The sequence below is a fragment of the Larimichthys crocea genome, chromosome VI (assembly GCF_000972845.2).
Source record: "Larimichthys crocea isolate SSNF chromosome VI, L_crocea_2.0, whole genome shotgun sequence".
NCBI lineage: Eukaryota > Metazoa > Chordata > Actinopteri > Sciaenidae > Larimichthys > Larimichthys crocea.
Genome location: NC_040016.1, coordinates 21763506 through 21834865, shown reverse-complemented (window position 1 = coordinate 21834865; position 71360 = coordinate 21763506). Strand labels below are relative to the sequence as shown.

Sequence of the window (71360 nt, the reverse complement as noted above, 5' to 3'; positions counted from 1 at the left end):
TTTGTTGACCTCGACTACCTCCCCCTGCAGACTTTGTGGCTCTATAATAATGCCACCGGACTTCAAGGTCAAGAGCCATACAGCCACTAGAAGGCTTAATCACTTTTTATGCAACCAAATGTCAGTTTTAGCAATTTGCTGGGCTCGCAGCTGGACTTGTGAGATCACGAAATAACATGAGAATCCACCTTCATGGAGGCTTCAGCCTGTCAAAGTGTCACAGTGGTTTGGACCAGTCAGTGCCCTAGGAGTAACTACTGGCAGGTACGACATGAGCTTCAGGTGTGGTTTAACATTAGATGTGTGTGATAACCTGGTCTCTGGCTCTTCTGCTTCTCCCAACTGAAGTTAGGACAGGCAGCTGAAAACCACTCCATGCTAGCACTTACAAACATCTAAAAATCTGTAGTGTAGCAGGCAACATGCTTGTAATTTGGGAGGGATGCACTTCCACCTCCATGTCCTTCCAAAGATATGGACGTTTAGAGTACTTACTTTAAGTCACTTTGGACAAAAGCTTGTGCCAATTGAATATAATGTGTAATTCAGTAAGGTTCAGGTTTGAACACTTCCCATACATTTACAAAAAGTTTTGATTTGATTGTTTCTGTTCGATCCACAGAGCTGGAGGAGAGGAAGAGTGGAGTGAGTCCTGCGGCTGGGTTCTTCATGGCCAGCCTTGTTTTTTGTGTGATAGGAATCGGGGTTGGAGTCTTCTTGTGCATCAAGCAGCCAAACTAGCACCTTCATCTTTGAGCTTGGAGAGTCTGGCCTTCAAGTCATCAAAACAACAACACCACCTCACACCTCACCCATACGTCATGTAAATGGACTATATAGCATTTCTACCATACATGAGCATGCTGCTCATCACTTTTAGGAGCTAACTATTCATACGCATTTACACACAGATGGCGCAGTGTTTCAGTATCTTGCCCTAGGACGCTTTGACATGAGGAGGAGCCGGAAGGTCGAACCGCCGATCATCTGATTAGTGGACGCTAACTCCGAGCCACAGCCACCCCATGTCCAGCACAGACCACAGTATGGAGTGTGGACTGGTAGCTGGAGAGGTGCCAGTTCATCTCCTGGCACAGCTGAGCTGCCCTTGAGCAAGTTACTGAATCCTTAACTGTCCATCATTCCACATGTATATGTCATAAGCCCTGTGTGTGTCTTTCCTGATTGAGGGGTACGAAGGGACTTCTTCTTCAGACTATAATAAGAATAATAATAGTAATAATAATAATAATAATGATAATAAAGCAATAAAGCCTTTTCTGATTCTTATTCTGATTCATCATCTCAGGATAATAACATTTGTTATTTTGACATAATGACAGTCAGAGAATGTTTTGTCTAGATCTTGAGAAAACAAATGAAATTAACTAATAATAATTAAGCAACCTTACACGAGAGGGTGTGCTACAGTTCACTACTCCAGGTGGTAGCCCGAGCCTTAGTAACGACCTAGCAGCAGAGAAACTTTCTAATCTGGAGATCGTGGAGTTTCTCAAACTGAATAAATACCGCACATACACACTAAACTGCTTTGCTAGTTCAGTCTTGTAGTGACTCAGATATCTGCTGAATAATATATTAATAATTATATTAATAATATTTCCCATGCATTTTTCCTAACTTCACATTTATTTTGAAGCTCACGCCGCATCAGCGACTCACCTGCACAGCTGATGGAGGATGATCCAAACATTTCAGTAATGTCCAAATGTGTTGAACAAAGATGTTTTTTTTATCTAACGGAATATTCCTCTTCAGTCCACCTTTAGTCTTTAAAAAATATTTTCTCTGAGCTCACTAAACTGTTTGACCTCTGAGGTACACACCTGTATTAACGAGGTGCACACCTGTATTAACGAGGCGGTCTAACAGCTCCATAACACAGGATAATCATTAAAGAAAGCTGAACTTGTAAACTCATATGTATTACTTTATTAAAGTACTTCCAGTGGACTTCTTCCATGTGTCAGGTGTTCTATCATGCTGATTTCTAGTTCACCAATCAGATTGCTCGGCCGGACCTACATGTTGCGTAATACCCACGCTGACTGCCTGCAATACCTCTCTTCCACCACGAGGTGTCACTATAACACTCTGGTGCTCCCTTTATTATCGCCCCCTCCTTCTGTAGTTCCACAAAGATATTATTCAATCAATCACGAGCACTAAGAACTTGTCTAGGAGCAATGAAAACAGCTCCAGTATGTTCCCTTCAGGTTGAAGCAGGAGAAATGCCATTATGACTAAGAAGAAAACAGCTAATAGCCAATTACTGGACCAGTCTAAAAGGACACAATGAAGACCATCCAACAAAGAGAGTCTTGGGAGATGTGTCAGGCAAAGGGGAAAGAACAAAAATGAAGCTTTGGGTGGGTCGTTTAGGGAATAGCGGAACAACTAAAAATACAGAAAATAGAATTCAGCCCAACAGTTCTGTGGACAACAAGACTGGAATGGATGATAACAGAAGCAAGCGTAGATCTAAAAATATGGGACATCAAGAGAAGAAATAATACAGAGAACGTAGTACTTTTGCAGCCAAAACATCAAACTATGGTTCGGAGCGAGAGAAGGTTTAAAAAGTCAACGCTATATTATTTGTTTGTACCTTGTGCGTAAAATTAAATATATGAGGTCTTAATTAAAGACATATTCTGAGAAATACTTGCGTTTCATGTGTGATTCAATGAAGCACATTCACATTCCTAGGTTGAGCATTACGTTGCCATCAAGTTGGCCTTATGACGTATTTCTAAAACATCTGTAGGTCTAATACAGGTTGGTTGTAATGACATCTCATTGTAAATTATAGCCAGTATCACATGATTACTAGGCATATAAATAACCAAGTGTAACACCCTATCGAGAACGTTATTGATTTATGTATGTTGTCAGCCCCCCCAACTGTGAATTACTTCCAGCGTCCCTGGGAAGAGATGAGAGGCAGGAACAGTGGAAAATAACTTGAATAGTTTAGTAGAATGTGGAAAATCCAGGGACTAATCAAAGGAATATAGCAGGAGAGGAAATGAGACAGAAGTCCAGCAGATGGCAGCAGAGGCAACATTAAGGATGCAGACTGCCAATAAACGCCAAAAGATGTGGACGACAATACCCGAATGGACATTACACGAAGCAAGTATAGATCTAAAAATATGGGACATTAAAAGAAGAAATAAAACAGTGGACTTGGTACAAGAATTTTATAACTATACAGATGAAAAGTATCGGGAATATATTTATTTATATACAGATGGATCAAAAGAACCAAAAACAGGAGCAACAGGTGCAGCAGTAGTGGTTCCTAGTCATAATAACAAAGTATTAAAAAGAACTTCAGATCATTTAAGTGTATATGCAGTGGAACTTTGTGCAATAGTATTGGCAATAGAATGGGTGGAGGACAGGGCGGACAGGAAGATAATCATATGTAGCGATTCAATCTCATCACTCTTAAGCATTAAAAACAGAACAGCAAAATCACATCGGGAAATATTATATGAAATAATGGTGAGAACATCCAGATTAGCACAGCAGGGGAGGGAAATAACATTCATGTGGGTACCAGCTCATTTAGGAATACAAGGAAATGAAAAAGCAGATCAAATGGCAAAGGAGGCAGCAAAGAAAGAAGAGGTGGAAATGAAAGTAAAATTATCAAAAGCAGAAGGGAAAAGTTTAATATGGAAAGAAATAATTAATCAATGGAAACAATATTGGAAAATCCAGGAAAAGGGGAGACATTTATATAAACTACAAGATGAAGTAGGAGAGGTGGGATGTTGTGGAGGTATCAGAGTGGAACAGGTGACAATGAGCAGATTAAGAATAGGGCACAGTAGATTAAATAGCACACTCAACATAATAGGGAAACATCCAACTGGTCTATGTAGCTGTGGGGGGAGGGAGACAGTGGAGCATGTGATGGTTGAATGTCATGGATATGAAAGGGAGAGGGACGAGATGATGGCAGGGTTGCGGAGGACAGGAGCAGTGCTTCAAAAGTTTAATAGAATGTGGGAAATGTAGAGAAGGGAGGAAAATCATAATGGGGTATCTGGTTTCAACTGGGTTAATAAAAAGAATTTAAAAAAGAGAAAGGAAATTAAATAGTAAAAAAGTAAAGTCCAGAAGATGGCGGTATATGCAACATTAAGGATGCAGACTGCCGTAAAACTCCAAAGAAGAAGAAGAAGAAGTTCCACAACAACACGCGTGTGTCTGTCCGGTGTCCGCGCGACGACTCCGGTGACATGAGCGCGGACAGTAACGGTGGCGGGAACGTGTCTGTGCCTTTACGGATCCTGCTGAACTCCATCCAGTGCGTCAGAGACCGGGTCAGAGGTGAGCACACCTGTACGCGCGTTAGCCCATAAAGCTACGTGTTCCGGCCTAACGAGTGACCGTGTTAACCGGTGCCCGTTAGCCGAATACTCCCAACAAACAAACAAACAGACAGAACAGGTATATGTTTTTGTTATTTTAACGTCAATTACCAAAAATAAATATAGCAAAAACGCAATAACACCTGTCGTAACTATGACAACCACAGACTTATTCGGCTAGCGGGCACCAGTTGACACGGTCACTCGTTAATCCGAAACACTAGTTTGTTTGCTAACGTGTTAGCACCTTTTTTTTTTATTTTTAATCAGTTCACCCAGCTGTAGTTGTTTATTTAGGTTAAATATTCTCTTTTATGAAGCTTTTAATGTTCAGGGGTTAAAGTTTAAAGTCATTTTAGAGGCTGTAATGTTTGTTTGTCAGTTATTTTAAATATAAAAACATGAAAAATGTGTCAATAACAGTTCAAGAGCACCTTCAAAACATTTCAAGTTGGACTATTTTCAGTTTATGTCATTGTCCAGGACGTGTTAGGGATGTTTATGTTGAATCCAGTGACGCAAAGACAGGAGACGGATCAGGACAAGTCAACACATCCATCCAAAATATTGCACACCATGACTCAGCATACGCAATATAAATAACGTAATAATATCAACGAGTAATCGGATGCCAATTATTAGTGCCCAGTGCCCACGACACGAGTCAGCTATTGTTCTTCTGCGTGTTATTATTCATCTTCCGCCCTTTTTCGCCGATTAATGCGGCCAACATCGATGAGAGGACCCCAACAAATTAGTTTTTGTCTTCTCACTCACATTCGTCTGCTAAAGCTGTCAGCCTTATAGTTTTGGCGTAACACACAAAGATGCGCCACCAACACCCATCCACAGCCTCATAGAATGCCATGTTAAAAAGGCGGGAACATTTGTGGAGGAAAGCAGAAGTAACGCTTCTTTGAATCGCTCTAAAGGTCACATTTCTTCACTTTATCAACACAAAATAACTATGTAGACGTTCAGGAAGGGCTCAGGATGCTCCCAGTGATTTCGGTTCAATGATTGGAAATACGGTTTGGCCAGAAATCCTTCCTGTTCGAGGGGTGGTCTCAGCATTTTCTCTCTCTCTCTGTCAGCATTTCCAACTGACATTCTAACAGGTGCAGTAACTGCTCTGCTGATTAGGGCCGGCAGTTGGTCCTGGTTGCTTGGCAACCTCAAGCCTGCCTGAAGGAGGAGAGGGGGGAGGGGCTATTTTCAAAATAAGAGTCCCTTCAAAATTAAAATGAACATGTTAAAAATGACTATTTGAGGTGTGCTTTTTGAATACAGAACCCCGGCAACAGCCCACTCGGCACTCTCAAAATTTCTGCGGGAATTTTCAAGTTTCTATTATTAATTAAAAGACAACAAGCATACAGATCGCAGAATAACGTGACGTTAACATAGTATTGTTGTATGAAACTGAGCTGATGTCTTGTGTCGTCTGTTCTATAGCCCAAACCTAATCGGGGAACAAAAGTAACATGTTTATTAATGGTCTGTTTGTACTTATTTTTATTCATTTTAGACTTTTAAGATTTAAAAATCAGTTGTTAAATTTAGGGTAAATTAAGGGTTTGGTACTTCTTTTAAACTGGCATTTGAGTTGATATACCAGTCCAAAATTTAACCTGGAGCAGGGAAGATTTGCCGAGCCAAATTAGATGTTACCAGTATCAGAAATGCCTCTAATACTGCCTAAAATTCAAGATCAGGTATCGGCAAGTATGTGTAGCTGTGCACTGTTTATCACCAGGATGCTGAAGTCTTGACCACTAAGTCTGACTCTGAGTTGATTTCCGGTATTGTAATGCTAAATGAGCCATGATCATACAGCTGTTTTTAAACTCACAGGTATCAGAATCGTGAAAGAAGAAATGTTGAAACACGTCTAAACTGAACGCTCATTTTCTGCCGCAGATGGAGAGTCCAACGAGTCGGACGGAGCGTTCAACCTCTCCAACTTCTGGGACACTCTGAGTTGAGTATAGTTTAACCGTCCTCCTCTTATGTTGTGGCACAATTGATGGATATCTGTTTTCAACAACTCAACATTGAACATTCATGAAAAATCTGGACTCCTCGAATATTTTCTGTCCCCTCATCTTCATCCTGTTGCACCTAGAAACACATCAAGTCTCCGCTGAATTAACTCACCGCCTCAGAGGCGTTTAGAGGGACATTTTTAACGTGATGTAACTTTCTCTTCTGTCCTCAGATCAGGCGGTGAAGGCAGTGTCGCAGGAAGCAACCAAACTCAGCCTGGCCTTCTCCAAACCCCCGCTGCCATCACAACAGGTCAGATTATTAAAATCATAAAGCTGTTACGATCCACAGCAAGCAGCATTGATTAAAAACAAAGCGTATAACACTCTGCAGAAGTGACAGATGTGTTTTTCTGTCTCTTTCCTCTCTGCAGGACACAGAGAAGTTAGCAGACTCCATCCTGAAGAGTGTCCTGACTCTGTCCACGGTGTATTACTGGCTACCGAAGAGCGTCTCAGGTATCACTCTCCGCCGACAGGTCCGAGACGCCACGGTCGAGGTTCTGGAGGGAGTCGCCCAGCTGGTGGAGGTCATACTGAGCTCACCGCTACAGAGGTACACGCAGACACAGAGGTCGTGTAAATAACTAAAGCTTAGCTCGATGTAACTTTCTATCTGACGTCCTCCACCTCTCTTCATCATCCTCCTCTTCTTCTGCTCTAGTCTGACCCAGGAACAGCTGACGTCAACAGGAGGCGTGTGGTCGGCCTGCGACCAGTTTGCCCAGCTGCCACAAGGTCAGTCGGCTTGACGGGAAACTGTTACGGTGGTTCTTCAACCCCAAACGTTACACTCACAATTTTTATATGAAAGTCTGCGCTCAGATTGTCGATGTCGGTGTGTGAATGTGAAACAAAAACAATAAATGAAATAGGAAATATGATATAAAAGGTCAAATTAAAAGTGTACGTCTTTAATTTAAATAAAATTTAGACAGTTAAGAGAGCCGTGTCAGCAGATATCTTGTAAACATGAGGAACATCTCTATGCGTTTCACTGATGGAAAGAAGGCGCTGACTGCTAGAAGTTTATATAAATAAAAGTACAATTCAGATGAAGATGGTGGCACAAAGAACACCTCAGGCAGAGTTTAACCGATGCTGGTGTCACTCTGTCGGGACAAATCCAGACAAAATGTGCAGCCAAGTAGACGTTAAACTAACCAACCTCGTTCGCATCTACAGATCTCATTTTAAAACTGAAGATTTAAAACAATTAAAATGTGCAATATTTACATTTTTCACAAATATCTGTTATGAATTTTACACATAGTCACGTCGCCTTGAAGAGATGGGAAGTTGTTCCTGTGGTGAAGCACTGTAAACATCACAGATTGATTAAACAATAAGTCAAATCGGCAGAAATTCGACAATATTGATGATCAGTTCATCAGTGAAGTTTGCTCAAGTAAAAATCCAAACATTAGCTTGTTCAAGGTTCTCAGATTTCATTTCAAATTGTCTATTTCAGGGCTGGAGAGACACATTTGATTGATTTATCAACCTGTTGTTTAATTATCGGATTAAATTTGATGCGGAGAGCTTCGCATTTCCTCCTGGTGTGTGAGTCAGCAGTTGTTTTATTTTGTGTGAGATTATTCGATACATGTCGGGCCATATCTCCTTTTTAATAAAGGGTTTTCAATAGAAAGAGTGTATGTGAAGATTTTTAATTACTTTTGGTTTATTGATGTTCAACAGATAATAAGGCGGCAGTGCTGGTGGTTTTGTCTGATCAGATTGGAGTTGTGAAAGACGCCATCGAGGAGATTGAACAGGTACAGACACACTGATTTCTGTGGCCTTTGTTTCGTTTAAACACAATCAGGCCTTTATACGCTCTGCTGCTCTGAGTTTGACACATTTACTGAATATTTCACCCTCACCCAGGCGTTATCCAACGCCAACGACCCGTTCAGCGACGTCCTCGATGATGACCAGGATGGCGAGGAACCTCGAGAAAACCAAGACACTTATTGGTCGGAGAAAGACCGCAGTGTGATTGCTCCCTGCCAGGGGCTGATGAAAGCTTCTGCGGCCTGCATTAGGAAGCTGTCGGCGGCCGTCAAAGCCAATGGTAACTTCAGCACGCCTGAGAACGTGGCACAGCTTGACGACCTGGCGGACATCAGCAAGGAAATCAGCCCTGGGTAGGAACACGTGTACACCGTCATATGAGCATGTTCTTGCATGTCAAGACTGGAACCTTCTTCCTGATGGGAGTAGGGAGGAAAGGCTGTTATCAGGCTCCTATTCTCATTCTTGCAGCTTCTGGTATAGATGTCTTTTTAAGCACCACTTAGTGCATGTTCAGCAGGATGAACCACTGTTTGTGGTTCCTGTATCAGACACTGATGTTCATCAAGTCAGGATGCTTTCACCTCAAACGTCTGAGGTGAAACAGTCAGACAAGCCACTTCAGAATCATGACATCTGCAAAAAGCAGGGACACGAATCTGCCCGGAGGAGGCAACGCCCTCTGTGAACAGGGCAGAGTTTCTGGCACATCTCTGTCAGAGGTTGCCAAGTTGGTGAAATCTTTGGCGACAAGCCGCCCGGCGTGGATGAGATTCACCCTGAGATGCTGAAGGCTTCGTGGATTGTTTGGCTGCTTTGGCTGGCACGCCTTTTCATATCATATCGCACAATACAGCCAGTGTTTTCCTGCATGGCTGTAACAAGTGAACGTGCAGATGACACACCTGTAACCTGCTTCTGTTTCTGCTGATTGCTGAAGAATTTCAGCTGGACTGCAACACATTAAACAAGTTTCCTTTTCTCCTCAGTGTTGATGATCTGGCTCTCTGTCTCTACCCACCCATGGACTACAGTGGAGTACAGAACAATGTAAGACACAAACACACACCTCATTAAACTTTACAGCTTTTGATTACAGCTTGGTAACTAATTAAGTATTAAATGATAAACCATTGAAGTGTGACTCTGTTCTCAGGCCTGTCAGGGAAGTTAACGCCTTTGACTGTTGCTGTCTTGCACATCAGACAGATTAAGATTAAATGCATGACCACTGAACAGGGGAAAAATCTGCATGATTAAGATAATGGTCAGTTGCATCTATGATCTGATTAATTAATTTAATCTAGGGCTGCATGGTGTTGATTACCTGTACAGGTACATCTCTGAATTTAGGAAAAAACATCATTTCTCACTCTTCTCTGGCGGCATCATCATCTTTAGTTTACTTGAGGCGAACTGAGCGAATCCACTGTCAGCCGGACTATTTCCTTTTGTAGAGAACGTAAACTATTCGGTACATCCGTAAAATTATAGTAGGTCTTAATATTTAAAAATATATATCACTTGGTATGAACAGCAGCCCTTTGTTTTCTGTGTCACACCGACTGTGCTGACTAACTGGAGTTTTACTGAAAGGAAGCCAAGTTTCAGTGCAAGTCAAAACAGGTGAAGTTCTTCAGAAGTACAAGTTGTTTAATCAGAAGTGACATAATGACGAGGTTGCGTTCATCCTGTGCGTCATTTAATCAGCAGGTCCCAGCCTCGTTGTGCCGTGCAAACACATGAATGTATAAATTAAAAAAAATGTTTATTTTCCATGCAGGTGTCTAAGTTGGCGGCTCTGTTAAAGAAAGTTCTGGAGATCATCAGGTAAGATTTTAGTGCCCACGACACGAGTCAACTATTGTTCTTCTGCGTGTTTCTTCTTAGTTTTATTTTCTGCCCTTTTTTAGTTTAAAGTGCGAAAAATTTCGTATAGCAATGAATGGGAAACCCCGAAAAAAAATATTTCAACAGACATTTTCCACAATGAACTGCTCTGGCATACTTTCACAGAGAGACTTTAACATGTAGGTACTCTTGCCTTCTCTTCAGGGACTCACTTCACTCATCGACAGCTTTTACCGTTTTTAAACTATCAAGGTTTAAAGTTGAGCAGGTTTTTACTCAAATTTCTGGGTTTATAATGGGTGTGTATGTGGCGGAATGTTTGAGCTACAGTGGATGACATCATCAGCTAGAGTGAGGAGCAGAGAGAAAAATCTGTGAAAAAATAAAACGTATTCGACTACCGTGGCCTCAAATGCCCCACTACAGACATGATTTATACATAGAAACGTAGGAAAATTTGTCTTCTCACTCACATTCGTCTGCTAAAGCTGTCAGCCTTATAGTTTTGGCGTAACACACAAAGATGCGCCACCAACACCCATCCACAGCCTCATAGACTGCCATGTTAAAAAGGCGGGAACATTTCTGGAGGAAAGCAGAAGTAACGTTTCTTTGAATCGCTCTAAAGGTCACATTTCTTCACTTTATCAACACAAAATAACTATGTAGACGTTCAGGAAGGGCTCAGGATGCTCCCAGTGATTTCGGTTCAATGATTGGAAATACGGTTTGGCCAGAAATCCTTCCTGTTCAAGAGGTGGTCTCAGAGAGTGAGAGAAAGTCCACCTGGCAGTCTAATCCTATGGCAGCATAACAAAGGATGACCTGAGCCAGCCCTAACTATAAGCTCTAGAAAAAAGGAAAGTCTTAAGTCTGCTCTTAAAGGTGTTGACCATGTCTGCCTCCCGAACCCAGAATGGTAGTTTTTATGGTGTGTTTTGTTTTTTTGAGTTGCTGCACGCTGACCAAAGTCTGTACTGCAGGTGACACCAACTTCATAAAGGAGTCATGATGGCTGAAGTTTAAATGATGTTTTCACGAGTACAAATAATCTGCAAAGTGTTGTCGGGTGTGTTTGAGGAAATATTAGAAACGTGGCTGTAAATCTGACAACTCATCAGATATCAGAGAAGATGATTAACAAATACAGCATGATGTAATCTAATCTTTGCTCCATTTATTGTACTTCAGGTCCAGTCATGTGTGCGGAGAGTCACAGCTGACCTGGGTTCAGTTCTTAGACGGAGCCGTCGATCACAACCTGCAGAAAGCCAAAGACCTCATCGAACAGGACAGCTAGTGTGTGTGTGCATGTACAAATAGAGGTGTGTGTGTGGTTTATGTACAGTGTGTGTGTGTGTGTGTGTGTGAGATGAGTGTCTGTGTTTGCACATGCACAACACATTAGAAGTGAAGAGGCCCTCGCAGCGCCGACATACCCTTCATTCTGATTCAAACGGGTTCATTAAACATTAAATTGTTCAGACGGCAGTGATGCAGTCCGACCCGAGTGTCTGCTCTGGGATTCAAACCCTTTTTTTGAATTTCAACACGTTCTTCGTTGTGTCATATCACACCCTCACATGAGTATATCAAGTCAACTCATGTTCTTCCTGGAAGAGTTGTGTGGAAAGATGTTCATTACTAACTCTAACTCTACTCATTAGTAACTCTGAAAACGTTTTGCTTGGCAGTAGTCCACGTTTGACCGTGTCGCCGAATACAACTCGCTCTGTGAGCGGTTAAATTGCAGTCTAACAGCCGGATTAATTAGGATTACGAGCAAATCTCTAATGATCTTGTTGTTCATCGTGGAACACCTGAGGTATTTTTATACCTTTTGTCAGAACGCCCTACGTGACTATCTCTCGCAAAGACGTCTTAACCTTTTAAAATCTACAGTTAAGATGATGAGTACGCCAGATTAGTTTCACTTTATTATGACTGATAATGATATTTAGAGAAGAGTTGAAGCAGGAGATAAACGGTGTGATAGACTCCACGCTTTTGAATATAATGAAGTTTCATGAAGGTGACTCGCTTTATTGTGAAAACAAATGAGCCTAAACCGGGATTAAATAATTTCACAAAGCTAATGTGAGCTGACGATGTCAAGATAAGCGTACAAGATCAAGAAGCAAACCTCCTTTATTCCAAAATAGACGCTCTATTGTATACAGGCAGTGTTTCTGTCCTCATGCACCTTTGATAAATACAGAAAGGACATTGATGGATGAAAGATTAAGCATGTCTTCATTCTGCCAGTTTCCCAGCATTCAAACGGACAGAGCAAGAATTACTCATTGTTGTGTCCTCCAACGCTTTTCAAAATAAAACCCTTGTTATAGCTTGTAAAAACAAGCATGCCTAACCTCTGTGGCAACGCTGCACATCAACAATGTTTGCAGTGTAGACTGTGAGTCCGACAGATGTAGAAGCCGTTTGCATGAAATAAACAAAGCAAGAACGCGACTTGGAGAACATAGTCCACCAAAATAGAGCTCTGTTTCGGTGACATTGAATCCGCCGCTGCAGGTTGCTGCATTTGTTTAACGCTGCTGGATTTATCCTGAATCAGAACAGGGACTGTGCTTACCACCTTAAATACTCAACATACCATCACTCAAAATAGATGAAAAACACTCTGAGACTATGTTGCTGATGTGAGGGACTTGATGCGCTACGAAGTGATGGAAAGCATTAATGCACAACAACAAACAAAAGATTCTATTGGAAATGTGCAGTAATGGTTAAATCACACCATCGACAGGATATTTTTGCATGATTGATTAAGTGAAGCTGGCTGCGTTGTGGAGAAGCTTCGGTTGGGGAGTCTGCCATAACATCCGCGCACAGCAAACCCAAGTGGGGTGATTGAGGTGTGATCCTGCTTCAGAAACTCTGCTGTTAGCTCCAAAACTAAACTAAAACGGGATCGTCTAAATGATTAAATCTCTGAAATCGTCCCTCTCTTTATCCTTTGGTCGAACCCAGGGTAGAAAAAATAAGACGCAACCTTTGTGAAGCAACTAGTATCAATAAAAAAAGGAAACTAAGAGGCAAGGTGCTCCCCACTCTAACATGTTCAAAAGCAACAAATCCACGGTGACTTCAGTTGTGTTTTTTTTCTGTTTAATTAACAAAAGAATAATAAAACCTGAAATGTCACTTGTCCCGACTCTGAGGCGTAACCACACTCCTGTGCCAACTTCCAGAAGTGAGAGTAATCGAAGTGTGAACTCTGAACAAATATCAACACAAGTGACACATTTTGACTCCTACACAAACACACACATTGTGTTCAATCTATGCACAATGACAAACCAAGACTGAGGTGCCCCTGAACAAAGCCCTTAACCCCCACAACTGCTCCAGTGGAGCTGCTGGATGTCCAGCAGACCAGACTGTGGTCGTGTTGGACGTCTTCCCATTTGAATGTGTCAGAAACTCAATAAAGGTGACAAAAAATGATATATACGTAAAGGAAACACTCTTCTTCTTTGTGTGTTCTTCTCATTTATTGTTGCTTATATAATGGACTAAAAACTAGCAAGATACATGTTTGCACTTCCAAGAAGATAAAATATAATTTTACACAAGAACAAATTAATTTTTTGTCATTTCTCGATGTTAAAAAGTGCAAAGAACTCCAACTGTTAAGTATAAAAGCTGACATTATTTATGTGGTTATGAAATGTGTGCGTATGTGTTTTCACAGGAATCATCAATCAGTCAGACATTACCTCAACAACTCCGGGAATTCCTCACATGTAAAACTTTCTGAGTCACGCTGGTCCAACCCTTTCACCATTATCCTACACAAAGACGTACACAGCCTTACAAATACTCAGCACCTTTAACTGTCAGCTCAAAGTGATTCAGAGTTTCGCTGCAATTGCCAAGCAACATTACATCACCACACTGTTCTCTCACATTACTGAGTAATGGGAGATGCAATCATAACAAAGCACAAAGGTGAAACGCGTCAGCAGACAGATCCTCCTATTCAAACTTGTTTTTGTTCTTTCTGGATTGTAGATTAACACTCAAAGACATAAGAAAGTGATAAGTAGACATTTGCTTTGCAGACTTATTCATGAGATAGTCACCTATGCAAAAATCATCAATTAACAGCACCTCAGGTTAGAGCCTACACAAATGTTTCACAGAGTTCAGCTGTTCAGAAGAGCCTGTGTTAATCAGGCCTTCATGGTCGAATGGCTGCAACTAAACCACGACTTAGAGAGACCAACAATAACAAGAAGAGAATCGCTTGGGTCAAAAAAAACACAAGGAACAGACATTAGAGCAGGGGAAATTAGTCCAAATTTGAGATTTTTGGTTTCAACTATCTGCATGTGTGGTTCCCAACGTGAGGCATGGACGAGGAGTAGTGATGATGTGGGGTTCGTTGCGGGTGATGGATGTTGGCGATTTAGTCAAAATTCAAGGCCAGCATGGCTACCACAACAACCCTGCAGCGACATACCATCCCATGTGGTTTGAGCTGAACGGGACAATGACCCCAAACACACCTCAAGGCTATGTAGGGACTATTTAACCAAGACGGAGAGCTGCATTGAATGACCCCCACAATCACCCTACCTAAACCCGGATGAGAATTTCATGTGTTACTTCATAGTTTTGATGTCTTCAGTATCAACTTACAATGTAAAAAAATGAAGAAACACTGAATGAGAAGGTGTCAGGTCACAGATATATCTTATCATATGTCATGATGTAATAACCACTAAATGGCAACTTTTTCTTGTGAAAATAAATGGGTGTTGTTGCGCAACCTAATGGCGTGCTATGACATGCTAGTATGTTGAAAGTTTTGTTGACAAAGACTGACTTCCTGATGTCTCTTTCGAATAAATACTCCGGTATTCGGTCGTCCAGGTCATCTTTCTTTGAGAAGGGTTAAATTTGGGGCGACTGGAGTGGACCGTGGATCTGCAAAGATGTTTTATCAACAATAACATGGATATGATTTGATCCCACCAAGGTTAAATACCTGGGTTTCTCCCAACAGTCATCTGAACTGAAGAAACCTCTTAGTGAAACATCTTCATGGATCTACAACCAAGTCCAGTTGCCCAAAATCTAACCTTGTTAAACAATTTAACAAGGTTAACATTAAAAACAACATGAACAGGGTTGCTCGAACTCACCTGCAACCCACAGCTTTACTTTTTTGACTCACTGGTCTCTCATACAGTTTTTGGTTTAGGCAGCTGTTTTTTTTTTCCTGTCATGTATTTGGTCATGTCAGACACTCCCTGCCTTTCCTATAAAGGTTAAAGCTAAAGAGCTTGGCAGACTGTAGGTGTGGAGACGCTCGATTTGACATACCTGAAGATTTCAACCCCATTTCCTCCATGGGAGAACATTACCTGTGATACAAACGGAGTGACAAATCCCTCGATTGTTTGAACAGTTTGGAGAAAGGGCGGAAGGTTTCAAGAAATGTGTCATTTGACCTCCTTCATCTGATCAGCACCACACCATACAAGCAACATTCCAATTTAACCTGTGGTTAACCGTAATTATGTTGTTTGTCATCGTAAACATCATAAACAAACAACCATCACAGTCCTTTTTCACAGAAGCTGTTTTGACATTTGGATGAAGGTGTTTTCAATTATACCATTTAAGGGTTTGTTCTATTTATTGCAGCAGAGACTTTCAATGCACCACAGCAGCATTCTGACTCTGACGTTCTCCATTGAAAGTCTTCAGTAAAAGGCTGAAGACTTGTATGCTATGACGATAAACCCTAGTAAGTAAAGCCATTTTCTTCAAGACCAGCATCGTCCTAGACGAAATCCCTCATGGTCGTTGTGCATCAAAGTCTGAGGCCACACCAACTCCCCTGTCCCTTCCCACATCATCATGGGCTCTACAGGTGAACAGGCACCAGTCCACCACCTTGGGACTAGCAACCACCTCGGCATTGGACCATGTTGGCACTTGCCAGGAGGTGACCGGGCACCTCTCTGGCCACCAGTCCAAGTATGAATGAAGTGAACTACATGACCACACTTGACCTCACTTGATCGAGAATTCATCACCATTTACTCTCACAGACCACAACCTTTGCCAACTCCTGTGTTTACTGATTATTTCATGTCAAAACTACTGCTGTGAAAAACATCTATATGAGTGGAGGAAGCACATGCACACATCACACAGTGATCAGAAAACTGAATCAGATGTTACACAACGCCTCAGAGTACTCCAACTCTGAAATGCAATCATAGCACCGGCACTAGTCATAAACCTGCATAACGAGCCAATGCTGTGTAATACCTGATCGGAGCGTTTACACTCCCATGAAATGGTTAAACAATTCAGGTGAGAAAGAGGCAGGGTTGGGCTTAGAACAACCTTTAAAAGCAGTGGACACCAAATCACCTGTCAGAGTAGTGTTGACTGCCAGAAAGTCTCTTTAAACTGTCGTCACATCTATTGAAAGAAAGAAAACTGCAAACATGTCTGGTAAGTACATGAGTGGTTTTAACAAAGATGTCTGTTGTCAGTGATTCTTCTTATTATTATTCAAATCAAATCAAATCAAATTTTATTTGTATAGCCCAAAATCACAAAGAACATTTGCCTCGGAGCGCTTTACAATCTGTACAGGGAGTGACACCCTCTGTCATGGTTAGTTAAACTGGAATTTTAAATTTGCAACCAGATCTGATCTGTACATCAATGAACGTCACATGTAGCCGCATTACTGTTTTAGCATTTAACAATGTGAATCAGGTCTTAACAACCCACTGAAATCTAGTTATGAAATTCTGTTGACACATCTAAAGGCACACGTGTTGAGTGCGAATGAAGGTGCGGAGAGACCTAAACTGACCCGAACAAACTGGCTCAGCATGTTAAAAATAGGGTGTGGTAAAAGGAGGTTAAAATATGTAAACATACTCAGCACAGTGTAAAATGTGTCTGAATGAGGCAAGATGCAACAGGGCGGGACGAGAGAAGAAGTAAGTACTCACGTGTACATCAAGCTCTTTGGACGGCAGCCACAGACACAGTGTGTGATGTTAGTGATCTGACAGAGTTTCTATTAAAGGTCCAGTGTGTCAGATTTAGGTTGCTCTAGTCCCAGAATAGTATAGTTCTGTATTTATCGGTGTATAATCACCTGAAAATAAAGATTTGCTTTTGTTAGATTAGAATGAGCCTTTTATATCTACAGATGCTGCAGGTCCACTTCTAGGAAGTCCACCATGTTGAATCGACTCTAGATAGGGTGTTTTTTGTGTTGAGGAGAGGGTGAGGCAGCAGGGTTGCAATAATCAACGACACCACTAGATGCCATTAAATCCTCCACGCTGGTCTCCTTGAGAGATTCTTTAAAATTTGCTCATGATGTTTTTAATTTCTTTCAGTCTTCGACAAAGTGGACTTTTACTGTGTCAAAAACAACTCTGCTCACCGCACCATTGAAATCTCACGGGATAAACTGACCGTGAGAAGAGGCCAGTCCTTCAACGTGACCCTTAATCTGAGGCAAGCTTTCGACCCTCTCAATGATCCACTCAAGTTCACTGCAATTACAGGTTGGTCATTCATTAAATTACTGTTTTTTAATTAGTGTTTAAACAACCATTAAGGTCTCTGGAAAATATTGATTGATAGCTGTCCGGGTACGGCTGTGGTGGGTTGAGTGGGGCATGTACTGATCACAGGGTTGGCGTTGGTGGATCGGTACCCACCTCCTTCCTAATTGCTGATCCCAAAGCCAGATACATGGGGAACATGTGACAAATCACATAACTGTATTGGTTCAATGAGTGAAAACCAGTGGATGGATGCATGTATAAAGGGTAAACGGATGTCCGACTTCCACCTCTCCACAGGAAACTATCCATCTGAAGACACAGGGACGATGTCATTGTTCGGTGTCCCTGATAATGAGAGACGTTCAACTAATGCAAAGGCTGTGTGGAAGGCAGAGCTCCAGGAAAGCTACTCCCTACAAATCTTGAACCTGACCATCACCCCCCCAGCTGATGCCCCTATAGGAGAGTACATAGTCATGGTGGGATACAAGAACGAGGAGACACTGCTGGGAGAGCTGGTGGTTCTTTACAACCCCTGGTGTTCTGGTAGGTTGATCATCTATTACTTACTTTTACTTACTGAAGTAAAGTATCTGAATACATCTGAACTATCTACACCTGTTTGTCAATTCACTCTCTCTGTAGATGACTGGGTGTTTCTGCCCAATGAGGACGAGAGACAGGAGTATGTGATGAATGAATCAGGAATCCTCTACAAAGGAAGCGGAAACTATATCATGCCTTCGAATTGGGACTTTGGACAGGTACTCACACACACTTAACAGTTTCTTGTTAAGAGTTTTAGCTTCAGATGTTTTGAATCAACAATTTAAGTCTTCGGCTTTATTTGCTTCAATAAAGGTCTACGTTAGCGCACACGCGGCAACATTTTTGGCTTTTCCTGTCTCCTTCTCTACAGTTTGAGGACCGCATGGTGGAGATTTGTATGAACTTATTGGACCTCAACCCCAAACACCTGAAGGATCCGTCTGATGACGTTTCCGCTCGCTGTAACCCCATCTACGTCAGTCGCGTGGTCAGCGCCATGGTAGGATAAAAACCTGATTATACCTGTTTTACATTTAGATGTCATCATAAGAGATCGTTTGAGAAGTTGTTTGGTTTAAGGCCATTACGTGACAGAGTTCTGGGGGTCATTCTTGGGTCAACAAAATCTGAGATTGGTTTTCTTTCAGATCAACAGTGCAGATGACCACGGTGTACTGCAGGGACGCTGGTCAGGATCTTTTGCTGGTGGAGTCTTACCTTCTCACTGGACTGGCAGCTACGCCATCCTCAGGCAATGGCTCTTAAACTTTTTCAGACCGGTCAAGTACGGGCAGTGCTGGGTGTTCGCCGCTGTTATGTGCTCAGGTAACATCTGTAAAGATAAATATAAGTTCTAATAAAAAATCATCATCAACATTTAATAAACTTGTCTTTAGTTGCATCCCTACTAAAAATACGTTGCTTCTCAAGTGTTCCTGTCTCAACAAGGATTGCTATTGAATCTTAGTCAGCTTAACTTTCTGCACATTGCAACTTTGTATATGTTACAATTAAAGCACATTCCCAAGCAGGAAACAGCTATATGGAGTTTTAGTGAGTTAAGTGACTTTTATTTAAGTCTGAATTTGTCCGTGTTGGTCATGATTTCAGCATGAAGACAAACTGATTTCGAGAAACCAACACAATTGTGTGAATTCATCTGAATTACTCAGATCTTTGTCTTTGGTTGCAGTGATGCGCCTGCTTGGCATCCCCTGCCGTGTGGTCACCAACTTCCAGTCAGCCCACGACCGCAACCAGAATCTGACCATTGACGTGTACCACGCTGACTATGGAGTCAGGGAGAGACCAACCCGTGACAGTGTTTGGTGAGAGGCTACGATTTCTTCCCATGAGAACATAAACAGCGAGGTGCAAGCCAGCGTGAACTTGAATAAAAAAAACACTTGCACAAATAGGTCATTGGCTTGACACCAATGACTTGAACCTGTTGTACTGTTCAGTGTTGTGAATCCTCATGGGTGTGTAACAACTGTTTCAGACAAGTGCCACTCCCTTAGTGGTAGGTAAATAACTGTGCTGTGGTTTAGCACACTTTAGCCAAATTAAACAGGCCAGAGGCATGATGAGCCACATTCTCATGAGTGGTGTCAGCTTTACAAAATACTTAGTATGCTTATTTCTATTAATTTTATAGGTGTGGTGATTCGGTATGAGTCACACCCATGAGCTCTTAATCCACAAATAAATGAAGTCAAAACTGCCTATTGTGGTGAAAAATGATGTCCCGTGATGAACATAACACTTTGGCAACAGAAAACTGTCATGGCTTAGTGAAAGAGGTCAACAGACACAATGGAAGGGCAGGCTGAACAAAAGGTAACTTTAATGACTTGCAGGACAGACAGTAACACAAAATAAACCAGGTAAAGACAAAGTTCGTCCAACAAAGGATAATCCAGAAAGCACTTGAGGTACACTTAGAGCATGAACATGGGGAGAAGCACAACTGAGGAACAATGCAGGACTGGGGGAGCAAGCAAGACAGCATACAAGAGACACAACATTTCATTGTTTTCTGCAGTGTTATGTTTCAAAACCTGAATGTTTCGTTGTGTTTCAGGAACTACCATGTCTGGGTGGAGGCATGGATGAGGCGACCAGACCTGGCAGAGGACGGCAGGTATGACGGCTGGCAAGTTCTGGATCCAACCCCGCAGGAGAGGAGCGACGGTACAGACTCATAAATGTTCTTGGGTTTTCCCTGAGTAGCTCACCAAACAGGTGGATTCCAGATTCATTTGCTGAATTGTTTCGGTCGTCTCGGTCTATTATGGCACGGTTGGCAGAGACTGAAAGTTTCAAGATTATTATTTCTTCCATCCAGAAGCTTCTCCATATTCTTCCAAAAACTCCCTGAGTATGAATTTCTCTGTGCATATTATAAAATTTAAATTCAACTCATGCAAAGACCGAAATACTGATGGTTTTGCTATTAGAGTTTGTCCTGAGGGGGAAAGGTCGTTCAAGGAAAGGTTTGGAAGTCAATCATCTCTAAAGGGAAAGCTCATGGAGTGTCCGAGATTAAATTTTTTTTTTTTATTGTCAATGGTAACTGTTCATGCAATGAACTATGTCATTTGCTGTTGCTTTGCTGCAGAGATTAGGGATTAGTGCAAAGATGGAAGTAACTCTCATTACATGATAACGCCATTAGGAAGTTTGTTACTCCATTTCTTGATTTTGATCGTCTCTCCTCATGTAGGCGTTTACTGCTGTGGTCCAGCCCCAGTCAAAGCCATCCTGAAAGGAGAAACACATCTCAAATATGACGTCCCATTCGTCTTTGCTGAGGTCAACGCCGACTGTGTTGACTGGCTGGTGAGTGAGTGGAACTTCTTGAACTTCAGTGAAGGAAAAAGCTAATTAATGATAAGAGCTGATTTTTATTTTATTATTTATTGTGTGTGTCCTGTTAGGTTAAAGCTGACGGTTCAAAGATCACAATTTGGACGGACACACAGAGAGTCGGTCAAAACATCTCCACCAAGGGCATTGGCACCAATGATAGGATGATCATCACCAAAAACTACAAATACAAAGAGGGTGGGTTCATCGTGCACACACAAACTTAAAGCCATATAAACAGTGGCTCTGGAAACTGACTGAATTACTCCCCTTACAGGATCCTCCGAGGAGAGGGCTGTCTTTAGCTATGCCTGCACTAGAGACTGCTCCTCCGACTGTTTCGAAGTGAAGCCAATGATGATGATGAATAATAATGAGAGTACTGGGAATGAGGAGAGGACGCCGATATCGGGAAGTGCTGAGATTACGGTGAATGAGGAGAGTACCTGCATTGCTCCAGTGGTCCCTCCATTGACCATTCAATTTGAAGAGGTACGTCACAGAAACTAGAACATTAAATGATTCATTGAACAGGACGTTACAATAATTATATTATAATGTCATTTTAATATAGAAGTTCTACATTCTAGTTTTCAAGATGCAGAAAATCCCTCTGGGGACCTTTTTTTTTGTTCTCCCTAAATTTACATCTCCGTTATTTCTTTTCTAATGAAGCCAGACATGCTGGAAACAAAATAAACCTCATGTAAAGGTCAAATTACAAGACATAGCAGCCCAGCCAAGCTCTCTTGCCAATTGTTGTGGAGAAATTGCTGAAGTCAAAGGTCAATGGTGAGGTCAGGAGTTCAGAAAGTGTTCAGGAGCCTCTGATGTCTTATGCTGTATTATTTATTGACGCTTGGCCAAGGAGAATTAGAGACACTCTCAAAGTTCATCAGAAGTGCCTGAGTCGGTCTCACATTCTGCCCAACTCATCCTGGTGGATCGACTTTAAACCCCAAGATAACACCACAAATACTACACGCCCAGAATTAGTCACAGAGAATGTCTTTACCCATGGAGGTGTTATTGTCAGCATGTTCTAGTCTGGAGACACAGATGTCTGTTTACGCAGATTGGACCGTCAACAACAAGCTATCTATTATGTCTATGAAGGCAGCAACAGGTCTCTGTGACCCTGGACACCACAGTGTTGAGATAGACTGGCACCTACTGTTCCCAACCAAAGACAAACAACTAATACTGCTGAGGACCTCAAGGATAGAAAATTCCATAATACCAATGACTAAAAGTCAGTCCCAGATTTACTCTTGTCCGGCGGCTTCTTGTTCGCTCTTTTTCTGTTCTTAGCTATTTATTTATTTATATAGCACCTTTCAATGACAACACAGTTAAAAGCAAAAGGTAAAAAAAAGGACAGCAGAATAAAAAGGATAAATGAATAAATAGTCCAATTTGATTCTAGAGGCCAGGTGGCTGAATTTGTTGGCTGCAAGCTAGTAAACATCATGGAGCCAATGATCCAAATAAAATACAGTAGCGTAGGTGTATTCCTTTCTACAATGTTCAGGGACACTTGAAACTGTCAAACAATATATGACTTTGAAATGCATACGTGTCATGCTACAGGTGTCCATACCGACGGTTGGTGCCGATGTGAGCATGAACCTGTTGCTGCAAAGTCCGCCCGAGATCACCGATGACAAGACACTGTCCATCACCATCAGCATCCAAAGCATAACGTACAACTGCGAATCATCCATGAGCATGAAGCAGGAGGTGAAGGAGGAGAAACTTCTGGCTGGGAAAGGTGACTTTAATCCTGTGGATATTTTTCTGAATCTTGAGGTTTCTGCCTCCAAGAAATAATAAAGTAAAATCCCTTCTCTTCCACTGTCTCTGAAAGATCTGTCCATCCCTATCCTGATCCCGTTCAAGGACTACCGTAAACACCTGTTGGACTGTGACACCATTAAGGTGTCAGCCGTGATCGCTGACAAACAGAATCCAGAAGAGATATACTACGCTGAGCAAGACATTGTGCTGCAGGACCCTCCCATGTCCGTTACCGTGAGTAAAACACCACTATCACTCTTTAAAATCACGTCTGAGACATCCTGCGATCCTGCTTGGTTAAAAATAGTATAAAGATCAAATTAAACTAGTGTTTGCAGACCGAGCTGGAGGCAACACGTAGTTGGTGGTGAAAAGTTTCTATCGACTGCTTGCAGCAAAAGCATCACCTGAAATATTTAATGAAATGTTCTTTAAGTCTTTATGCATGTCTCCATGTTTTTACTGATCTGTGTCGGTTGAGCCTGCAAGCTCCAAGCAATGACTTCCAATCTACCATGAGAGGGTTATGTAAGAACGATGTGTTCAGTCTTGTGTGAGCTAAATCTGTGTGTTTCTGCAGGGTTCACACACACAAACAGACATTTGCTTGCCAGAAGTTGCCGCCTTTCGACTCCTGAAGCTGCAGGAAACAGTCCATGTAGTTTAAATATAGATTGCAAACTCCTTGTCTTTAGAAGATACCTTTGATTTGGGCCTTGCCAGACTGTTTCTCTCTATTGTATTTTGATTGTATTTGCAAAAATGTGTTTGTGTTTTAGGTGTCCGATCACCCCAAGCAGGACACGGAGTCAAGTGCACAAGTGATTTTCAAAAACCCGATCGACGAGACGCTGACTGGCTGCTCTCTGACTGTCTCTGGAAGTGGCTTGTTCAAAGAAGAGGTTAAATACAAGTGAGTGTGTGTGTGTGTGTGTGTGTGTGTGTGTGTGTGTGTGTGTGCATAACATAACTTCATGAGGGTGTCAAATACTATTCAAGGTTTTAGCCCGGTGACGGTGCAAACAAGTAATTTCTTTCACAACTGATCAATCAGTAGGACTGTAAAATGTCACCAATAATTACAAAAGTTTCTTTCTTACCTCATAAGCAACCAATATTAGTATCCCTAACACATATAGACTGTACACAGAGTTCACAGCAACACCAGGCAACACCAAACTTTCTGTTTTTTCCCCCAACAGGACTCCCGATATGAAGCCAAACACTCAGATAGTCGTCACGTTCTTCTTCAATCCCTACAAGTCCGGAAAGAAAACTCTCATGGTCAACTTCGGCTGCTCCATCTTCAGAGACATTACAGGCAGCTGCACCGTTGATGTCAAGCCACCACAGGCTGCGTAACGGTCACAAAATGCCGCCTTCACGATGTATATATATTTCAATGTTTCCAAGGCTTAAGATATCGTGTAGTCTTTGGTGATACATGCGGTATGACTTCAGTCAGATGTGGGTGTAGGGTGTAAAAAGGCAGCGAGCTACACAATAAACAGAAACAAAGAGTTATGAATGAAGCATGTTAACGGCACTCCTGTTACGCCTTGTATGGTGTTAAATATTTGGCTGTACCTTCAGGTCTGCACCTGTATTATTTGTTGTAGTGTGATAATGTTCTCTGAAAATTAATGAACACACTTGTTTAAAAAAAAGTCTGATGTCATGTAAAGAGATGTCCAGTTATTTGTCACAAAGTACTTTGAAGTTAAAGTATTTGCACCTTATTATTAGCATATTGTTATTTCATAATTGATTTGAGAAAAGGGTGAGTGACTAACACCCAATAATTAAGAAGAAGTCTGACGGGGTAAACGGACACGAGACAGATGATCGTACCGTTTGGAAACCATGGTTATCCCTGCACAACATTTCAGGTGTCCTGCCTAAATCCTGCCTAAAAAAAAAACACACACACACACTCTCTTTCTCCCTGGCTTTTAACCAAGTTGAAGTATCTTAGCATTTATCTTAACCTTCTGTGATTATGGCATTATATGTATTATATGTTAATTATTGGTCAACCTCAGTTGTTTTTAAATGTGCTTTATAAATAAAGTTTGAGTTGAGTTGAAACATCGCGAGTTTTGCTTCCACATGTTTCGCTGTCACTCCCTTCACCAAAATAGAAACCAGACAACTGCTGCTCTCCATCTCATGGTGCGTTCACGGCCGTGGGAAACACTGTTTGATGACTGACTCATTAACCAACAAGTTAATTCATTCCAAACGAAGTGTGGATTTCTATAGGTTACATATATATACACACACACAATATATACAGCGTGCAGCATAGTGTGTATTCTAAACCAGGGGTCTTCAACAGGTGGTCCGTGACCCTTAGGGGTCCGCCAAGCACTGATTGATTAACATGACCAGCTGCTATTGGAGGGAAAGAAAATTGAGATCAGAGCTTGTAACTATTCCATCTTAGTGTTTGATTCACATAGGTATATATTTCCTTTGTTCCAGATCATGTCTGCTCCTGCTACTTCTCGTCGTAAACGCCTAAACAACCCTGACTCCTCTAGAAGATCTGAGTGATGTTGAAGAATGTGGTGACAGCAATGATGCAGATTTTGAATTACACAAGCACGTATTTGTTCAGTACAGTATTTTTTCATATTTTTTAAAGAAAACAGAGATCCTATAGTTCAAAAACTTGACGTGATAGAGAAAAACTGAGACCAGTTTTCTATTCCGCACCCAGAAATTAGTTCAAAACAGCGGACAGACCTAACTCCCCAGTGTAATAAGTGTACACAAATATTCAGAAATGCACCAAAAGTTTGGATTTACTTTCAAAGAAACCGAAGGAAAACATGAAGCCTGAGGATGACATGATCAAAAACACATGCAGGATAATAACCCAGTATATAAATATGTGAAATAAAAGGCGAATAAAGTAAATATAAACCTATATATTTCATACACGCACACCTATATATTTCATACACACACACCTTTATATTTCATACACACACACACACACCTATATATTTCACACACACACCTATATATTTCATATATACACACACACACCTATATATTTCATACACACACCTATATATGTCATACACACACACACCTATATATTTCATACACACACACACCTATATATTTCATACACACACCTATATATATTTCATACACACACCTATATATTTCATACACGCACACACACACCTATATATTTCATATATACACACACACACCTATATATTTCATACACACACCTATATATGTCATACACACACACACCTATATATTTCATATATACACACACACACCTATATATATTTTCAATCCACACACCTAAATAGTTCATACACCACACCTATATATTTTCATACACCACACACACCTATATATTTCACACACACACCTATATATTTCATACAAACACACACACACACCTATATATTTTCATACACACCTATATATTTCATCCACACACCTATATATATTTCATCCACACACCATATATTTCATACACACACCTATATATTTCATAAACACCTATATATTCATCCACACACCTATATATATTTCAACACAAACCTATATATATTTCATACAACACACCTATATATATTTCATACCACACACCTATATATATTTCATACACACACCTATATATTTCATACACCACACACACATAATATTTCACACACACACCTATAATTTCACAACACACACACAACCTATATATTTTCATACACACCTATATATTTCACCACACCCTATATATATTTCATCCACAAACCTATATATATTTCATACACCACCTATATATCATAAAAAACACCTATATATTTCATCCACACACCTATATATATTCCATACACACCTATATATAGTTCATACACACAACCTATATATTTCATACACCACACACACCTATATAATTTCATACAAACACCACACACCATATATATTTCATAACACATATATATTCATCCACACACCTATATATTATTTCACCACACACCTATATAGATTTCCATACACACACCTATATATATTTCATACACACACCTATAATATTTCAATACACACACCTATATATTTCATACACACCTATATTTTCATCCACACACCTATATATATTTCAAATCGTTCCTTCAGACTCGAAGCAACTAGTTTTCATTCAGCGCGCGTCAAACGTCCCCGCATCGGGGATTAGTATTCTGTTACCCTGCCTAAGTCGCTCGCTAATTCGACCAAGCTCATTTGCAGTAACGTCGTCCCTGTGCCCCCAGTGTGCGCTGCTTGAGAGCCATACTCGACTTCGCATACTTCGTTATTTTAAGACAATACACATCCCTGGCCCGGCTTCTATATTACTCCTCACTGTCTCTAATTTTACCATCTTTGGAAAGTGTCACTCCTTGGATTGTCTCGGCATACAACCTCATTCCTCATGCAATCCGTCTTCCCTGCCTCTTCGTTTCATCTTGCTTAACACCACCACTCTTCTCATTCTCACGTCCTATCGCTCTTCACGATGCGCATCTGCTGGTCCTCCCCCTCACCAGATGGTAATCGTTCTGTTCATCTTTTCCGCGTCTGATACTCACACACGTTTACCCGTCTACTTCATCTCCTTGGTCTGTCGGAGCAGTGCTCTCACTTTCCCAGGGCTCTACCCGGCTTCACCCCGGGACCGTCTAACATCAGTTCTCCCCTCCTCTCAATGACCCGGTGATAGTAATTGCTTATACCTCGAGCTCCCCTCTTTGTCACTTCGTAGTGAGGCCGTTGAGTATCACCTTGCGTCCACCATCCGGCATAGCACCAACTCACCTCCAATTAGCTAGGTGATTACGAGATTATCATTTACGCTAGTTAGGCTAATTCACACCTATAATAGCGAGCCGAGAAGTATGGAGGATGATGTGGTATGTGCTTCTTGGCAGGGAAACGACCACGAGCCTAGCGCACATACCGGCCTACAAGATGTGTAAGATTGCACAGAATGAAGAAACTTTTTTTGAAGATTCTGGGTTCATGAGACCTAGATGTATGTTAAAACTACGACACCATCGATATGACTTCGGGCTAGCGGTGTTGTTTCTCACTCGTATGGTCTTTATTGATCGCGAGCTTCGTCACTCCTCCCTACTTGTTGATCTTATTTTATTCGTCTACGCAACAGGCCTAGATATCCGTAATATTTGTCAATCCACACACCTAGATATTTCATACACGCACACACACACACACACACAATAATTTCATAAAACACCTAATATTTCTCAAACACACACACACACACACACACACACACACAACACACACACACCACACACACAACACACACACACCTATAATTGACATCATGCGTCCAAGTCTTACAATTTCCGACAGTCTTGAACGCAGCGTGACGGGGAACGAAACCGATACGCACCGAACCCCCCCACGGGCGCTCCACCTCCACCTCCTCCACCTCCTCCTCCACCGAGCAAACTCAAGAAGTTACCAGATCCTGCCGGCAACTCCTCTGGACCGAGGAGAACCGCGTGTGTGTGTGAGTGTGTGTGTGTGAGGCAGCAGAGTAATGTCAGTGTTAGCACACAGCACAGAGCACGTCCGGAGCCGGTAGTCGTTTGGAGCAGAACACCGGTGTTGTGAAGAAAAACGCGTCCGTCCGTGAACTCAGCACCAACGGCCGGTGAGCTAACGAGGCTAACGTTAGCGGCTAGCCTCCTCCATTAGAACTAACGCTCGGAGTTAGCACCAAGCTAGGCTAAGCTAACGGAGCTAACTGAGCAACAAAAGAGTGATTAGTCAAAACAAAAACACAACTATGAATAAATATATTTATATAAATATATAAAATACACAACTACACGGACACAGCCCGGGGGTTAAATGTTTTTAAATGTTTTACTGAGAGTTTAACTGTCAAACACAGTTAGCAGCTAATGCTACAGGCTAGGTGAGCTAACACATTTAGCATATCAGTGTTTGTGATTATTAATTATTATAATTAAGTTTTATATTGACAGCTGCCTCCACCTGGCCGAACACCACCTTTATGAATATTTAAAAAACTGTCTGTTTATAAACATGGAGGTTATTTAAATATTAAAAACTGTAGCATTAAAAAATAAATAAAATAAATAAAGTTTAAATTAACATTTATATTAAGGCCTCTAAAAACAGCTGAGGGTGAGGTGTGGTTATTCAGTGTGATCCGGGTCAGCAGGTGTTGACCTTAAACAAACTCTCTATAAAGCAGATTTAACATTTTTATGTTGATACAAAAGCTGTAACATCTAAATCAGGGGCCACATACTGCACAGGTTGTAAATATTAATTTCACTGCTTTATAAAATGGTTTTGAGCTGCTACTGGTAATTCAAATAATACTTTAAACTATTTTAGTTACAATAACATGGTTTATATGACACACACACACACCTTCTGATGTGTAATACAATAAAATAATCCCAGTTTCTGTTCCAGGTTTATTTTTATTAAATTTATTCTGCATCTTCTTCAGTAGTTTGACTTTTTCCCCGTCAGATCTGGATCCAGTTTGTTCCATTTCAGCCTGTCAGAGCATTCGCCTCTGTAAACAGATCACTCCTGGCACATTGTAAATTGCCTTCAAAATAAAAGCACTGATTGTACTGTATTGATTTCTAATTTCTGGGTAACCTCACGCGGGCCGGATGTGGCCACATGTCCAGGTCTGGTTTTAAGTAAACACTTCCCTGCTCTATATGCTCATAAACACTGAGTCAGTGTAATTTTCACTGTTTTATTTGTTTATTTATTCGCAGATTACTTCTTTCTTCAGTTGGGCAGCACCCTAAACTCTTTTTACCCCCTGCTGAGAGATGCTGTGGGATTTTACAACTCCTCTATACGAGCAGGGACGCAGCGATTAAACCGTCAGCTACGCCGAGTGTTTCTGACGCTGACGATCAGTGTTTGAGTTTAGATCAGCGACTACAGAACAGGAAAAAGAAAAATGTTACATAACGCCTGTGTTAAGGTCACATTCAGACCGGATCGGGCGCCGCAGGATGGTACGGCGAGGTGTCTGTGTGTGCAACAATCGGGAAATTACTTTTTATTTCTCTGATTAACGGCGGTACATACACTCAGACAACCTGTTTTTGTGCCGTAGCGCAGGATGCCGTCTGAATGCGACCTAAGAGATGTTCTGTCAGTGCGTCTTGGGTACACTCACCTGTTCTGGTGTAAACATCACGTCTGTAGGACAGGAGGAGGTATGAGACGTTTCCTTCCATCTTCTTCATCGTCATGTTTCATCTTTTCAGATAAAAGTTAAAAAGCAGAAGAAGAAGAAGAAAAAATGCCTCCGAAGCAGAAGTCCAAGTCCTGGGAGGAGCTGAAACAAGCCGGGAACAATTGTTTCAAGACGGGCCAGTACGGAGACGCCACCAACCTTTACAGCCAGGCCATCAATGCGCTGGAGAAGTCCAGTAAGTCCAAACACAGCGTTTGTCTGTTTGTAGTCAAAGCAGCATGGCAGCGTTTGCAGCATGGCGAGTGTTCATCCGGACAGTGACACAACACGCTTGATGTACGAGAAGAAGTCGGGTTACACGAAAGCCCCGCGTCATATTTTGTTTTGAAATTTTACAAACTGATTTCCTTTTTTTCAGCCGGCTGTCTCAGGATCTTTAAAACCACGTGGTCCAAAAACCGAAACATTTTGTCTCTTTGTGGCATCAGAGAACAGCAGCTCTGTGTTTCTGTACCTTCGACAGAAAATATTTCACGTGTCCTGACGCTGTAACAAATGTTCTGTCCTCTTCTGTAGCCCTCTGTTATGTCATTGTGGCATTTCAGCACAGATGACGTACAGACAGACGGTTTATGTTTATTATTGTCGCTGGGACAAACAGGATAAAGAACCGTTCACAGCTTTTTTCTGTGTTAACAAGGTAGAGTGATGAGCTAACTGGTTGCAGGTGTGCTCTCACCTGGCCTCTCTCCTGCGCCTCCTCCACAATCATCATTTGTCAGTCGTCCTTTCGTTTTTCTCTCCATGTGTCTCCTAAACGGACGAATAATTTGTGACCTCCTGTTTCCTCTCAAGGTAAAAAGAACCCGGAGGATTTGGGCATTTTGCATTCGAACCGCGCAGCAGCTTACCTGAAAGACGGCAACTGTGCAGAGTGTGTGAAAGACTGCAACACGTGAGTGTTTTTATTTGTAATTTATAGTCATGGGTTTAATTTAACTCTCAGTTTTTGTTCTTTGAGTTTTAACTGAACGTTTCCTCTCAGGTCTCTCGAGTTGTTCCCGTTCAACATCAAGTCTCTGCTGCGTCGTGCCGCCGCCTACGAAGCTCTGGAGCGCTACAGGAACGCTTACATCGACTACAAGACGGCTCTGCAGATCGACTGCAACATCGCGGCCGCTCACGACGGCACCAACAGGTACGGAGGTTTGTGGCGGACGCTGCGGGTTCGTGTTCGTAGTTTTCAGATGTATCCAAAAAGATACGAGACGTCAGGTATTTTTCAAGGCGCCAAAACAAACATGAAGTTTGGAAACGGTTCTAGAGAATGACCCCGACGTCCTTTAAGCTCTTTGTGACTTTGTGTTCATTGTTCTTCAGGATGACGAAGGCGCTCACAGAAGCAGACGGTCTTTCGTGGAGAGAAAAGCTTCCTCCCATCCCCACCGTCCCTCTGTCTGTCCGAGAAAAACTAACCCAGAAAACTACAGCAAGCGCCGCCCCGCAGCCGAACCCAGCACCACAGCCGAACCCAGCACCCCAACAGAACCCAGCACCGCAACAGAACGGCACCAAACAACCAACCAAACCTGGTAACAAGATCCACTGTGTGTTTTCTGTCCTCTACTCGAGACTAGAGCCGAGAGATGACTGACCAACAGACTTTGACGGGTTTGAAAGCGAGTAACGATCACATTCTTCTCCTCTCGTCAGCTCCCAGCGACAAAGACAAGAAGAAAGCCCAAACCCTGAAAGAAGAAGGCAACTCCCTCGTGAAGAAAGGCGAGCACAAGAAGGCCATAGAGAAGTACAGCCAGAGCCTCAAACTCAACCCGACCGAGATCACGACTTACACCAACCGGTACGTCACGTCTTCGTCCACACGTCCAGATTTCTGAGATCTCGAGGTCGATGACTCAGCTTGAAGGTCGATCACCGTCAGCAGGCTGTGTCATTGTTGCTAAAATGACTTCAATGAATCAGACCCCCACATATTTATAGCCGAGGTTATGCTGTCACCTGGTGGACGAACCAGCCAGACCCACCGACCTGACCGGACTGAAGAATGTGGCTGATGTGGCTCGTGGATGAAATTCAGTCTGTAATCTATAGACTGTAATATTGATGTGTGTGTGTGTGTGTGTGTGTTATCAGGGCGCTGTGTTACCTGTCGGTGAAGCAGTACAAAGACGCCGTCAGAGACTGTGACGAGGCTCTGATGATTGACAGCAGCAACATCAAGGCCCTCTACAGGAGAGCTCAGGCTCACAAGGAGCTCAAGGTGAGCGCCCGCACCTCCATCACCTCCACCACCGCTAACATTAAAGTGTCTGTCTGTCTGGAAGGTTTCATGGAGACAAAATAATTGCTGCTGTTCCCCGTGGCGGCGTCTCCTCATCAGTACTCAGACGAGACGTCACCTCGCTGCTCGCAGCGGCGTGCAGTAACGGTTGGCTGGAGTTATCGTAGCTCCATATCAGTGAGGGTAGATGAAGGTGTAGTTTACAGTCAGTACGTTTACATGCAGCAAAACATTTGGACTTTGCCTGTAAACACCTTAGTCCGACCTACTTAACAGACATCTCAAAATCGGATACAAACACCTAGATAATTCGTTCATAGTCGGCATTTTAACGCCGTGTATACTCAGCAATCGGATCTAAATCGGATTTTGCATTCTGTGCATGCTCGAGAATTTCCGCCGGGGTGAAAGGAGACGTCGTATTAAATCGTGGTGTTGTTGCCAGAAAAGGTCGATCGACAGGAGGAAGATAATGCACGAAATGTTTGCAACTGTCCATCTCCTCGCACCCCTTCTTTGTTTGAATGCTGTCGGATAGTTTGTTGTTGCTGATAAGTGGAGGTCAACCGGAAGTTGCTCTTTGTTGACAGGGCTACAGAGCCACGTACTGATTGTCTCAAACATTTTACCGAACGTACCACCAGAATATATTGCAGGTACCACCGGTATAACAGACGTTAAAATACAGTGACGGTTCACACAGGAAGAAGAACCTGAGCTCCTCGGCTCCTGATCTTCACTCCTCTTCCTTTTAGTTTCCGTTTGGAGTCATGATTGCAGTTTTTTGTAACTAATCTTGGATTTAACTGTGGATCCTGAAACTGAAAAGTATTTTTATTCAGTTTCTTGTAGTACTGATGCTGTTGAATCTTTAAAATGATGAGATTCCTCCATGTACCGTATTTGTACCACAGTTTAAAATCACGTGTTAATACCAGGTATGAATGGGTTCATCATTTAACTTGGTTTTTTGCTCTAAAGATTTGTTGACTCCAGTTTTGGAAGAGTCTGTCACGAGAACTGAGCAGTGACGTTTGTGTGTTATCTATTCAAAGAGTCTTCAGTGCACCAAAGAATCGATTTTTCCGTCATTATTCATGGTTCAAACTCCCGGATCTGTCTGCGAACTCTCTGTAACCCGTCGTCATTGTTCCTGCAGGACATCAAGGCGTGCGTGGACGACCTGAACAACCTGCTCAAAGTGGAACCAAAGAACTCGGCCGCCCTGAAGCTGCTGCAGGACGTGCAGAAGAAGAAGTGATGACACATCAGGGACTCTGGAGACGGCGGTAAGGATCTGTCACTGCGCTGCGTTACAGAAAGAAGAAGAGGACGAAGAATCCCTGACGTCTTCACGAGCAGCGACACGATTCGACCGTTTCAAAGTCAGAGGACGCGAGCGCGCGTTTCCCAAAAGCTTCCCCTCGTACCGAACACGTGTTTTGATCCCTTCGACTGTCGCTGGAACAAACGCGAGCTCGGCCACGAGACGCTTCTGGGAAACGCAGCTGAGAACTGAAGAAGAAAGAATGTTTGTATCTCACCAGTTTTAAGTCACTGAGTATTTATGGTTATTTAAAAGAGCTGAAGTTTATTGACACATCAGAATTCTAACCGAGAATAAGCTTTTGCCATCGCCGTGTGACGTGACGTTTAGAAGGCGGAGCTCCTGCTCGACAACTAAACTTAAGTTCACTGTTGACCTTGAATTGTTGATACCTTGTTCGATAACACGATAAAAAGAAATCAGACAGACACAGCAGCATTTTAATATTCTGTCAAAAAACAACCAACCGTCTTTAACTCTCTCTCTGTCTCACTGTGATCGTTGGTCGACTGCACGGGAGGCGGAGGAAGAGCGAGCTGGAGTTTATTCACGACTTAATCAGTCGTGGATGGCGGCGTTCTGATTGTAGATCTGTTTTTTTAATAACTTCAGTACTTTGGATAGTCAACGTTTAATTAACGGAGATTGTATTGTTTGAAACCTGAGCAACTCGAGGTCCGCTTACTGCCATCAACTGACGCACGCTTCAAAACCATCGACGTACATCATGTATGTCATTTAATATCTATTAATGTGCATTATAATGTGAGATTTATTTGTAAATTCACTTGAGTATTTAGCATATCTACCACAGGTAATATTGACATCATCTCACAGAAAAGTACTTGTTGCAATACTTCCCATTATTATGTATTATTCTATAGAACGTCAGAGTAGAACGCCCATCACTAAATACCCGAAACTCGGTGATCCAGTTTTCTGGAGGTTACCGAGCGATTTAATCGCTGCGGTTCGACCCACCGCCACATCGAAGCCGGCTTCACGTCACCGGTGATTGTAAAAGGTTTATTCTGTGTTTGAATTACAAGAAATCAGCCTTTTTTCTTTCACACCATGTTCTACTCTCAGGTAGTTTATTTATCCTATATTTGGTTTTCTGAGGCTTTGAGTGAACGTTTGTCAGAGGATCGATGTTTCTGGTGTTTACGTCATATCGAGACGGATTGAAGAGATCATAAAACTCAAGGTCTTGTATCTCTGAACCCTCTTTAGTCAAACTGGTCGTCATAACTCTGATATGACGTGAACGTAGCATCGGTCTTTATCCTGTTTGTCAGTTTATATTGGTAAGGTTTGGTCCGATACAACCCGTGTCCTGCCTCGTGTCAGGATGTCTGAATGTCTCGTCACTCTGACAGTTTACTGATCAGTTTGTTTCCTTTCCATTTGAAGGTTTATGAACCAAGTGAAACTGTCCTCAGACGGGTCATCATCAAGTACTGTCTCTTATTTTTTTTCCTAATATCCTTGTTCTGTTGTGAAATTCTACTGTAGCTCGGCCGTCTCCATCTTTGCCCAAAGTGCCTGTTTATCATCCTCCGTCTGCTACTTTGGATTAGTTTAACACCTCGAGCTCTGCTCTCTCTCTCGTCTGTAAGTTACAGCTACACTTAGGATTACTGCCCGACCCCGCCTGCAAACTAAGATCCTTTTTTTTTTTGTTTGTTTGTTTCATCACATCTGATTTTTGTCGACCTGCTTGTGTTTTAACTGCAAATAAACGTAATAAACAATGATTGTGTCTTTTTTACAGCTTTAAACTAAACGTTTGGGGAAATTTCTTGAGGTTGACCACTCGTAACTTAGCATAAAGATTGGATTGGGATTTGGGTGTGAAAAGAATTTTATAATGTGGGGATACGTGCCAGAACATGTCCTGACTCTGAGTCTGAAGTTACGGGCCTGGCTAAGAACACATCCCCACCTGTTAAACGGGTTTAAGTGGTGAAGCGGTATAAAATCTGTACGGTGATGCAGATGTAGCGTCTTCATCGTGCCGAGGTTCGAACCAGCAACCTTTGTTCCCCGTGAGGCTGCAGCACCACACGCTACTTGGTTTGAAATATTTGATCCAACGTCCCCAGCTGCTCATGCAAACAACCTCGTAAGTGCAACTACCAAAAGAAGGTAAGTGAAGTTTGTGTTGGCAGCGCGCTCGGACGTGACTTTTCCCAGATCTGGTCCAATTCAAACATTAAAAAGGAGCATGGGGCAATTAAAAGTTGATTAACTAGGATTCATTCGAGCGTTTAATGTTTGAACCTGTTGCAGATCAATCGGAGGTGTTTTCTGCCCTTTGGTCTTCAAAAGAAAAGAAATTTGCATGTCGCCAGATTTGCATTTTAACAGTTAACAGACACGATCAGGGAGAACACGGCAGCCTTCTGTTATCCGGTTCAAAATTTGCATTTCTGTGTCCACCAGATATGAAACATTAACAGCCATGGAAGCAAACAAAGTGGATCAACGGAGTAACGTTAGATTTGCGTAAATATTGGAGATAAATTTGAAAGATTCGAGTGAATCAAAACAATGAAAATGAAGTCATGAACTTTGTATTTGAAATAATTTAGGCTGTATCAGAAATCAGAATGCTGAGAGGATTTTTTTTGGGAAGATGTTAAAGGTACCGACCCAATTCATCGATTATTTCCCCTTGATTAGTTTCCAAACACTTGACCTAAAACACCGCTGTGGGAAGATACGAAGTCATCGAGTTCCTCAGTAAACACACGGACCAACTTGAGCTCCTTCCAGACGGAGACGGTTTTGTTGAGTCCATAGAGAGGACAGACCAGGTCACGGCAACTTTTAGCTCGAAATTTGTCAAAAACACGACCCACTACCTCATTACTGTTTTGCGCAATGTTTCTTCCACTGGACGTTTGCTTTCTGTCCCTCTCTCAAACAAATCGGACACTAATCAAATTAAACTAATTGCCGTTATTTCGCAGTGACCATGATGAAAAAGCTGACTCATGAAATAAACCCAAGTACCGACTCCAGTGTTTTAAATTTGGACCGCAGTACCAATTTTTTAACCACTAGATGTCGCTGTTTACAAGCAAAGTTACATGTTTCGTTTAAACTTTTTGGAAGTTTTCTCTGACTTCCTGCGTGCTGTGCAACTTCAACCAAGAAACTCAATGAGATAAAAAACAAAACAAACAGAATAAATATAAATAAATCAAACATTAAGAGGCTAGAGGTGATAATAAACAGAACAGGGCTGATTCGGAACTGATAAAACCTTTATTTCACTTTAAATTGTCTTTTACATTTTGTCCTGTTTATAACATGTAAGGTGAAACTAGTTGGATTTTTTTTTTTTTTTTTTTAAAAGACATACACAAATCTAGTATTACGTCAATAACCAGGATGGGGGAGGGGAAGTGTCGAAGGGTTTTTTTTGTGTTTTTTGGTAATTTTTTAATCGGCGTCCTTAAGCTAAGTCTAAATTTTCACAACCACGTGCGCGCTAAGCAATAAAACCGTCACAGAAGCAAACTTTTTTTTTTGTTTTTTTTTTTGGGTTATTTTTTTTTTTTTTTCCTTTTTATTTTAAGCAGAATACTGGTCAGTAAAAACAAAAAATGATTTGAGATACCAGATATACAGACAGGCTCGGTGCCACATTCACTACTGCATGGGATCATTTTTTCCTTTAGAAAGCGTAACTGCCTTTTTGTTCAGCTAACGAGAAAAAAGAGCGGCAGGGAGGAATAATTACTTTTACCTTTTTTTTTTCTTTTAAACGTCAGTGCATGAAAACATTTTGTCCCCAGCAAAAAAAGAAGAAAAAAAACAAAACAAATAAACACTGAGACACATGACTTTTCTACACCTACAGAGTGGAATGTCGAGATGGTTAATGCCAAGGTTATTGTGACACTGAGCGGAGGAACAAACTATCATTCAACTATTTCTCGTCTGTCAGGTTGGTTGGACGATATTTCTTAAAGTTTGGTTTGGGATTTTAAGATTTTAGGAGTGAGTACAGGCAGGATTACCACTTCAAACGTTTGAATTATTAAAGAATCAGATCTGAAATCAGTCGAGTGTTCTCTCTTTTTCTAAACGCAGTCGAAATATCAAAAAAGGCCGACGCGTAAATATGTTTATGAACTCTTCCACAGGTAGATAACGGGCCGATCGGCTTCACGGCTTCCTTTGTTTTCCGTCTCCAGTTTGACAGTTTTAACCTTAAAATTTGATTTGGTCAATGCAGAAGCGGGACGTTGCGTTGGGTGTCCATCCGCGGTAGATTCACACGGTGATAAGATGACGGCACACGTTCTCGTCGGACCATTCAAGCAGCGACCGGAAACTTGTAGACTTGTCGGTACGAGCAGTAAAAAGGGGCAAAAAGGAGGGAAAGAAAAGAAAAAGCTCTGAACAGCAGCTGACTGTAACGGCTTCAGGGTTTCCATTGCAAGCGGGTGTTAACATCAACAACAAACCGTTTGTTTTTTTGTGATTCTTTTTCTCCAAAAGACAGATTTACAGTTAAGCTCTAAAAACGTTTTACAATTTTACAGTTTTTTCAAAAACCGGAGTTTGATTTCTGTTAAAGACGAAGAGCAATCGCAAAAACAAGAAAGAAATGAACCAAAGTTCAGGGACGAGGACTGGACTGATGTTCGACAGCACCTTGACGGGAGGCGGATCCAAAGGAAGCAGGCGGGTTTTTATTTTTACTTTATTTGGATCAAACATTAAGATGGAATGTTTTTTTTTTTAGTCTTTAATGATTTCTCAAATCAGTTTCAGCTCCTTTTTTTTTTAATCTGGAGAATGGCATCAAATAAAACTCGGGGTTAGAGAGTGAAACAGAAATGTGATTTGATCACGCAGCAGGTGAAACGCTTGGTTTGTTTTTTTTTAGATTTGTCAGTGTCACAATACAGCCTTGTAGGAGCACCCTTCTGTATGAACCTCAGCAGAATCGTACTGCTGTTCAAACACACACACCCTCCCAGCTGATTCTTTATTTTCTTTTGCCATCAAACTCAAATCTGGCGGCGAGGTGGAGGAAAAACTTAAGCATCACAGTGTTTGTTGAAAATAAACGGACAGTTTAATAACCTTTGTTTGTTGTTGTCGGTTTTGTTTAGAGTGGAATAAAACCAGCCAGTACACTAAGAAAAGCCAAAAAAAAGAAGAAGGGATGGACAACTATATATATATAAATGCATTAACTCGCTAGAGAGCGGAGGGAGGGGAGGGCAGAGGAGGTTAGGAGGGAGGGAAGAACGGAAGGAATGGAGGAGACAGATTAAATGAAAAGGCTAAAAAAAACGGGAATGTGAACTGAATTTGTGGTTCTGGATAAAAACCCTCCCTGCGTGCTGTAAGACTTGACCGGCCAGTGGCTTTTACTCTACTGGTCCGCCTCGGAGTGCCATAATAAAGAGGGAGGGTGGAAGGAGGGACGGAGGGATGTTTGGGCTGATGGACTTCTTTTTTTTTTAAATTCCCTCTCCTTTTCTCTTTCATCGTATCTGCTCGTGAAGGTCAGGTACTATTCATGCTGTTGGTTATACAGAAGGGAAGTTGGGAGGCTGGGCTTTGAAAAAAGTGGGACGAGGGAATGAACGGGCTGTTTTATGTGTACGAAGAAGAGGAGAAGAAAGAGGAAGAGAGATAAAAGGAGGAAGAAAGGAAGGAAGGAAGGAAGGAAGGAAGGAAGAGAGTGGGGATGGGTTAACAGTGAAGTGCGCTCTAGTTCTCTCCGTCGCCGGTCTCGCCCTCGTCTCCCTGGTTTTCTGATGTCCACAGCTGCAGAGAGAGAGGAAACAGTCAGGACAGTGACGCTGCTGCACGTTTCATTCACATCGTTTATTGTTCGATAAAAACCAACAAAGACTCGATGCTACGAACAAATGTAGTCTGTGTGTGTGTGTGTGTGTGTAAACCCTGATGTCTCATTCTGTTTGTCCAAAAACTAAATTAAAAACACATCGAGTGTTTCCAGGGAACACACTCAGTAGATTATCGATTCAATCCCACACACTCCCACTGCAGCAAACATTCACTACAGTTTTCCTTTTCTATCATTTAATAAACTGACTGTAAATGCACATTTTATATTAGATTCAATGCAGAACAATTAAACCCTGCCAGGTTAGACACACTAACTGCATCAGGAACTTTTACTTTCATGATTAACAAGCTTCTTTTTTGTCTGATTCAACGTTTCCTTCGTTCTTCTGACCCCTTTGGTTGTTTGTACCGTGTGCTTATGCATTCAGGCCTACCTCCATCAGGAAATGTGAATAAAACGCTTTTGTTGAAATCTCGCAGCTCTGAATGACTTTACAATTTATTTAGCATCAAACCGTTGAAGTCTTAAAGTGACGGTTGCATGTGTCATGCATATTTACTATTCCTGCACCAAGGAGGAACCAATAAAACGTCTCGGTCGGGTGAGTCACCGGACATGAAGTGGTGTTTCTTCTTTTAATGATTTATATCTTCAGGAGGAAGTGACGGGTCAGAGCCACAGGCAGGAAGTTCGGTAGAAAATGAGGAAGTATGGAGAGACGTTACTGGGTTTGGACGGTAATAAAAATATAGAATATCGCCAACGTTCTCCTACAACTTCAAATCAAACAGTCTGCAGTTTTTTCTTGTTACTGATATGACTAGAAACGGGTTTGTTGATGACGACAACAAGACCCAGTCAAGTACGACGGTGCGTTTTTGGCTCCACGTGTTATTTTTTAATATTTGTTTGGTGTCATACTCACAGTAAGGTTGTCCCTTAGTAGCTGCATGATCAGCGTGCTGTCTTTGTACGAGTCCTCGTTCAAGGTGTCGAGCTCGGCGATCGCCTCATCGAAAGCCTGCAGGGACAAACGGAGAGCATTACAGAGAACAGTGTGGAAGTGTCTTAAAGCTGCCAGCAGGGGGCAGCTCCTTTGGCTTGGAGTCTTCACTCCCATTTATGAGCCCAGTAAACAGTTTCCTCGTCAGTTTATGGTCTCAGTCTCTAGTTTCAAGTCTTCCTCCACACGGCATGATGTTCGTTTAGTAAATTACGGTTCTGTTTGGACGTCCTGACTGGACGCACAGTCTGAACTACACCCTTTTCTCCAAGGCGCTTTGATTTCAGACAATCGTATCCAGGATCGACCGGACCTCCTGATCTTGGCTCACTGTCCGTAAAACATTCAACATTCAGTGCTCTTAGATGAGTTAAAGTGTTATGAACCCACCTGCTTGGCCAGAGAGCAGGCCTGCTCGGGCGAGTTGAGGATTTCGTAGTAGAAGACGGAGAAGTTCAGGGCCAGGCCCAGCCGGATGGGGTGTGTTGGCTGCATCTCCTTCTTGCTGATGTTGAAGGCGTCCTGGTAGGCCTGCTGAGAGTTCTCCACTGTGTCTAAAGAACACAAACACACCGCACACTCTTACTCTGCTGTCACTGACAGACAGACGACCTTCGTCACTAGAGGCCCCCGTTCACTGTGATCTGAAAGCAGCCACCGACAACATTTTGGAGCCGAATGTCGACATGTGAACATTGGCAACTTCAACCAACTGATGTTGTAGCGACCAGCTGTCAGATTTACCGCCACCCGCCTACTCATGTTTCCCCCACAGTTAACACCAGCATCCAACAGTCCAGACACAACCGTCCACAGAACCTATCCAGTGCAAGTCCGCCTCCAGGAAAGCAAAGTATTAGTGTCTGAGAGCTCTCAGTGTTGCTGGTCAGTGGAGGAGACGACGAATTTTGACAATGAGTCCGTGTTGTTAGCCTGGAGTCGTACCGGCGGACTGCTGTGGTGTCTCTTTTTGCGTTTGTGAACTGACGTGTGAGGGAAACTACTCCCGAGCGGTGTCAAACCTGCTACAATATTTAAGCTGGTGTAACGTTGAACCACGTGCACCATCGACTACAGCTGAGGCTGATGGGAAGGCCATCAGTAAACCAAAATATTTGGTTTACTGACCAGTGGTGCAGAATCACCAAAGTTATTATATTTCACCCTGTGGGGGGGAATTCTGTGCCACTCCATCTTGCGGATGCAGAAACATTTGACCCTGAAGCTTGACCTGAAAGAAAGGGGATCAACAGAGTTTGAAGGATTCATCCTCTGAGGACAATGAAAATTTAAAAAGAAAAAAAAAAAACGACGCAACAGTCCAATCAATGTTTGAGATATTTCAGTCTGAACCGACCCAACGAGGATCCACCAATCCAGTGACAACTTCCTATACGATGGCTACTTTCGCTTATTGTCATGACAACCAGAGTCAGGTGACTGATAACCTCCACAGGTTAGCGTCTCTTAGCAACAGGCTGAATGAGCGTCTCCCGTTGTTGTTAGATATAGATAGAAGACAAAAGAATGATGAAACGATTGGGTCATCCATCTGTGATCTCTATCTGATGGTTCATATGTGACCAAACGTCATCTCGGATGCACCCTATAACCCCTCGCTGCCATTAGTCCCTATGCTGAGGACGACACAAGAGGAAAAATATCAATGTCTTTCATTTCCGTTTGTGCCTGAAAGCAATCTGGCAATAAATATCTTATTAGTTTAGTCATTAAAAATGTTTCTGTGGCGTTTCTGGAGAATCTGAACATCTACCACTGTTGGCGGTTGGTGCAGACGCTGTAGTAGCATCAATGGATCACCAATTAAACCGAGAGCTTCCCAGCTCTTAGCAATAAAATGGCGTCTTTACTGCGAGCGATAAAGTTCTGTTTATTAAAGAAGAATATTTACTCTGAGCAACACAGCAAACAGCAACTGACTGTGTTTGAGCAAGAGGTCACACGCTGATTAGTTCGGTGCCACGTGGGGTAAAGAAATCCTCCGTTTAAATCAGCAGGTTAACGAACATCACACTGATTGACTGAATCCCGCTGAGGTCCAGGGCTGCTGCACTGAAGCTCAACTTGAACTTGACTGATTTATCCAGCGACTTGATTCTGTCCCCTGAAAAACTTTGAAGAACAAATGAGAGAAAAAGTGGATCTTTAAACACTCACCCTTCTTTGAGTCCCCAGAGGCCACCTCTGACAGGTATCTGAAGTAGTCTCCTTTCATTTTGAGGTAGAACACCCTGCTCTCCGCCTGAGTTGCTATGGGAATGAGGTAATCGCCAAGCAGGTTCTGAAATAGACAGACAGGCGACCAGAAGGGTTCATAAACAAGTCAGGCCAGAAAATTCTTTATTTATGCACACAAAGAAAGTGCGCTGACAACTTAGTGACAGATGGTTTTACTAATACGCCTCATTCCGCGGCAGCCAAGCAACGACAACTAAAGAGGAAACACCCAAACCTCAATTACTCTTGTAGAACGGAGTACACCATCACATTTTGTTCAGGACGCTTCTTTTTGTGGTGTGGACAATGTTAGACCACAACCCTTCACGTAGTACTGATGGGCTTCAGAGTCTCTTTTGGTGGTCGCCAACGACACACTTAAGCTCCCGGAATGCTTCTTGAGATGCTCTGGAAACCTCTTCGACTACGTCCGACCATTTCTGAAAACAACAATTTGGGATTCGTGCCCATTCAAGCTGTGTGGAGGTCAGGAAGGAGCCTGGGTTTGAACCATTTCATGTGTCCAACATGAGCTCAACACCATGAATGTATTCCAGGAGAGGCTGATTGAAAACGCATCTCCGTATTTAAAAACACACCCGTCTCCACCATCCAGCGTGGCCGTGATTTCGTTCTAAAAACTTATTTTGATGTATAACCACACCTCATCGAGAGTCACTCTGTGGGTGCTCAGGGCTCAAGGGTTGCCAGATTACCACCGGCAACCATTTTGAGAAGCTGGCATCCGATTCTGGGTCAACCCCTTTTTAAAAACGTGAAACGTAGAGACTAGCTAGTGAACACTATAATACAGATGCAGCTTAAAAACATCATGGTTTTGTGATCTCAGTGAGTCGCCTACATCCACGGTTTCTTCTAACACTCAACAAAACACCAGCGAGTTGAGTGAAATGTACAATTACTTTACTTATTTTTGAGTCAGGGGGTGAAATGTTCGACTGACATCAAGAACTGAAGATGGACAAGGTAACCGATAACACTGAAGATTCAAAGTCTTTCCTCATCGCTAAGCCAGACAACCTCTTTTTGAAAGTTAGCGTCGAGTGTTGCAGTTGGGCTGAGCATCTTCCTCCTGTGCGAGGCTCTCCCAGTATGTGTGTGGGAGGATCAGTGCACAGACAAAAAAACTCTGCTGTTTATAGAGGTTATCGTTACTGTTCGTCAGCCATAAATATCTCGAGGCAGCTCAGGATGGAGCAAAGTCACAGCAGAAGATTTGCAGACTAAATTGGCAACAGCTCTGGCTGAGCAACAGAACAAAAGCAACTTCAAACTCATAAATAATAAATGGAAAACGGCAATTATGGACTGAACATTTCATTTACAAGGAGGATCGAGTTGAAAACCCGAGACCAGCTTCGGTTCAGTTTACTGACTGCAGTAACTGGGCCTGGAGACGTCATGTAGACGCTAAACCAGGCTGAAATCACCGGATTAAGATTAACTACCAAGTCATCAGTTGTAAATTAACTCTTAGAGTTTGGCTGACAAACAGCAGCAGATTAGTCTCATTTAAACGGCGTACTCGTGTTCCTCTGGGGGTTTCCTGCTTGAAGACGACGACGATCCATTTTGGCAGACTGATCCAGAATTTTATCATCTCTACTCCTTCAAGTGTTACGGAGCCCACTCAGCATGACACGGCAGGCTGTCAGAGGTCTGCTCTGTTGGTGGGCGTGTTAGCCACTGCAGTGTGATTAACCAAAAGACGACAAGCAGAGGCATCGCTCTCGTTTCTTGTTGCCATCCGAAAGTTGGCACCAGTTGGTGGTGGTGGTGGGGCGCTGTGTTGTACCCGTCCGGGTTGTTTGTAGTCGACACATCCAGCCTCCATAGCAGGTCATTTATTTACTACGACGAGCACTATAAAATAAGACTGCCTTCTACCTACCTCAGTCCAATCAATAAGTTAATATCTTCTTGGTTAGTTACTGTTACTGACATGTTTTTGTCCTTTCTCTTTCAAAGCTTCCTGCTGCTTTAAGGACGGCACGTCTCCACCCGTCCTTCCCTCCCTTCATTCCTACAGCATCACATCACTGCAGAGGCTTGCAGTTTGACCTTGAAGATATTATTAGAAGTCTGCTCAGACACTGAAAATCTGAGTCTGCTTTGACCTTGAGCAATTTCTCTTCTAACCTAAGCAGGACCTGGCATTGCAAAGGTTGTTCAATCGTGTCAAAATGGCGATACTACTGGAAAAACTACAGCAGATATAATCTCTGCAACACTTTCTGACAGCAGCAACTCTAAATCTGAGCAGCTGAGTGAATGTCGCAAACACTGAGATTGAACCTACAGCTGTTTTTGGTGACAAAACGCTCTAATTTATCTTGTCGCTGCTTCTCAACTGTAAGTTTTCCCTCTTTCCCACTTCTGAGACACGTCGCAGCTCTCAGTTGTGTCTATCATGCGTCTCTAAGGTGATCATGTCAGCTAGACACGTCTTTTGGGCTAGAAGGACGTCTTGTTACGTCCTTGTTGGGGTAGCATCAGGACGCACAAGCGTTGACTCTACAAGAGATGTGTGGTCGCACTTGGTGGTTTGAGTGGTTTGAGCGATTAGTTTGTATTTGAATGTATTGAATTCATGTTTCTGTGACTGATACAACCCAACAAACAACTCACATTTGTGTTTGTAAAGAAACTGCACTGGTTAACAAAGTTCTGTTGTGACAGACTAAAAGAATATGGAACTCATGGCGGATATCGGACAGAAAACAGCACTGTGTTGTGAAAAACATGGGGCACCCCGGTGACCTCGGGATTAAGGCTTTTGTTTTTTTGCCATTGGTCCCCAAAGTAGACACAAAGACTAAAGTGATCATCTGATGAGCACTTTGGTTGGAGCATACTTATTTCAGACAAAAATTGCCACATTCCAGGTAGTAAATGACTTCTCAGGTGTAATTCTGCTCATATCACAACTGAAAAGTAAGATGATTGTTGCCACGGTAACTTCCCAAAGCCGTAAAATCACATCACGTGCTGTTATAAACCAATGGACGGCGGTTTGTGATCTGATAAGATTCACTCTCATGGATGTGTTATTCAAAGTGAACTTCCTGGATCACATTTTATCCTCTCTTCCCGTATCTGCAGCTACACGCCCACACCGATGCAGCCCCTTTAAATACAGCACCAGCCTGCTCCGGCTTCAGCTGGCAGAGGCCATTTACACCCCATGATACAGGCAGTCCACCTCGCCCTCTGCGCGCAAACTATAGGCGACTTCACATGACTCGTGTTGCCTCTTCCCCTCCGCAGCAAGTAAACACAAAAAAACTGAAGCGAAGACGCCCAAACTGAAGAAAATTAAAGCTTTGTTTGACAACTGCGAACAGCTGCCAGTGCTGCTGCTAGCAACATTATTGGTGTCTGCACGAGTAACACCATGTGATGGTTTTTCTTTGCTCAGCCAAAGGGATCAACTCCAGTCTGCTTACTTCCACCATCTTTCCCTCTTGCTCCCTATACTCCCAGTCCATCATCATCACCACCCATCTTGTCCTCTCTCTCTTCATCTCTATCCATCTTCACGCCCCCTCACCCACTGCCTGCCCTTTCCCAACCATCTCCGTACCAGCACGTCCTGGCAGATTTCTTGGAGTTCAGCCTCGATCTTCATACGGTATTCGCGTGCCATCTGCTGTTTCTTCTCGCTCCCATCCGTCTTCTGCTCAATGCTGGAGATGACGCGCCAGGATGAACGACGAGCCCCAACCTGAAAGGACATCAAAAAAAATAACTGACATTAAAAGAAAACATCATACATACATGACCAGACAAACATATGTATAAATTATATTTAGTATAACTACTTTGAGACATGGAACTGATGTGTCACAAGAGATATGACCCTAATTGGCCTGAATCGAACAGCGTGGCTTAGACTCACTTTGACGATTACCTTTTGATCGTTTAATTATCACAAACCTTCGCAGATATCTTCTTTGTTTGGAAATTGGTGTGACAAAGCTTCACCAGTAGACGGCGCCACAAGAGCACAGAAACATGACTCTCACTAAACCGAGTCAACAAGATCGATCACGTATGTGATCACAACTCAAACTGTCTCAGTGGAGACATCCTGCACGTCGTCCCGTTTCCCGTCACCTTTCGTGACATTCAATAAAGGGGCGGACAAATGGCGGAATACTGAGTGTGCATTTAATAGCACATGTGGGCGTGGCCTTATTTAATTTAACTAATTTATCACATTTTGGTTTATAAAGTCTACTGTAAAGTAGTGCTGCAGTTTTTGGATGAATCGTGGCGAATATAAAATAAGAGACTTCATCAATGAATCAACTATCTGGTATATTTAGACATGCTCACTCTGCATACATTACAGTCAAATGAATAGAACGTGGTCGGTCTTCTTTAAAAGGTTAAAATAACTGAAGCTGGAGTGAGTTTGAGGCCTGCTGCTGCTGCTTGTGGTTGCTCGGTACGTTTGAACCCGGAATCGTTGCTCGCGGCGATACATCAAGACGACGAGCTTCAACTGAACACAAAGCTCATTTTGTCCATCCCGGCCTTACAGTGCATAACAGCCTGCCTCCTTATCATGTGATTTATGCTATTCCCTATGTGACTTACATCATCCTCCAGGTTGGGTTGCATTGAAGTTTTAAGCGAGTGCTACACAACGCTGGAATAAAACTCAAGTCAAACCTCGAGGATAAATAGATACAGTGCTAGGAAACCTCAGGCTGCTCTTACATAATTTGTGCTTTTACAGTCCGACTATAAAATCATCACAAAAACAGCTCAGTGAGTGACACTACGCACCATAAATGCAAAGAGTTTAACTCACTGTAAAGTCTACAAATAATCAGCCGAAAGATTGTTCTCTCGTAACAGCACGTACTAAAGAGTACAACCACGCTTTGAGAACTGTCACTCTGTCGAGTGATGAGCCAATAAAAAGGAAACGTAACATACAGTCGAACTCTGCAGGCTGTGCCTTCATGTGCGGTTGCTCCAAACCACCACAGGAAATGTTTCCATAGAAAAATGTGGCAGTTGTTCGAGAAAGAACAGAGGCACTAACTTCTGAGGCAGACGTTCCAAACTGCTGTAGGTGTTAAAACGTTATTTTAAAATGCGACGTACGCGTGACGACATATCACGGTGAAACGTTTCAGGGCGCAGAACTGTGTTAATGCACATCGTGGAGCTGAGAAATGGATCACAGTATCGGTTTAATAACGCTTTGTTTTTTGGCCTCTGGTCAGTTTCTTATCGTGACAACTAGCAGCGACTAAGCTCGGTAGCTCAGAGAGACTGATTTCCAAACTTACCCGGACCTTCAGTGTCTCTTGACTTGCTCTAGACCTTTCATACAAAGTGTCATACGTCTCAGAATAATGACAGTTCTTCACTCTAGTTGAAACCTCACATGGATGCAGAGTCATCGGCGCCTCAATTTGTGCTGCCTAGACCGAATCTGCGTCTCTTTGTCGTTGCTTCATCTCCGTGGACTTCGCAGCAGCATTAACCACAATACAAACGCACACATGTACTCTTTATTTACATCAGATTCTTCTTATTTCGGCATTTTTATTCTTCACCCGAGTCTTCCGAGCATTTACAAACAAACAAAAGCCAGTAGCTGGATGCCATACCACGTTCTTGTAGGCGACAGAGAGCAGGTTGCGCTCCTCGTTGCTCAGCTCCTGGCCCTGCTCCGTCACGGCCTTCATGGCAGCCGCCATGTCGTCGTAGCGCTCGGCCTGCTCTGCCAGCTTGGCTTTCTGCACCAGGTCGTTCTTATCCATTTTTAGGCTGCAGGAGAGAAGAACAAGAGACAGAAAGACAGAGTTAGTGTTTGGATTTCAAGCGCAGAGGCTCGATTTACCAGCTGGAACAAGCAAAAAAAAAAAAAAAAAGAGGGGGGGGGACGGACAGAGAAAGAGCAGCGAGACACTGAGAACGACAGAAAGACAAGTGTGAGGAGTCGGGTGTGCAAGATCTGAGGGCCTGTGATAAAAGCAGAGCACGGCGAAGGAGAAACAGACAAAACCCACTACAGCGGGATGGCGAGAGCGCCGGGCTCGCGTCACCTTTTACAAACCGAAACGTGGATAAAGATGCTCGAACGCTACTTAATAAACCGTCAGCGGCTGGATAATATCTCATACGAAAAAAGTGACCAGTAGAGACTTAACAGAGCTTCATATGAAGTCAAAATTCAATTCCAGAAAAGTGGCTGCTCCCAGTTACTCCATCCCCGAGGGCTTTCTACTCTCCAGATGAATCTGTAGGTCTAAGTAGGCCACCGCCTCGCCTCCATCTCCTTTATACAGATCACACTACGGACTCTCCACAGACGACTTGAACGTCTACATTTGCATATCTAAATATCATAGCTAAAGAACGCGTGTTAGGAAATGCTAATGCAGTTTCTGTTAGAGGAAAGACTGCAGGAGAAAAGTCTGACTCTACGTGTCTACGTCCATCACCAGCCACACCAGAATCCAGCTCCACCCTCACATCAAGTGTGAGGACTTCCAAGTTTAGATGCTGATCTTAGTCATCACGCTTCCACCAGAGGGTAATAAAAAAGAAACACACCCTGTTGTGTTCATTGCCCCTGACCTGTGATTTACCAGAGGAAGGAGGTGTGGATGGGGTTTATCTATGGGGGGCAGAAGAGGTATGAGCTAAGATGAATACCAAGTATCGCTTGGTGTCATTCAGTATATTTCTGCAAAACTGTTCAAGTATTTTGATTTTTCTCCAGGCGATTAGAGCGACCGATATTAGATTGTTTCAACGAAGATGTCTCCAGTCTGAGCAGAGTTATTTCATGTTGCCACAGACACCAAACTCTGATCTAATACAGTGCTACGTTACAGAGGATGAACCACCTGCGGTCAGGTTTCTTTTTAATCCACCTCTTCGAGATGAACAATGCCGAAGGAGGTATCCAGAAATCAACGTCAGCGAATGTTTTTAGGCTTTGTTGAGTCATTTTTGAGCGTTCGACTCCTTTGAGTCAACATTTAGTAGAAACACCTTTGGCACTTTTCAGATCTGCAAATGTCAAATCAGCTGTTTTCCCCCCCTCATTGTTCTGTGCTCGAGCTCTGTTGTCCCACAGAGACCGTGTACGGCACATTTAAGTCCAGCTACAAAGTCTTGATTGGACTGAGGTATGACCGAAACCCTCCAGGACATTAATATTTGTTTTAAGCCATTCCTGTGTGGATTTGGCTTTTTGTTTCAATCATTCCTTCGCTGGAAAATAAATCTCCTAAATCACGGTTCTTTTAAAAAAAAGAGGCCGCAGCAGATTTTCCGCTTGGAAATTTTTTGTTTTATTGCATTCGCGTTCACGTCTCCGCGAGCAGCATCTACACAGCGTGACGTACCACCACAAGGCTTCATGCTGCTGTGCAGAGCTTTGACAAGCGGTCGGGAATGAGTTCAAAGATCGTTCCTTCAGTGTTTATCAAGAAGACGAAGCTTAAAAGAAGCTCTCTCTTCTTTAGGCCCAATCTGCTGTGGAGCAACTGGTCAAAACACCCATCAAAACTACGGATGGGTGGGTCGTTAAATTATAACCAACGTGCATTAGTTTGTGACCATCGTCTTGTCTTAAAAATATATTTTCCTTTGTTTTTACTGCTGCCTGGGTGTGGCACTTTCAGTTGCCTCTTGTCAGAAACACAGGGGCAGTTTAGTGTTTACCACAACGCTACGACATGGACTACATGTTCAGGTTACACCCTAACACGGAGCTGAAAGGTCGTGTAGAGGAAATGAAGTTCCTGTTTAGGAACCCCTTCACACCATCCCTCATTGACAGAGTGGTTTAGACCACTGTTCTAGTCACCGGCTACACAGCATGCTAAGTTAAGCCAATGCACTCCCAAACACAGCTCGATTCGGGTTCTCCAGCTCTAGTAATGCGGCGATTAAACGAGATTTAAACGTCATAGGTAGACCGAGTGTTTCTGCCAATGACGAATCAACAGAGCAGTGGTGATATAGAGCTTCAAAGCATGAAAAGGAGCAACGCGCCATCTTTGCTCTTTCATCTCTAGTGGCCATGAATCTGGGAAAGGTAACACAGATAAGTGTGTGCACAAAGAACGAAGCACTCCCACTGTTCGTGTCTGAATATGGAGGACCGGGGCGGTTGTGGCCGCATTCATGAGCAGCAGGGGGGGGAACATTGGAAGAATAGAAGTCCTCCACCAGAGCTCTTCTCGCATGGACAGTGCAGATTTACAGCTGGGATTTTATTCCAGTTTGTTGAAGCGTGATAGAATAAAAATAGCCATATTTTTAAATCAACCATCATTCCTGAATTTTCTCAGTTTTGGAAAACTGTGCTTATATTACGTGTCTCAAACGTACATCATGAAATTTACCACCAGCTCCTCAAAGCCCTCCACATTCAGTGTTCAGTTACCCATTGTGACGTTAAGTATCAGATTTTTGTATGAATTTTATCTCTATAATAAAATATTGTGTTGCGTCAAGTACTTAATCTGGTCAATGAGCCAAAAACAGACATTTGTGTCGGGTTATTTTATCAATTAGCCAAAACAATACTGAGTCGTAGTAATTAATATTGTGGTTATATTTGTATGATATCATATTGTTCATAACTTTGCCCAATCTGGATTCTACACAAGAGATTTTGACTTAACTGACATTAGCCCATCGATAGAGAATTAAAGTTTCTTCTACGGTGACAGTTAAAGGTCCAGTGTGTAGAATTAACCGGCATCTAGTGGTGAAGATTTAGATTGCAACCGACTGAAAACCCTTCACCTCTCCTTCTGGGTTCAAACGTGAAGAAAAAGAAACTACAGTGGCCGTAAAACTTAAATGTAACAGGTCTTCTGTAGAGCCAGGGTGGAAAAGGACCCACTCCCTCTGGAGATATAGTTATGAATATTATATCCCATTTCTGTCAATAGATACCCTTAAATGTCACACACAGGACATTTAAAAAATGACATCCAGTGTGCTCCAATGTTAGCAATGTTTTCAAGACCACAGACTTCCATCAGGACTTTAACATAACTGGTGTGTATTAGAATAATGAGAATGCCACGGTGGTGAAAAGATGCTATCGGACATATTCAAAACCTGTCAGTCAAAGTTTGATCCTCTTACGCTCTTGCTGTGATCTGCAGAGTAATTATTAGCCTCTCAGCTGGGAGCGCACCAAAGCCACATTTCAAAGGGCGACTCGTAAAATCAATTAACTGCTGCTGATATTGAGTGCAGTTCCATTCGTTTAGGAAAAACCTAAACAAATTGGTGAGACCATTAGTGTATGAGATCATTATAAATCTAGACACTTATTTCCTCCATTATCAAACAAACTAACAATCACAGAAGAGACCGGAGGTCCCTCTGAACTGTGTTGACACAAAGGAAATCCGATTGTTTTGTATTTCCCAACGCCACTGTGGTCAGTTTGATAATCATGCATATGACTGTAATAACTTAGAATGATCATGGTGAGAAGGTGTTTGCTTTATGAATTTCACAAACCTAAATGAACATTTTAAATTATACTGCACAGCATTACTGGCCTTTTAATGCAACACAGACCTTAATCATTAATAAGCAAACCATTTGAGTCGCTTTCTGTCTTCTATACGATCATGTACTAAAGATCTTAATATTTGAGTCCGTCTATCTCGGGTTCGAGGAAATAGCCAAGGGCATTTATCACCATTTTATAGACCAAACTACTAATCAATCAATCAAGATACGTCAATTATGTTGGCTTTTACCCGTCAGTGCCATTTTTATTTTAGGACACTGTAAGGTGTGTTACCAAAATCTAACAAATGCATGCTTATAAAAGGTGACTATACTGGACTCTTTACACGATAATGATACAACCATAGGCAAGATGGTGTTTTAATTTGTATGGAAACACCTTGCTTATGAATAAACCATTACAAAAGTATGATTATAAGAAAGGGAGCATGCTTATAAAATAAACTGCACACCTGTCACTACTCTTGCAATAATAATATTTGTATCATGGTCACTTTCTTTGCAATATTTCTTACACTATGGTCACTTTACATTACAATACTCTATATATCATGCCACTTTTATCCTCAGTACTTGTCTGTTTTGAAGGTTGATTGTTTTTTTGTGTTTATTGAAGGTTATAGATATTTGTTTTTCTTTTTTACTCTTTTCTAATTCTACACTTTCCTCTGCTGCTGTAACAAGTACATTTCCCTGTGGTGGGATGAATAAAAGTATATCTAATTGGTCTCAGGTTCATATGATGTTATGTTTCCATTAAAACTGAATAAATTCCTTTTTTACCCCCTCATATTTTTACTGTCGTGCCTTAACATGATGCATTTAATTGTAACAATGTGGATTTGATGGGGCACAAGCATTAAAATATGTACAAAAGAAAAAGCTGGGCAGCATGTGGCATCCAACGCGGACAAACCGCGCTGTGCCTTCGAGGCTAATCGGTGGTTAGCATTTAACACCGGGGTTTTTAAAAAATAAAACAAAAATCACGCGCTACGTGCGCATTAATGAAGCGTTAAAAAGGTTTAAACTGATCTCAGCTCGGCCTCCTCCTCCTCCCTACCTCCCTTTGCTTGTCAACTACAATCAACCTGGCACGCTACCAACACGTCCGACCCGTGGAGCTAACTATGCTACATTATAATGCGCACCGAGGAAAATGGGGAACGAGGCGACGAGACGCGCCCCAGTTTCAGCTGACACAGACGGCTTGAAAAAAAAAAAGAAAAACCCCAAGAAAAACAAAATAAACAAGGTGTCTACAGGTTAGAGAAACGAGTGTTCGACGTGTGGTCGGCCTGCTGAACAGCTACGCCCTCCTTGTCGCATTCCCCTGCGGAATTTTTTAAGATGGAGCTAGATTACCGCCTAGCCTAGCGTGCTAACTAGCCTAGCGTGCTAGGCTAGTTAGCACGCTAGGCTAGGCTACGTCACACGGGCTAACAAACGGCCGCGGGGTTTATAACGCTTCATGCTACCGTCAGGACCTAAATAACAGGGCGTTATGTTCCCATTTTTCACAATAACTCCCTCCAATGTTAGTTAAATGACATCGAAATAAAGATTTTTAAAGTATTTTAAAAAGGGAAAGGGAGCGGGGGGGAGGGGACTAACTAACGCCTCACTAACGGTAACGGCCGTGACGCCTCCGAGCTAAAAAAAAGAAAAAGAAAAAAAAAAGACGTTAATTCTGCCGTTGTTTGAATACATGAGGATATATATGATATGTATTTATGTATATATAGTGGGATGGTGCCGTTATACGTTCTCCTGTGTTAAGCTAAAATGTCTGTCAGCGGCGGCCCAGCGCACTAAGCTGTCAAAATGGCCAGACTCGGGTGCTGGTTCTCCCCCCTCCTCCTCCTCCGCTACACGGTCACCGCCGCCACCACCACCACGCATGGCAAAGCGGACCGGAGGAGTCCGCGGCCTTCGTTTGAAAACACGATAAATAGCGTGTTATACAGCGCGGGAACACCGCGGCAGGTGTTTTACGGGGTATTTCTTCCCCGGTTTGCCCCCCCCCCCACCACACACAAGTCTCGGCCTAGAATCCGCACAGCCCCCTTCGCCACAATGGGAACCTTCCGCCGCCGCAGAGGCAGCGAACGGTGCCACCGCTGACAGACCCGCGTTACCCCGCAGTTAATCGAGTGATATGCAGGTGAACTCACATTCGGAGCGTGCTAAGGAGTCCCGGGTTTAGTCTCTGGTCGATGGGGAGTTTATCAAGCCGTCCTCCGCTCGCTGGTCACGGTGTTCAGGGCAGTACCACTTCCGCCTGCTCTGACACTTCCGCTTCCTCTAAAACCCCACCCCTCCCCCCGCCAGTATCCATGGTGACCGCGCCAGGGGGTTTCCTGAGCATCTTGCGAGGGGCTTTGACGTCATGAGGGCCATGGCAACCGCTACGGGGGATGACGTGCGCCGGTCTCCGTGGCAACTGTCTCCATGAGGCCGCTGCTGCGCTGCTGTTGTATCTGAGTTCACCATCATGTCTCCTGTTTTTCTGTTTTATCTCCTTTATACCTTTGCAGTTATGAGTTATATCATGCTCACTTTGTTTTGTAATATTATTTATATTATGCTCACTACTCTTGCAATAATATTATTGTTTGTATCATGCTCACTTTCTTTTGTAATATTATTTATATTATGCTCACTACACTTACAATAATTAGTGAAGAGTGCCCACGACACGAGTCAACTATTGGGTTTCTTCCTACTTATTATTCATCTTCCGCCCTTTTTTCGAAAATTAATGCAGCCCACAACGGTGAGAGGACCCCAACAAATTATATATCAAAACGTGCGTTTTCAACCCGAATCCAGTGCTATTACCCCCCCAAAAAAAAGACATTTTCAACAATGAACTGCTCTGGCATACTTTCACTGAGAGACTTCTTCACTCATCGACAGCTTTTACCGTTTTTAAACTATCAAGGCTCAAAGTTGAGCAGGTTTTTACTCAAATTTCTGGGTTTATAATGGGTGTGTATTGCGCGGAATGTTTGAGCCTGAGTGGATGACATCATCAGCTAGAGTGAGGAGCCGAGAGAAAAATCAGTGAAAAAATAAAACGTATCCGACTACCGTGGCCTCAAATGCCCCACTACAGACATGATTTATACATAGAAATGTAGGAAAATTTGTCTTCTCACTCACATTCGTCTGCTAAAGCTGTCAGCCTTATAGTTTTGGCGTAACACACAAAGATGCGCCACCAACACCCATCCACAGCCCCATAGACTGCCATGTTAAAAAGGCAGGAACATTTCTGGAGGAAAGCAGAAGTAACGCTTCTTTGAATCGCTCTAAAGGTCACATTTCTTCACTTTATCAACACAAAATAACTATGTAGACGTTCAGGAAGGGCTCAGGATGCTCCCAGTGATTTCGGTTCAATGATTGGAAATACGGTTTGGCCAGAAATCCTTCCTGTTCGAGGGGTGGTCTCAGCATCTTCTCTCTCTCTCTGTCAGCATTTCCAACTGACATTCTAACAGGTGCAGTAACTGCTCTGCTGATTAGGGCCGGCAGGCAGAAGCCCAGCGGCGGCCATTTTTGCAGTTATTGGCACTTAATTTGAACTCGTCTGTCTAAAATGACAGAGACAGCAGAGCAGCTGGCGCGTTAGCTGTAAAGACATGCTAATTGCTAACATTAGCGGGCAATGCTAATTAGCATTAGCCACTAAGAAGAACTAAGAATTAAATACATGTTAATTGCTAACATGCTAAGACCCCCGGCAACAGCCCACTCGTCACTCTCTGCGGGAATTTTCTAGTAGGTTATTTATATCATGGTCACTTTCTTTTGTAATATTATTTATATTATGGTCACTTCTCTTGCAACAATATTATTATTTGTATCATGGTCATATTCTTTGCAATATTTCTTACACTATGGTCACTTTACATTACAATACTCTTTTTATATATCGTGCCACTTTTATCCCCAGTACTTGTCTGTTTTGAAGGTTGATTGTTTTTCGTGTTTATTGTAGGTTATAGATATTTCTGTCTGTTTAATTTCTGTCTGTTTACTGTGTATTTTGCCTTTTCTACTTTTTTCTAATTCTGTAGTGTATGCTACACTTTCCTCTGCTGCTGTAACAAGTAAATTTCCCCTTGGTGGGATGAATAAAGTATATCTAATCTAATCTGACACAGCTTTGTGTGGGTTACACTGATTTTATACTTAATAACGAGCAGGGCTGTTTCTCACCACACTCCACCTACACAACCAATGCAAACCCAGAAACACTCAACACCAACAATCGTTATTTTATCTTTGCAATATATTTATAATACATGCAAAACATGAACAAATACAAGCAGACACAAGAGGATGAAAGCTACAAAACATGAACAAATACAAGCAGACACAAGAGGATGAAAGCTACGTCTGTAATTTCTCTGTCTTAAACCTCATGGATAATGATTTTTTTTCCCTCCATGTTTAGAGTTGAATGATATTTAATAAAAAAATGATTCGCAAAGCTTCAGTAAAAAATAAATAAAAAAGTAAGCTGTGCCTAACTGAGCAACATGTCAACATGAGAGCAAACTAACATAATTTTAATTTGGCCTTTACATGAACTATATTTATACATTTTTCTGTTAATATATTTTCAACAGTTTCACCATTGTCACCTTTATTTATTTAGTTAGCTGTCTGTCTATTTATAAATCTTAGCCCCCATATTATGTTTTTTCTTTTATTCTGTCATACAATTTAATGGGTTTTATTTTAGTATTTTGTTTATTCATTTAATATATTTTAACCTGCCTGTGTTTCCTCACTGCAAGACGTTGAGATGGTGCTTCCTCAGTTTGTGTTGTGCTTTTGTTTATATATATTCTATACAAATAAAGTCAGGTAAGTTGATTGATTGATTAATACTTTATCTTTTTTAGTTTGTTGATTTATTATCTATTTTAAGTGTTAAACAAGTGGCTGCGAAATGAAGCCAATACGGACGTGTAAATAACTGTAAAAGGCTGTAAGGAATTCTAATATAAATGTGGAAACAGAAAGAATGATCAGATAATAATCAATAATCGAATAATGAGTCGATCAAGCAAGCAAGACAAAAGACACAGAGAAAGTAGAGAGTAACACCAGACCAGACAACTGGTCAGGGAATTATTGATCAGTCAATTAATAAATCAATAATCCAATCAGTCAGTGACGCAAGAAGTTACTGATTGAGACGGTCAATTATAATCAGAATGACCAAATGTCACTGGACTGTAACTGATTACTTGCTGAAAACTCTCGTGCTGTGTTTTGTGTGTGGTGTGAGTGAACGTCTTAATGTCACTTGGCTAGCGTGGCAAATTTTTTCACCAGCAGCTAATGTGCTTAAAAGCTTTTGCCTTGCTGTGCCTTGTGTATGTGTGTGTGTTTGTGGTGTGAGTGGAGGTACAGATCTGTAAATACTGTATAGGCCATTCGCATTTGTACTTTTGTTTTTATATGTGCATTGAACTGGCCCACCTGGCACAGGCCCGGAGCCTTTGTATGATCAGGACAACTACAAATACCCTCAAAATGACACTAAGTATGATCAGGACAACTACAAATACCCTCAAAATGACACTAAAGAGACAAAATTACTTAAAAGAGAGCAAAATGACTACAAATAGACCCAAAACAACTACAGAGAGAACCAAAAGGACTACAAAGAGAACCAAAACTACTACAGAAAGAACCAAAAGGACTACAAATAGACACAAAACAACTACAGAGAGACCCAGAATGACTACAAATAGACCCAAAACTACTACAGAGAGAACCAAAACTACTACAGAGAGAACCAAAATGACTACAGAGAGAACCAAAATGACTACAAATACCCTCAAAATGACAATATAAAGATAACAAATGACTACAAATAGACCCAAAACAACTACAGAGAGAACCAAAAGGACTACAAATAGACCCAAAACAACTACAGAGAGAACCAAAAGGACTACAAATAGACCCAAAACTACTACAGAGAGAACCAGAATGACTACAAATACCCTCAAAATGACAATATAACGATAACAAATGACTACAAATAGACCCAAAACAACTACAAAGAGACCCAGAATGACTATAAGTAGACCCAAAGAATATTACTCTTCTTGTGTGAAGAGGAGCTGCTGCCTCTCTGTGCTGTACCTCACTGTAGCAGACACTAGATGGCAGTAAAGACAGCTGGTAGTTTTAATGTGGTCCAGCCTGCTCTGTGGTCGCTCCTGTAGTTTGATGCTGTTGCAGTGAATTAGTAGTAACACTCTTTATTAGATTTAATTTATACAGCACCTGTCAAAACACAGTTAAAAGGTGCTTTGCCTGGTAATGTCATAACTGCACTTGTTACAAATGTAACAATGAGAAAGTAAAATCAGGAGAAACATGAAGTGAAATAAAATACAAACATTGAATAAGTAAGATGAACAAATAAGACATGCTAGAACTGAATAAATAATCCTAGCAACGTTTTATAGAACTGAAGGCACGTCAGGGCGGTTTATTTATATAATCCATATGCTTAAATTCAGGAAGATGCTGCATGTATCTGTAGATGCTTGTGTACTTTATCCTCAATGAGTCCACTTTCTTTGCACGCATGCCATTTCTTCACGACATGTGCATTCAGATTGTCCCTGCAGATGTTTAAACACATGTTCTGCTTGTCATTCATCTGACAACTTAACCAGTTTTGCATGACCCAAAAGTGGATTTAAATTTAGATCATCATCGTCCTCCGCAGGAAGTGTTTCATCTCAACGTGTTCTACATCTATTTCGGAAAGGTTGATAGTCTATATCAGGAAAAAAAAAATACTGCCTGCCCTTAAAGATGTTGCTATTTTAACACAGAGAAGATTTAAAGATGAGTCATAACTTTAACTAAGAGTGTAGTTTTCAACTTTTGAGGAGACTATAACAAGGAGAGAGTATACTGTGAAACCCTTTGACACTGAACATGTCACCCTTTAGTCGACTGGTGTATATATTGTAAAATGTATGTTCTGGTCCTCCAAACTGTGGACACGCTATAGGAAACACACTGACGATGGATAAGTAACTCATACATATAAAATATGTAAACTGTCTCTTTAACCCGTGTGATAACATGCCTTTAAAATAACTGATCCTCACACATTGAAAACTTTTCTTCCCCATACAGTTTTATCAACACAGTACAGTACAATTTTTTTACACAATTACACAAACAGAAAAAAATGCCCATGCTCAATGCCCAAACACAATGTCAAGGACCGAAAAGGGACAAAGTAATTAAATAATTAATAAAGCAGATGAATGAAACAAATGATAGAAAACACTTGGGGATTTTAAGTAATCTTTGGGACATTATACTAATAGTTAAAGTAGTTAAAGTAGTATAAATACATTTAAAAAAAAGAATAAAAGCAACATAAATATTAATTTTTCGTTCTAATTGATTAAACACCTTATTGAAGGGAGACTGATGCAAACAATAATAATTGTATTTTATTAATGTGTAATATGTTTAATGATCAAATTGTACGGTTTTACAAATGTATGTTAATTCATTATTACAAGGAAGCATAATAGGAAGAATAATAATAAAATCATTAAAAATGAGTAATTAAAGTTTGGCTTTGCATGTGTGAAGAATTTCATCTGATATGCATCAAAACACTGAATGTCAGTTTGATCATTTTTTCGAAAATTATGCATATATTTGCTATATTTAATATGTTGAAATCTGAAAATCAATATTGTTTTTGTAGCATTCATTTCCCCAATATCACCAAGACTTGATGCATCATCACTTGCCCTGTAATTCAGCCTGCATAGCTGCTTTCTTTGCACTCAGCCCTGTGGTGTGTGTTTGATCACATTACATTTGCAGTGATGGACCCACGGGCTGATCTTCCATTGCTCACCTGATTGTCTCCAGGTTTACTCTGTGCACCTGCAGGAGAGTGACTGAGAGCTGCCTCGCCTTGATGCAAGAGTCCATTCTCTGCAGTCCTCAATCAGGCTGACAGAGTTTTAATCAATATGTTATGAAGTCCTATAACTCAGGTCTTGCTGTGGGGCTCCAAGCAGAAGAAAGATCTACTGAAAATCAATCGAGTCACAGTTTCTCTACACAGCTGTTTGGTCCGAAGGTGACTGCTCTGGAAAATAACGGGAACCAGAACAAGTGAGATAGGTGGAAGAGATACAGGAAGAGATGAGACTGCTATTAATATAATTCATTGTTTATTTACACAGGGCCACAAAAACAAACAATTATTATGAATATAAACACATTTATATATTCATTTTATTATTAAAGCATACACAAATGGTAAAATAATAACTGTTCCAACACGTACTTACCAAGCGGCTGTAAAATGAAGCCAACATGCGAAAAACTGCAGTTCCTCAAACGTCCACTTGAGGCTGGCTCCAGAAGTGAGTCATTCTCCATAAGTCCCCATGTTCAAATGTCCAACTTCCCAGCAGAAATAAACATGTTTACAGCCTGGTACAAAAAACACCTCACCTGTTCAGATTATATTAAAGGACCAGTGTGTCGGATTTAAGGTAACATGTAAGGAATATTACATTCTGAAAACAGAGCCTTTCTAAATCTTACACACTGGACCTTTAAGGCATAGTTTTACATAATTACAAGCATGGCCGCTTTGACTGACTGACAGGTGAGTGCTGTTACAGGTGGCTTGTTGAGCACACAGGCCTGTGTTATATCAGTAAGATGAACAGCAGTGGTGGGAAGAAATTCTGGTGAAGACTGCAGACCACAAATCAGAAAACAGAGACAGAAATGCTCGTTGGTGTTCTATACCATATCTATGTTCTAAAACAGAGGTGTATCTGTGTGCATGTGTGTGTGCATGTTGTCAACATGTTGGTTAATGGTCCTCGTCTCTCGTGCTGCAGATTGAATCTCAATCGCGTGTTGGGAAAATCCCAGGAGAGCGCAGGTTCAATCCTTCATCCAAGTCTTTTGTCAGCACTATCAGTCACTCTGAGAGAGAGGGAGAGGAAGGGATGGCAGGATTGTGTTTCGCCATGTAGGTGTGTGTGTTTTGTGTATATGTGAACAGATTTTGTGCATCTGTGTGTGTGTGTGTGCTTGAGAGAACGACCAGCTGTCTCCTCACTCTTATCATTCAAGGTCTTTCAAGGTTTGTGTTATAAACTAGACCACTTATATGCAGACAGTATTATTAGACAGTGTCCCAATTTGGTAGACACATTAACTCTAAGCAGCTCTCGAATCAGTGTGTTCACACAGTAAAGGCTCAGACACAGTAGTGTGTTATTGCACACAGCTAAAGATGCTCTTCTTTCTGTTTATACTCCAACAGGAGGAGGTTACAGGTGACCTGTAGGTGCAAGCGAGCATCCTCCTCCTCCTGCTGCTTGTTTGTCTTAACACATGAGTTAATATTATGGTTCACGTTAGCTGGTGGAGTCATGTGACAAGCTATAAACATATCCACACAGATTACAACTCTAACTCCCCGGCTCCCTGGTCCCTCAAAGGTCAGCACTACCAAAGACTTCTCGCTTGAATGTCAGTAGTGATTCAGCCCCCCGTGACCCTGATAAGGATAGGCGGTTATGAAAAATGAATGAAAGAATGAAAGTTCACCAGATTTGAATTCTACATTAGAAGTTTCATTCACAAAAATGTTACCCAAGAGCTGCCAAAGACGTGTCATCAGAGCCTATTTCACTCTCAGTGTGTAGATCAGGGGTCTCCAAACTACGGCCCGCGGGCCACATCCGGCCCGCCTAAACAATTGGAGTGGCCCACTTAACGATCCCAAACAATCCCTCTCAACATGGCCTATTTTTCAAAACTGCATTTTCCTATTATAAAATATCCACACTTAATGATTAAGCTTGGCATTCTAATTAAAATCTACCTTATTTACAAACTATTTACAGTACTAGCTCTTTTCATCCCCTCACACAATGGTATATTCTGACGTGACTTTGCTCGTGATCAACTTCCACACAGTCTGCCCGGGGGATTCAACATGGCGGGTCAGGGACGGCCACACGGTGCGGGAGGATCCCCTCGTGGGACCCCTCCCTGGCGCTGGCTGGCCTCCGCTAGCGCATTTCCTCCACGGCGGTGCGCCGCGACCGGCTCTGGGTCTGCTTGGGGGCGAAGGTGCCTCGGCCCGGAGCCGCGAGCTTTACAGCGCCCTCCTGCCCGGACCTCGGCACTTCCCGGGGCTGTGGACTTAGTGCTCGCTGCCCCCTCTCCGCAACTGTCCAATCGCAACGTAACGCAACTTTCACTTCCTCCCGCAACAAAATCGCAACAAAAATGTAAAAAGCACAGCAACTTTAACCGCAATTTTTTGAAAACCTGATGCAACATCAGGGATTTTAGGCCGCAACTATTTCAAAAAAGGCCGTGAAATCCTGGTGGGACTGATATCATTTCCGGTTATAGACTGACCCCGGCCCCCCATCACAGAAATGCAAGTTGATGAAAAAAGTTTGGGGACCCCTGGTGTAGATCATCACATTCTTAAGTTAAACTGACTTATTACTGCGTGAGTCGAGTTGCGGATGCGAACATGGCTGACAGTGACAGTGAGCACTCCAGCTCCAAACTGCAAGGAGGACTATTCAGGGATACTCACATGTCCACATATGATATTCACCAGGACAGTGTGGATGTGAGCACACTCACTAAAACGTTTAAGGAATGCCAGTGAGGCAGAAACTGTCCTTTGGGCAGCCTGTCTCTGTTTTTATGGCCCCTGCTTGCTTCCTCAGATTAACAAGAACAGAACAGTTATTTATAGAGCGCGCAGAGCAGCGGCTTAGCACTATTCCTGTTGTGTTTTGGATGCTTCTTTGATGACTCAAGGTGCGGAAGTGTGTATTTGTGCATATCACGCATGTCTATGTGTATAATAAACTGTCTCGTCGGCTCCTTGCACTGTCTGTCGAGTCAGTAGTATTTAAATTTGAGCAAAGTGTTTGTTTACAAGTGTATTAATATGGTGTGAATGTACATTTCTGTTTATGTATTTATAACTTAAATTGCGTGTACGTACAAGTGTATCTTTTGTTGTTTAAATGTATGCATGTGTTTGAATTTCCCTGCAGCTTTCTGTCTCTGTTAAGCGTTTTGTTGTGTGAATGAGTCAAAACAAGCAGCAGGTTCCTGTTTATTTCGGGACTGGCCGTACACAGAAACGGGACAGGATATTAAAGAACTTGCAGGAGGCCGGCTGGTTGTGGTGGCAGTATAACAATTGTGTGTTTCTTCTCAAAATAGCTCCAATGTAATGACACAGACTGATATCAGCGGGCAGAATCCACAATGATCCACGTGCACAGGACATAAAAATAGAAACGCTGGAAAATGTTAAATTGTGTTCTTTTTTTGGTTGTTACAAAGACTTCCTTTTTTAAAAAAAAAAAAAAAAAAAGAGCAGACCAGCTGGGTTATTAAGCACATAAGCACATTATATATGAGGTTTGCTGATAGATGAATTCGAGCTGTAGATGGATGCAAAGAAGCCGCTGAGAAAGCATCTCACTTCTAAAAATGTATATGAAACTTTAATGTATGTAAAGGACAGACATGGGGACTTGAGACTTAGTGACTTGGACTCGAGTCGACGCTTTTATGACTTGTGACTTGACTCGGACTTGGAAGTTTAAGACTCTGGACTTGACTTGACTTGAGACACGATGACTTGAATGACTTGTGTGTTATTTACATCATGTTTTCAGTGTGAATATGAAATGTATTTATTTATTTATTTATTTATTTAATTTTAAATAATGTTGATGATTACAATGCGATCATATTAAGATCAGATTATGCAGCTAAAATTACAACAATACGCCAAAGGTCACTTGACTTGGACTTGACTTGACTTGACTTGCCCAAGAAAAAAAAAATACTTGGGACTTACTTGTGACTTGAAGGTTAAGACTTGAGACTTGCACATGTGTGACTTGGTCCCATGTCTGGTAAAGGATGCAGATGATTTAAGCAGTTCTATCAAACAAATCTCTCCAGCAGCTTCAGAAATTCATCAAATTAAAGCAAACTTTTATGTTCTGTTGTCAGATGCTACAACAACAAACCAAGATGGAAAGTAGAATCCACAAACCTCTGCTCCATGAAATCAATTTCTTGCTAGCTTGGTACAACTATGTGATGATTTGTATCAATTTGATTCGATTTGACAAAACTCTTCCTAAAATTTGATAATTTAAACCATAAAGCAAGTAACTCGATACAGCACCTTCAGTTCCACAATAATGTTACATTGCCCAGCTCCTGTTCTGGCACGACACCGGCATTTGTCTGAAAACCTCTTCTCCCTGGTCGTCTAAAACAACAGCTACAGCTGGCAGCAGTTCAGCTTACTGAGAGTTAAGAGGGCAAAACATTTACAAGATATGATCCAGTTTGACCAAAATCAGTCAAATAGTTGTTGGTGTGTGGCTTAGTGGCATCAAACAAAGCACTGATCACATGATTACACGTCAGTGTAGCATCAAATGGTTTAAAATGGGGTATTTATGTTGTTTTAAGGTGTCAGTATTAACAGGGTTTTTCTGAATGACACTTGAAGCGACCTTGACTCTGACTAAACATTAAAATGAAAAAATAATTAACACAATCAAGAACCAAACATCATCTTTTGCAGCGCTAAATTGCAAGAGAGCGATGACATGAGATAAAAAGATTCACTGATGTTTAATCCCTCCTTGTCAAGAGTGCAGAACGTCTCTTAGCATCTCTCGAGTGAAGAAGAAAGAAAGCAATAACCACTCTGTTGTGTGCACGTCATCACTTCTCCCTCAAGACAGTCACATCTCCCATTAGAGCTTCTTAATCTCAGGACAGTGTCAGTGGCCTTCTGGGAAATCTTCAGGGCTGGGCGATGGCGAAATACGGTGCTGACGTCCTGTTGACTCAGCAGAAAACACTCCTGGAGCAGATGGAGGAAGACTGAATGTGTGTGTGTGTGTGTGTTTCAGTGATTCTGATTGGTCACAGGCATTTATCATACTGCTTACGGCTGTTTTCCAAGAAACAGAATCTCGACCTGCTACATCAATAATGTAATAGTCCGAAGTATCAGCCATGTAACACGCATGCCAATGAAATAAAGGTAATATCATAGATATGAATGCTTTACATTAAGAAATGGAAGCTAATGATGGAAAACCATTCCAGTTTCCGTCATTGTCTCCCTGTATCTTAAATCCAGCATCAGCTGTGTGTAAGATAGGATTCTATGGAAGTTGAAAGACCCAGGGCGAGAACCAGACCCTCTTCTTGAGGAATAAATACTTGCCGGCACACCAGATTCTGCTTTGACCTGTTGGGTATTTTTTAAAAACTCTTTGGGATTAAAAAGTACATTTATTTTCACATCTCAACCAAGCTGCTGCCTCCAAGAATTAGGGAAATAAAGCCAATGAAAAAAACTGCACTACACTGTAATACCTCGAGCACCCAGGTGTCATTTGGCCCACCTCAGGTCCACAGATGTTCTGCATCTTTACTATTTTTTAGATTAGCTGGGAGGCAGAAGAGTCAGGACCAGCATCAAAACGATGCCTCGGAAACCTATGAGTGATGTCATGCACGCTCTATCTGTTCTTTATACTGTCATTGGTCTCAGACATCTCCTGTTTTTATTGTAACCATATGTGTTCACTCAGAACTCTGTGGTACTACTTCATATTTATACAGAGACTGATTGAGTCACACTCCATTCAGGAAACAAGCATTTTAAAAGTTGTGTGTTTGTCATTTTGCAAACAGCAAACCTGCCAAAGCCAGATTTTCTTTTCTGTGTGGCAATGTTTTCCTTGTCCTTGATGGGTATTGTTGGGTATTGTCAGCTATAGTTACTCATTACTTGTCACTCTCTGCCAGATTGTTCTTCATGATCAGGCTGGACTCTCCAGCACTCTTCTCCGGACTTCCCAGAAACCGACCCTGCTTTCTGTACCCGACCACGAGTTCAGCTTCTGGCCTCTCTGGATTCCACCAGCTGGTGACGGCTCGGCTACCGGCGACTTGTTTCTGGTTCGTCTGCTTCATCGCCAGTTTACCTGCCCTCCGGACTGGTTTCCCCAGCCAGAGCCCCCGGACGTTCCCCGTGCCCAGAGAGACGATTTCCTCAGCTGTTGCTTTGAACTGTGCCATTTCTCATCTACCTGCCAAGTGTAATAAAAGTGACTTTCATTTATTACCTTCGTCCAGTGTGCTGCATTTGGGATCTTACTACACCGCTTTCATTACTCTCAGAATGAGGTGTTGCATTAAAAAACATGATCAGCCTCCTTAGCTTGTAACCCTTTACACAGGGTCCACCACAGGACATTTATCAGTTTGGTTTAAATAACTGTTCTCAGGCCAAACTAGGTCAAACTATCTATTTGTATTATACATTTCTTCTTATTGTTTCTTTTATAGAAATTAGGAGTGAGAAAGTTCTATATTGCGATATTTATCATCGACACGTGTCCCCAGTCTTTTGTATTTTACGCTCCTGCACCATACGTGTGCATACAGCATAATAAATCATATTTTAGAAAACAGGTCAAAAATGGTCACAGTTCTTTCCAAAGACAACAAAGCTATGAGGACAGAGGAAGCTGGTGGAGAATTGATCAGCCAGATGAAGAGAGAGAGGATGAAGAGGTGATAATTGTGAGTCTGAGCTCTAGTTTCTAGTTTCTATATAAACTGTTTGAGGCCGCGCCCCAATTTCTCTCCAAACTAGGCTGAAATTCCCTAAAAGGAACTGACTGCTACACTTCACCCAGCGCAACCGAGTAACTTCAGGTTTGACAGTCTGGGTCACACGCACACACATTTGTGGACCTGTGAATGTTGTAAATATGGACAGCTGTACTTGTGTATTTGTTATGATTACATCACCTATGATCAAAAACTAGTGAGTCGACAACTTATCTAACAACCAAACAGCCACAGTTACATTGCTCACTTGCCCAGCTCCTGTTCTGGCACGACACCCCTCAACTCCCCATCAGCATTCCCCCAACACACCAAGCCTGAGAACCTCTTCTTCTTCCCTGTGGTTCATTCCAGTTCATCTCAGAGAAGAGCTGCAGGCGGGCAGGCAGGCAGATACGATTTAATGGGACAAAGCTGCTTGTCCAAAATTAGAAATACCTCATGATCCAAATATCAAAGCAGAACTTCCCCCATTGGCAGCATTTTACTGATTTTTAGAGCACGGTTAAAAAAAAAAGTCTGCAAAGTTTTAGGACTTTAAACAAATTACAAAGTAAAGAGGTCAAATATGACAACTGAGTGACCTCAAAGACAGAAATCTTTGTACATTCATTGCAATACAGTCTATCAAACTCTTGTTGGTTTGCTGTTTGTGTCGGTTCACTCTCTTCTAATTTTTAGTGCATGTCTCTGTTGGTCTGCTGAACCACTATTTTGATCCAGTCTGATCTTAGCAATGGATTTCCATGACATTCATGGTACCCGCAGGATGAATATAGATGATCTGATGTGTCCTCCAGTGCAATCAAGACGTTCATACGTTTGTCTTGCAACTATTGGATGGTTTTCCATTACATTTCATAGATATTCATGATCCCAGAGGATGGATATCACAACTTTCTGTCTTGTGCCAACTGCAGGTCAGAATTTATACTTCTTCTACTTGGTTTGAGGCCATTATTTGAATACAGGCTTTTATTTGAGGGACACATTCATATTATAAAATGCAACACTTGTCTCTGCACATAAGAATACGAATCACAGGTTTTAGTCATTAGTCACACATTTCTTTTCCAGTCACACCTGGACACATTCATTAACAGGTCTGCAAAGCTAAAAATTGTCCATGATCCAAACACGGCATGGTGTGGAGGACTTCCAGCTGCAATGTTACATGACAGCAATGTAAAGAGATGGAGAGCGACATCAGGAAGAAGCAATGCAGACAATGTTTTAAACAAACAGTCACAGCAGCCATATGAGTGCTATTTTCAGGCCAAGTGTGGACATGCAGAGATGTGATTTCATGAAATCTGATCTCAAGAATCAGATCTTACGAATTGCACCGAAATAACAAGTGTAACCGCAGGCGATGACACAGAACAGCGGAGCATGACAGGCCTCAGCTATGAGAGGAATGCATCCTGCAACATCTGCAACATCTAACCTTTACGATGAAAATGTCACACCGACAAATGACGACGGCCTGCGAGCTATTTATGGCGCGAAGCTGGAGCCACCTGCATTGTTTCAAGCCACCCGGGGACGATCGTCATCTGTGGAGAAGATATTTATATAGTCACAAAGAAACAGTGACATTAACGAGCCGTGGACACAACGGGAACTCTAAGAAGTGAGCTAGACTCATGTTCAAATAAGTAGGATGTTAAATAGCAAACAGTGTTCTGAAAAATCTATCACCTGCTATTTAGAAGAATATGTGAGGTGACAAACACAAAGAGTGTGCAGGTGAGTGGGAGAGTACGAAGAAAGGAACAACAATGACAAGAACTAACAGATGTTGTTCATTTAAAACCACAAATTTTAACCTCATGGTGGCACTAGAGGAAAAGTCAAGGGATTGTTACAGTCATTGGGGTACATGTAGTGCCAATCAATCCAGTAGGTGTAGGTATTTCCCAGTATTAGTGTAAACTTTGAGACAGGAAACAAACATCTGTAGGATTCATCATCTGGGGTCCATGAACTTATGTGCAAAACCTGAAGGCAATCCATCCAATAGATGTTGAGATATTTCAGTCTGGACCAAAGTCGTGAAGATTATGTGATTGGTGGAAACCAACTACAGCTGGACGAATTGGGAATATCAAGGCCGGTATGTTAGAGACTCTGACTCTATCTCTGTCTTTCCACCAAATTAGCTCTGGTTCTTGATCCAGTTTAATTTAGTGCTATCTAGTGAACTTAGCCCCCATTACCTAAGTAGTCATGATGCATCAGTGGAGGCTGTAAACGATGGAAGTAAACAGTTGTAGCAAGAGCTACTTGTTTTTATCCAAATATCTCAGGAGCGTCACCAAGCATTGGGTTTCTTTCTCCACTGTTCACACTTTAGGTCAAGATAAACCTTCCATATTTTAGTCCTAGATAGTAACCACATTTTTGGATTACGATACAATTTATTTTTGTTCAAAATGCTCCAATAAGGTGCAAAACTGGAACAAAACCAGTTCCCTGTTGGTGGAAACGAGATAACAGGGAAATTATGCAAAACTGCAGGAATGTTTTGATGCAGCAGGCGTCATTTTGATGCTAAAGTGTCCTCAGATCTCCTGTTGGTCGCTCACACTACCTTGAATTTCACATTAATACAGCACAGAGCGGTACTGAGCCTCTGTAAGCTCCCAGGGATCATCAGTCATCTGCTGCCCAACCTGCACACTTCATGCTTCATACAGATTCAACCTGCAGCCTTCAGCTCTTCAGTGTGTGTGTGTGTGTGTGTAGAGGGAAATACATTTAGCTGAATCCAATACTGCAGATTTATGTCGTGTTAGGAACACTAGATCACAGTAATGCTGCTTACACACACAAATCGTTCTGGTTCTTTCTCCTCTCAGTTTATTATTTCTGATTTGTCCTCTCAACCTGTCCTCACTCCACTCCCTCCACTTTATTCTGTCAAATCCTCGTCAATGACGACAGCAATAATGATAATAATAAAATCAACTAAAATTAATGTCCTCTCGCGTCTCCTCGTCGTTGCACATGTCAGCAAGTTGTGAACGGTTCAGCCAGAGAGTGATTTGACCTTCTCGGATTGTCCAATTTGAATAATGTTTAAAGGCCCGAAGGAACGTGATGTTATTATAGAGCACCCAAGTCTGTATAAGTAGGAGGTCAGGGTGGATGGATGGGTCAACAAAACATCAGACTTTGACAACAGAGAGTGCAGTTATTTTTTTCTTAACCCTCCAGAGCCCAAAGCGCTCCACAATGCCTGCTCTATATTTCACTGTCGCGCCCAGCAGCCCAGTCTGTCATTTTAAAATCATTTCCCGTGTATCAAAACACAGAAAATAAAGCCCTGAGCTTTCTATTGTAGATAGTCTAAGTCGTCATCAATAACTGGAATCTCAAATATACATCATTATGTTGGTATATATGATTTTTTTCAATCTAAAAATGGCTTTGCCAACAAAGCACCCACGGGTTTACAATCTTATGGAAGCTGTCAGACTGTGTTGTGAGAGTGCTGTGCAGAGTGGAAAGAGTTGAAGACATTGTGAGTTCATGATCACCATCAGTAAACACTGATAGACATTACACAGATTTAACCATCTATCACGCTGAGTTTTCACTGAAGAGTCGACAGGAAGGGCTGACTGGCATGCACCAACTTTTCCAAATAAATTATTTTCTCATAAAAGTTGCCTAAAACACTCCCTACTAGCACATTACTGTTTGTCATGTGGGTTGCTCAAAATTTCATCACAGGATTCCTTTAAGTAAAAATCAGGACTTAAACCTGGAGGCTGTTTTCCAGGAGGCTGTTCACCGAAGGGTTGGGAGGGAGGACTGACGGGGTCGGTAAAGGAATATAAAGGATATAAAGGAAATATCTATTTACATCTACAGTTTAGTGTTTTGTTTAAACTAGTGGTGGGCATAGATTTTTTTTTTTAATCTAGATCCATCTCACTGTAATCATGGAATTAATCTAGATTAAAGTGGCTCATTCAGAATATGTGTAGGTAAGGTAAGTAAGTCATTGAGAATGGGTTTCTTCAGCCAGGTGGCGCATAAGACCAGAGGCTCATCTCCTATTTCCAACATGCTTCTTGGAAAGCTGTTCTACTTTGATACTTGGTGATGAAAATAAATCATGTTCAATAAGATGTACTTGTGTTTACAAACTGTTTATTCAGTTAAACATGAATTTTGAAC

At 41.9% G+C, this 71360-nt stretch overlaps 5 protein-coding genes across 7 annotated transcripts in view; 4 read left to right on the top strand and 1 right to left on the bottom strand.

Moving 5' to 3' along the window:
* The window catches only part of LOC104935147 (H-2 class II histocompatibility antigen, I-E alpha chain-like), a 2943-nt gene extending 1665 nt beyond the window's left edge, over window positions 1–1278 (top strand). For both annotated transcript variants that reach the window (XM_010750946.3, XM_019275492.2), the window contains exon 4: window positions 623–1278. In XM_010750946.3, the coding sequence (XP_010749248.2) occupies window positions 623–741 (119 nt within the window). In that variant the 3' untranslated portion in view covers window positions 742–1278. The remainder of the gene's footprint in view (window positions 1–622) is intronic.
* A 2907-nt stretch (window positions 1279–4185) lies between these two features.
* ccndbp1 (cyclin D-type binding-protein 1) lies at window positions 4186–13572 on the top strand. Its single transcript, XM_010750945.3, has 10 exons — window positions 4186–4365; window positions 6327–6386; window positions 6625–6704; window positions 6826–7007; window positions 7116–7189; window positions 8153–8229; window positions 8342–8601; window positions 9238–9298; window positions 10032–10078; window positions 11291–13572. The coding sequence occupies exons 1-10, from the start codon at window positions 4275–4277 to the stop codon at window positions 11397–11399; spliced, it is 1041 nt and encodes a 346-aa protein (XP_010749247.3). The 5' UTR covers window positions 4186–4274; the 3' UTR covers window positions 11400–13572.
* A 2925-nt stretch (window positions 13573–16497) lies between these two features.
* tgm8 (transglutaminase 8) lies at window positions 16498–24563 on the top strand. The gene is made up of 15 exons (XM_027278847.1): window positions 16498–16600; window positions 17509–17679; window positions 17980–18228; window positions 18328–18446; window positions 18602–18730; window positions 18879–19056; window positions 19424–19559; window positions 20315–20424; window positions 20957–21072; window positions 21171–21297; window positions 21377–21591; window positions 22690–22870; window positions 22967–23130; window positions 23676–23809; window positions 24099–24563. The coding sequence occupies exons 1-15, from the start codon at window positions 16594–16596 to the stop codon at window positions 24256–24258; spliced, it is 2196 nt and encodes a 731-aa protein (XP_027134648.1). The 5' UTR covers window positions 16498–16593; the 3' UTR covers window positions 24259–24563.
* A 3779-nt stretch (window positions 24564–28342) lies between these two features.
* Window positions 28343–35519, top strand: tomm34 (translocase of outer mitochondrial membrane 34). 2 transcript variants are annotated; one of them, XM_019275500.2, is made up of 8 exons: window positions 28343–28438; window positions 30204–30368; window positions 30989–31088; window positions 31179–31331; window positions 31514–31725; window positions 31847–31994; window positions 32288–32414; window positions 33595–35519. In XM_019275500.2, exons 2-8 carry the CDS (start codon window positions 30239–30241, stop codon window positions 33694–33696), a joined length of 972 nt encoding a protein of 323 aa, XP_019131045.1. In that variant the 5' UTR covers window positions 28343–28438; window positions 30204–30238; the 3' UTR covers window positions 33697–35519. The 2 variants fall into 2 exon arrangements, with proteins under 2 accessions (XP_019131045.1, XP_019131044.1); XM_019275499.2 differs by having other exon boundaries at window positions 28343–28582.
* Window positions 35520–37016: 1497 nt separating this feature from the next.
* Window positions 37017–54736, bottom strand: ywhaba (tyrosine 3-monooxygenase/tryptophan 5-monooxygenase activation protein, beta polypeptide a). Its single transcript, XM_019275501.2, has 7 exons — window positions 54581–54736; window positions 48500–48659; window positions 46453–46593; window positions 42789–42912; window positions 41001–41164; window positions 40533–40628; window positions 37017–39561 (listed from the first exon to the last, which is right to left on the bottom strand). Exons 2-7 carry the CDS (start codon window positions 48650–48652, stop codon window positions 39505–39507), a joined length of 735 nt encoding a protein of 244 aa, XP_019131046.1. The 5' UTR covers window positions 48653–48659; window positions 54581–54736; the 3' UTR covers window positions 37017–39504.
* Window positions 54737–71360: the final 16624 nt, after the last annotated feature.

What these genes read in the sequence shown, in the direction of transcription:
- ccndbp1 (XM_010750945.3), top strand. Translation starts at nt 4,275, where the DNA reads ATGAGCGCGGACAGTAACGGTGGCGGGAACGTGTCTGTGCCTTTACGG. An exon ending in ACAGTGGAGTACAGAACAAT is followed by an intron (nt 9,299 to 10,031) that starts GTAAGACACAAA and finishes TTTTCCATGCAG; the next exon opens with GTGTCTAAGTTGGCGGCTCT. An exon ending in AAAGTTCTGGAGATCATCAG is followed by an intron (nt 10,079 to 11,290) that starts GTAAGATTTTAG and finishes ATTGTACTTCAG; the next exon opens with GTCCAGTCATGTGTGCGGAG.
- tgm8 (XM_027278847.1), top strand. An exon ending in CGAATTGGGACTTTGGACAG is followed by an intron (nt 18,447 to 18,601) that starts GTACTCACACAC and finishes CCTTCTCTACAG; the next exon opens with TTTGAGGACCGCATGGTGGA. An exon ending in CCCGCAGGAGAGGAGCGACG is followed by an intron (nt 20,425 to 20,956) that starts GTACAGACTCAT and finishes CTCCTCATGTAG; the next exon opens with GCGTTTACTGCTGTGGTCCA.
- tomm34 (XM_019275500.2), top strand. Translation starts at nt 30,239, where the DNA reads ATGCCTCCGAAGCAGAAGTCCAAGTCCTGGGAGGAGCTGAAACAAGCC. An exon ending in CAATGCGCTGGAGAAGTCCA is followed by an intron (nt 30,369 to 30,988) that starts GTAAGTCCAAAC and finishes TTTCCTCTCAAG; the next exon opens with GTAAAAAGAACCCGGAGGAT. An exon ending in GCTCACGACGGCACCAACAG is followed by an intron (nt 31,332 to 31,513) that starts GTACGGAGGTTT and finishes ATTGTTCTTCAG; the next exon opens with GATGACGAAGGCGCTCACAG.
- ywhaba (XM_019275501.2), bottom strand. Translation starts at nt 48,652, where the DNA reads ATGGATAAGAACGACCTGGTGCAGAAAGCCAAGCTGGCAGAGCAGGCC. An exon ending in AAATCTGCCAGGACGTGCTG is followed by an intron (nt 42,913 to 46,452) that starts GTACGGAGATGG and finishes TGTCTATTTCAG; the next exon opens with AACCTGCTTGGCGATTACCT. An exon ending in CCTGCTCTCTGGCCAAGCAG is followed by an intron (nt 40,629 to 41,000) that starts GTGGGTTCATAA and finishes TTGTCCCTGCAG; the next exon opens with GCTTTCGATGAGGCGATCGC.